This window comes from Malus domestica, chromosome 05 (genome assembly GCF_042453785.1).
Source record: "Malus domestica chromosome 05, GDT2T_hap1".
NCBI lineage: Eukaryota > Viridiplantae > Streptophyta > Magnoliopsida > Rosales > Rosaceae > Malus > Malus domestica.
This window is the reverse complement of record NC_091665.1, coordinates 41,993,237-42,065,008: the sequence shown is the minus strand read 5'-3', so window position 1 is coordinate 42,065,008 and position 71,772 is coordinate 41,993,237. Positions and strand designations below refer to the sequence as shown.

At 37.0% G+C, this 71,772-nt stretch overlaps 5 protein-coding genes and 2 long non-coding RNA genes across 13 annotated transcripts; 2 read left to right on the top strand and 5 right to left on the bottom strand.

The window, feature by feature from the left end:
* Window positions 1-1,751: 1,751 nt before the first annotated feature.
* Window positions 1,752-5,559, bottom strand: LOC103434890 (uncharacterized). 4 transcript variants are annotated; one of them, XM_029103147.2, is made up of 8 exons: window positions 5,395-5,443; window positions 4,505-4,594; window positions 3,891-4,266; window positions 3,503-3,579; window positions 3,343-3,379; window positions 2,930-3,110; window positions 2,279-2,675; window positions 1,752-2,170 (listed from the first exon to the last, which is right to left on the bottom strand). In XM_029103147.2, the coding sequence occupies exons 3-8, from the start codon at window positions 4,195-4,197 to the stop codon at window positions 1,982-1,984; spliced, it is 1,188 nt and encodes a 395-aa protein (XP_028958980.1). In that variant the 5' UTR covers window positions 4,198-4,266; window positions 4,505-4,594; window positions 5,395-5,443; the 3' UTR covers window positions 1,752-1,981. The 4 variants fall into 4 exon arrangements, with proteins under 4 accessions (XP_028958980.1, XP_008371480.2, XP_017187623.2 ...); XM_008373258.4 differs by lacking the exon at window positions 4,505-4,594 and having other exon boundaries at window positions 5,395-5,559; XM_017332134.3 differs by lacking the exon at window positions 4,505-4,594 and having other exon boundaries at window positions 5,384-5,520.
* An 11,192-nt stretch (window positions 5,560-16,751) lies between these two features.
* LOC139195806 (uncharacterized) lies at window positions 16,752-19,239 on the bottom strand. Its single transcript, XR_011580840.1, has 5 exons — window positions 18,134-19,239; window positions 17,825-18,043; window positions 17,603-17,694; window positions 17,434-17,513; window positions 16,752-17,345 (listed from the first exon to the last, which is right to left on the bottom strand). It is a non-coding gene; the product is annotated as an uncharacterized lncRNA (long non-coding RNA).
* Window positions 19,240-19,832: 593 nt separating this feature from the next.
* On the bottom strand, window positions 19,833-21,828 carry LOC139195807 (uncharacterized). The gene is made up of 2 exons (XR_011580841.1): window positions 21,578-21,828; window positions 19,833-20,119 (listed from the first exon to the last, which is right to left on the bottom strand). It is a non-coding gene; the product is annotated as an uncharacterized lncRNA (long non-coding RNA).
* Window positions 21,829-36,188: 14,360 nt separating this feature from the next.
* LOC103434893 (protein MALE DISCOVERER 1-like) lies at window positions 36,189-41,647 on the top strand. 2 transcript variants are annotated; one of them, XM_029103144.2, is made up of 15 exons: window positions 36,189-36,592; window positions 36,754-36,878; window positions 37,094-37,244; window positions 37,348-37,480; window positions 37,648-37,719; window positions 38,286-38,429; window positions 38,510-38,653; window positions 39,239-39,340; window positions 39,436-39,497; window positions 39,581-39,994; window positions 40,118-40,308; window positions 40,392-40,524; window positions 40,601-40,758; window positions 40,850-41,041; window positions 41,120-41,647. In XM_029103144.2, the coding sequence occupies exons 3-15, from the start codon at window positions 37,145-37,147 to the stop codon at window positions 41,372-41,374; spliced, it is 2,100 nt and encodes a 699-aa protein (XP_028958977.2). In that variant the 5' UTR covers window positions 36,189-36,592; window positions 36,754-36,878; window positions 37,094-37,144; the 3' UTR covers window positions 41,375-41,647. The 2 variants fall into 2 exon arrangements, with proteins under 2 accessions (XP_028958977.2, XP_070678890.1); XM_070822789.1 differs by having other exon boundaries at window positions 36,313-36,592; window positions 39,442-39,497.
* A 1,143-nt stretch (window positions 41,648-42,790) lies between these two features.
* Window positions 42,791-43,504, bottom strand: LOC103434892 (protein DOG1-like 4). Its single transcript, XM_008373263.3, has one exon. It carries the CDS (start codon window positions 43,502-43,504, stop codon window positions 42,791-42,793), a length of 714 nt encoding a protein of 237 aa, XP_008371485.1.
* A 15,031-nt stretch (window positions 43,505-58,535) lies between these two features.
* On the top strand, window positions 58,536-60,707 carry LOC103434891 (CBL-interacting protein kinase 5). Its single transcript, XM_008373262.4, has one exon. The coding sequence runs from the start codon at window positions 59,024-59,026 to the stop codon at window positions 60,413-60,415; it is 1,392 nt and encodes a 463-aa protein (XP_008371484.2). The 5' UTR covers window positions 58,536-59,023; the 3' UTR covers window positions 60,416-60,707.
* Window positions 60,708-63,791: 3,084 nt separating this feature from the next.
* Window positions 63,792-67,267, bottom strand: LOC103408874 (CBL-interacting serine/threonine-protein kinase 12-like). 3 transcript variants are annotated; one of them, XM_070820954.1, is made up of 2 exons: window positions 65,573-67,267; window positions 63,792-63,944 (listed from the first exon to the last, which is right to left on the bottom strand). In XM_070820954.1, exon 1 carries the CDS (start codon window positions 67,087-67,089, stop codon window positions 65,593-65,595), a length of 1,497 nt encoding a protein of 498 aa, XP_070677055.1. In that variant the 5' UTR covers window positions 67,090-67,267; the 3' UTR covers window positions 63,792-63,944; window positions 65,573-65,592. The 3 variants fall into 3 exon arrangements, with proteins under 3 accessions (XP_070677055.1, XP_070677054.1, NP_001315689.1); XM_070820953.1 differs by lacking the exon at window positions 63,792-63,944 and adding an exon at window positions 65,290-65,470; NM_001328760.1 differs by lacking the exon at window positions 63,792-63,944 and having other exon boundaries at window positions 65,593-67,089.
* Window positions 67,268-71,772: the final 4,505 nt, after the last annotated feature.

Genomic DNA, 71,772 nt, shown 5'->3' with positions numbered 1-71,772 from the left:
CAACAAGAGTAGTCTTACCAAGCCAAAGACAAGGCTTGATGGATACAAGAAAGTATAACACACACTTTCTATCACTCTAAACTTCACTCACACAATGTGTAGTGGAACACTCTCACTCTCACTCTTGGAGTGGAACTCTAGCTTTGGACTTGATCCTTTGCTACTCACTCTCTTAGTTCTCTATTGGTTACATCACACCCATATTTATAGGTGAGGGCTTGACATTCTACTAGTTTCTAGTTCCTTCTTCAAACCTCTAGTATAGAAAAATCTAGACTAGCCACATACTTGTAGCTTCTAGATCTTTCCATTTGCAACCAAGGAAGCTAGTACTCTCTAGCTTCTTCCATCAACTTAATAACATGCTAGAATTGTCTAGCAAGCTCCAGCCTCATCTCTTGCTTACTAGAATAATCTAGAACATTGATCATGGGCTGGACCATATACCAACACATGAAACGAACCACCACGGCCGCGGGAAGCACCACGACCACCATGCACAACAGCAAAAGCAAACGTGCCGACATGAAAGGGAAGAAAGAAAGCGTTGTGACGTTGTTCTGCACTCAAGAGTAAAGCTTCCAGGGCATTTTAGGTGATGAGAGTATCACGGGCTTGTGCGGAAGCAATGGTGGTCTCATACTGAGGACCTACCTTGCTCATAATAATGGCAACTAAATCAGATTCAAAAAAGGGGGCCCTAGAGACAGCAAGATTGTCAACAATCACATTAACTTGGTCGAGATAATCAACAATAGAGAGATCACCACGAGATGTATTCATTGATTTAGTACGCATTTGAATAATACGATTCTGAGATGTAGAAGCATATCATTCTTGAAGAGACGACCAAGCAGAGGCCGAATCAATTTTGTTGACGATTGTAGCAAGAACCTTGGGAATAAGAGAACTAGTAATCCAGGAGAGAATCATATGATCAGTTTATATCCATTCACCATACAATGGATTGACTTTGTCGATGATTTTACCATTGGCATCAAGAAGAAACGCAATAGGGCAGGGAGATTTGCCAGTAACATAGGACAACAAATTGCAGTTGCGCATCAATGGAAGAAACTGGGCACACCATAGGGGTAGTTGTTGTAGTTAAGCTTGATTGTGAGAAAGTTCGTGACAGAAGGAGCGGCAGCAGAGGAAGAAGACGTCATAGCTGTAGAAAGAAAAAAAAAATTTAATTTGAACCCTTGTCGTTAGACACTGACGCTTGATACCATGAAAGCAATCCGTATGAAAGAGGAATACAGAAAACATAATATAAAATTAGAACTAGACTAGAACTAGGAGTAGAACTTGGACTTGGATTAATCTTCAGTATTAGGCGTGTCCATATTGGAATGTGATTGTTCTGCAACAATTGGAATCAGACTTGGTTTATCTAAACTAATTTAAACTATGAGAAGAATAAGAACTCTGTGTGTAGGGGACCCTATCATATGTAGCCAACATGCACAATACTTTTTCTTTTCTTTTTTTGTTAATTAAACTTGGAAGTTTTTGTGATTTGCTAGCCACTTACTGGAGGTGGGGTGCCTAGTACTCTTTAGAATGAAAAGAAGTAAATTAAATTCGTGGGGCTCGTAAATTTTTGACCCTTTCTTTCATGCATGAAAAACCTTGTTACCATAATACCATTGAGGGTTGAAGGAGTGAAAACCGAAAACACCACCAAAAAAAGAGAAAGGAAAACCCTAAGCTTCTAATGCTTTTAGATCAACAAGTATTTCACAAGATTTCTTTCTCGTAACGTTTTTTTTTTTATGAACAAACGTTCGTAACGTTTTAATTTCATCACATACTCAGGCATACGTTGAGAACTTTAGCGTCCTCAATGACAATGAAGCCTGGCTGGCTACATGACATAAATTTGTATAGACTGGAAATTTGTTTTGAATACCTCTATATTCACTATTTGCACCTCACTATATATGTGGGGTCGACCAGACTAGGTCGACTACAAGGATTAAAGAGAAAGAGAAAGTTTAGTGCTAATTTCCTGTTTAACTCTTTGCCCAGTTCCATAAAGTTCTTCACCAACCATACGATGTCTGGAAATAATCTTCGTTTCCTCATAATTCTCAACACTTTGACTCAGACACAACTCCAGTTGTGGCATCCACCCTTTGTACTTCGAGCTTTTTTCTTCATTTAACTGTAACGAAATTCAGGTAGTAATTAAGATGAATAAGAAATAACTTGTATGGAAAAAAAAATTAAAAAGTATATGTCAATAGACTAATCTGCAGGCTGTAAAGCATACCTCAAACCCAAATGGCGGCTCGAATTCAGTTTTGTAGCAACTGGAATTGGTGATAGAATTGTGGGAGTTTGATGGAAACTGCCTTATGTTTCTGCTCTCTCCAAGGTTCCAGTTTGGTGGCCTTATATTGTGGGATTCCCTTATCAACCTCGGTGTGGTGTGCATATGATGCATTAGATGGTCAGATTGGGAGCCATTACAATCATCTGACCAACTGATTTTGGCAGCAGGTATTCTTTTAGCCCTCCATTGTTGTTGGTTAATCGTTTCAGATGGAGGCCACCTCTTGTCCTCCAGAAGCCGGCTAGGGTTTATTGGTACAGTTCGCAAGATTGTATCCATAGATTTGTTGGAGTTGTTGCCTTGTACAAGTTCTTCGTTTAGTAAAGAACTTGACCTAATTATAACAACAATAGAAGCGTGATGTTAGTGCCTATGGCTAGATCAAAGAAAAGAATAGTTACACTACAAGAATACATACATCACTACGACATGAGGTGGCTAAAGTCACTATCAATGCCTAATGATCGTTACCGGGCATGTTTATTATAAGTAGCTAACGTACGGCTTTAGCTACCTCATTTTGTGCCAACAATGTCAGTGACAATTGATGTTGATTTCTTGTAGTGTTGGTGTGTAGTGTATATATACCTTGAGACAGCTTTAAAATCTGGCTGTGGTTGGCTCTGACAGTCGTGTGGACTTGTTGTTACAACAATGCTACCGTTGTCCATTCCAAAATATACATGTCGACAAGGCTGGTTGATTGTTTGGTGCACCTTGCAAGATATGTTATCCCTTCCACGCTTGGATTCGTGTTTTTCAGATAATACTGCATAAAAAATAGGATTTGCATGGATGAATAATTTGTTTCACTTTCCTTTCCGTGAACAATACTTATCACATATGAACATAATGACTTGGTATAAAGGACAATTTCCTGAAGTTTTTGTTCGATAATTTGGACAGTTATTTAAGATATTATTACATAAAAGTTGTTAAATAACATAATCTAGCTAATGTTATACCAAACAGCTCAAAGATGATATCAGATCAAACTTTACCTTGGCCATTCCCGTCAAGCTTCTTACTTCTATACATCTGACAATTGGAAAATGCATGATTGGGAGGAATTAGATTGGAAAAAAAGAGAAAATTAATTCTTTCAGAATCTGATTTAATTATAAGGATACGATTATTTTGACAAAATAATTATTTCCGAACCTGCAAGTGACTCTTTACATGAGAAATGCTAAGTCCTCTCACATTCATTAGCTGAAGAATTAACTTGGGAGTTGCTCCTGCATTGGTAAGAAAAGAACAGAAACATTATTATAATGTAAAGAGGACGTAATTAAAACAAGTAATAACAATACTGTAACTTGATCTTAATGTTCCCATATAGTACATGGTATTTATTTTTAAGTTTTAAAAACAATTTCAAGTTCAAATCCCTCCTCTCGATGAAAATCTATCTACTTATAAACCTTAAATACTATTGATCAAGAGCGCATATTTAGGGCAAGAAAGTACTGTTCATCTATATGTAAAAGGATGTACATATATATATATATATGTATGCATGTATGTATGTATCTAGCTAGAAACTTACTATCTTGGCCACCCAGTCGTTCAACAGCATGCACAAAAGAAAGATGGAGTTGAGGAGTCCACCGTAGACGAGGCATTTTTGATCTCACATATTGCCTAACTTTAACCCTCCGCCTTTCATTTCCTTCACTATCATTATATGCAGCATTATTCCCTTGGCCTCTTTCTTCATTGTCACTACTTGCTTCTTCATTCAAATCGAAGGATGAGCATTTCTGGGATGATCCCACTGATCCGTTTTCTACTTGTTCCTCGCTGATCTCGTTACTCTTCTCAGCTTCCTGATTACCAAATTCTAGCTCATCCATTATTGCTATCTAGCTGCTTAGTTCCCTAGAATGATTAGTTTCCCCTTTATCAGCTAGGTCCGTGAGTTGCTGAAAATTAACACCACCAACCAGGAGTTAAATTACAGTGGATTTCACAAGAAAAGAAAAGGGAAACTATTGTTAATTGGTAGTTTAGCAGTATTTTTTACTGCCACAGTGAGATACAACTACTGATATATTCCCAACTCTTCTGGTTATACCATATGTTGCCATCTTGCAAACTTATTTGGTAAGATGGGAATAGAGAAAATAACGTTTTTCAAGCATAACCTAAACAGCAACGTACCCTGAGTGGTGGACATGATTAAGAAAATAAAGATGGAAGTTATTAGTAATCATCAACATGTTGACATGAGTTCAGCTATTATCTGCCCATCTGGAATCAAATAACAGACAAGAAAGAAATTAAAGCTTTACCTCTTAATTATGTTCTAATATTTAATGAATCCCCCATTTCATAATATCCATACAAAAAATGGGGTTTTATTATGATTAATCCTTGGGTGATAGAGACAGAGAGAGATCTTAAATGCTAGCAGTAGATCGAAAATCATATTTTACCGGAAAAGAATGTTTCTTGCAAATAATGATCCTATGGAGGTATAGTATATATCTATCCAGTGAAAATAAGCTGATGACAATCAACTTGTGCAATTAATTAAAGGTTAGTTCTCAAAGAAAACATGCTGTTTATCATCCTCATAAACTAGGGATCGAGAGACTATGATCGAAAGAAGAAAAATAAGAGAATAATAGAGACAAATGAATCACGAATCGCAATCAATTAATGTCTTCTTGAGTGACTATACCTATCAATATATCAGTACTTTGAAAAATTTGGAATCGAAGAGAATTTAAAGGAGAAAGCAATCAAGTATACTAGGTTAAGTAAGGAGTACTTTGTAAATCACTTTCTTTCCCCCAAAATATGAACACCATATTGATGGTGAGAGTATTACTTACCTCAATCCTTCTTCCAAGTACTCAAACATTTTCCTATAACCGATACCTATATGCCGTGAGGGAGGGGATCGAAAGAGATGCAAAAGTGTTTCTTAGTTGCTTCTGAGAAGTTTTTGTTTGGTTCCAAAGAATCCAAACCATGGAATTAAAGTCATCCAAACGTAGATATTCCAAGACTTTCATGGCATAAGAAAGTTAATACCTAATACTCACATTATGGATACAGATCATGCATGTGCTGCAACTTCCGTGGAATATTGTTGGAAATCATGTGAGCCCTCTTCTACCCTTTTCTTTTTTGCCTCTCGATCTCCTTTTTCCAGTTTTCACACTTGTGTCCTTTTAATATCCCTCTCTCTCCGAGCTGTGTGTTTGTGTGTGTGTGTGTCTTTCTCTCTCTAGTTCTCTCATACACACAAAATTCTCGTGGTTATCTTAATTGTCTTGTACTTGACCCGGAGGAGAGACCTTTCTAATCTATCGGTTTATAAATGAATCAAATTTTTGTTTTGTTCAGCAAGTTTCATCTAGGTTAATGTAATCAACTAATTATTGATTGTTTATGAAAGAGTGGGGCCTCTATATGTCATCACTCTCCATTTTCTTTCCCACCTAAAATTGGACTTTTTCCCAATATCAACAAGCACCTGTTTTCCTGTGTCGTTCTTCCCTAGGTTTTTCGATTTCCTTTCACTGTTATTGAGTTGGTAAGGTTGGTCCATATAAACACTGGAATTTTGTGGGGGCCACATTCATGGTGAGTGAGAATTCTTGGGATTGAATATTGGTCAATTTTGGTGGGACTTCATGCGCCTAATTAATCAAAGCTAAAACAAATGGCAGGCATCGGTCAATACTCCTTCCTGCAACCTAATTTCCAATTGTGCAAATTGATTTCACACTGGTTAATCGAAGAAAGTTGAGAGGCAATACAAAGAGTAACCCATCTCTGAATAAGCTTATGCAAAGTTTTTAATTAATATGGAATCTATACTATCAACATGTCATATTTTGTGTGAGTCAGTTTAAGTCTAACATGAGAATAACATATATGAGGAGACATGTGAACAAGTGAACTGTCGTCGACTCAATACATGGATCAATATACCCTAATTAACATGAAAAAAATTAAAGTTCTAGTGTAAATCTAATTGACAATATGAGGAAGTAGCCTAATTCCTTACAACACAACAAAATCCCTTAGTACCTTAATTTGAAATTAAACATTAATATATCATACATATATGCATGCACATCTGCAGACAAACTAAATATACTTTTAACCAAAATGAATGAATATTCTAGAAGTTGAAAAAATGACTTCAAATTCTACGTATATATTACTATAAAACTAAGAACATGAAAGAATATATCACTGGTATGATGTATGTCTTTGCATTAGTAAAGAGAAATGAATCGCCTTTGGGGTATCATCTAGTCAAAACAAATTGGCATTACTTGAACAGAAGATAATGAAACATAACTTCATGGATGCTGATATCAAGGGAAAGGGGGTTAATTAATTATCACCTACCTATTTGACTAATTGCACTTGCCCTTATAAGAAATATCTGTTAGTGGAAGAAGCTAGTCTCATTACTAACTCTGTTGACTAATTATATTACCCTATAGCTAAAAGCCACTGCTGTTGTCTTCTAGTAGAGGTTAAAAGTCACATTTGTCACAATTTCATGATACAAAATAATGCTTACAGCAGGCTCCAATTGGCAAAAAAGCTAATTGTTTAAACAGATATGATGTAATTTTAATTTACAAACATAAATTTCATTTTCCCTACCATCCGAAGTAGTTTACTTTCCAAGGCGTGCAGATGGAAAGTTGGACTGTTGTGTGACAAAGAGGAATATCATCTCAAGGAATTGGTTAATTTGACTGTTTAACCAAACAGAATTTGTATCAAGTTAGCTAATCAATCGATTAAAATGTATTTAATCGAATAAAACAAAACATGCAGTCATCAGTTTCTGAATTAATCTAATGGGACGATCGTCCAGTCCGATTTTCAACACTAGGAAAAGTAAAGGGAATTTTAACGAAACACTCTCGGTACTGTTCATTTTTAACAAAAAAATCACATTTTAACTTTTTCATGGTACTATTCCCTACACCTTTATTTGTCATTTTTCATTAAAACTAAAGTTTTTTTAGACTTTTCGTTAGTTTAAAAGCATTTGCTCTATTGTCTTCACGTATGCATGGCATGGGAGTTCACAATTTTAATTTCTTTTTAATCTTTAGAAAAGAATCTTTCAATTAATTTAATTTAATTTAATTTATCTACTATATTCCAACACAATAGAGACATGCAACGGACCTAGCTAATTAAGCTAGTCTCACTGCAATTAAAAATAGCTAATGGGTCTTATTTTTAATTAAACCAGAAAGGAGAATCATGTCTGGTTATACTATTTTAATTATTAGTGGGGGTTTAATATGGGAAAGGGATCCTCTTCGGATTCATTCCACCAAATTCACTCAATCAGTTGATCCAACGGTTACAAATAGAGAGCCTATTTAAAAGTTATAATAATTTTAACCGTTGGATTAAATTTCAAGAACCCAGATTAAATGATTAGGTGAATTTGATAAGGGATCCCCTTTCCTTTAATATGATTTCATGCATGCCCGGTGATTAATCAGATTGTTTCTTATGATTATTTGGAGATCGATGTCTCGTTTCAAAACTTTATTTATGGATTTGGGAATGGACCATTGACTGGAGAATAAGTGAAAACTGGCTGACCAAAATAATACTGTTTTCATGCAAGTGCCTTTTTCTCACCGTTTCCATTAATTTAAGAGGAATTTCTACGTAACATTGTTCAACGACGGGAAAATTAAAGAAACCATTTTTATCATACATGTGGTTGGACCCACATGTGGCATTCCATTAATTGATTAGCTATGTGTTCACACAAAATTGATGCAACTTTGTCTGGTGATTGGATAGTCAGAATATAATTACTGTAGTCTAAATAAATAAAGTTTTGAAGGTGATCGATGTCACGCGGTGCATCAAATCACTTGTGTTATAATATGTATATTTATGAGAAATGATTTATGCAAGTTCTTTTGTTCTTTTTTATATTTCTGTTTATTTATATATCTTGATTTTTATATTTGATTTATTCAATTTAATGATTAGAAATAAACATGAGCGTGCATGAAGAAAAAATAAGTATAGAATAAATTTTCTATTTTATTTATTATACTAAATATGTCTTAAATCATAAATTCGTCCCATATTCATATATTATAACATGTAAATTAATAACAACATGTGAAGACGTTACAAACATAACCAAAATCTTATGAAAGGGCCGCATACTACAAGCCAAAAGGACATACATCTTGCCCTAAATGACATCATATTTGCAATGTGAAAACAAGTCCTATTTCTGAAGCCATTTAGTACTACGGTTTCATAGTATCCTCTTCACTTATAAATGAGGATAAAATTTTCAGTGCCAAGATAGTCCGGTACACCAAGTGTCATAATACAAGTGGTCAGAATTTTTTTCCAAGTATTCAACCACTTGTATTATGACACTTGATGTATTAAGCTGTATTCTCGACACATTAAAAAATCTCATATGACAGAAAAATCTTAGATTTGAATCTCGAGTATAACGAGTTAATTTGTAACTAATTATTGCCTCATACCCTTTGTGTAAATGTATCTTTATATAAAAAAAAAAATCGTATACCTGTATATATCTCGTTTAATTGTTGGAAAGGCGTGCAATAATATCTGATTCTGAGTTAATTCTTGTAATACATGATGACATATGACAGCCTTAATGTAGCTGACCACCTGACATGCAGCTTCATCAACTTCATAAATCGGATAAAAATTCTATCAAGATGGTGCCTTTCTTGTCGTTGTACGTAGATCTATCAAAGTTCAATGGACTGATACGAAGAATCTAACTGTGTAGATCTATGAAGTGTTGGCACAAGAACCGCTGCCAACATGGGCACTTCATGATCAGAGAGTGAGAGAGAGAGAGAGAGAGAGAGAAAGAGAGAGAGAGGTGACATTCTGACAGACATGTGGGAAACGACTTTGTTTTTCTCTTCGGTTTTCTTTTTCTTCCTTTCTAATTTGCCACCATTTATATCTGAAAATTCTTAATTGGATAAATGGTCCAGACTGTGGAAGATTGTCACAACTGCCCCCCACTTGTGAAATTTTTTTAGGCTTTCTTTGCTCTTTGTTTCTTGTTTCTTAATGAATAATCATTGGCTCTGCAAAGAGAACCAAAGGAAACCATCATACATAGTGAGATTACTTACAATCACTTACTAAATACTCTGAATTATGAGAGATCTTGCTTCTCAAATATCAGAGGAATTCTTGTGTGTAACTTGGAAATATCCGATTTGTGTTTCCCCCACTATGATAGATCTCGTAATAAGATATATACAAATAATATATATAAACGGTTGCATATTAAAATTGTTTATCTTCATGAATTAAAGATTATGAACCCTGTAATCTTTGTATTAGAAGCAAGAACTAGAGAGGGAGAAAGTAGAGAGAAGAAAGAGATGGAAGATAATTTTTTGTCTGTATGATTTCTTAATATGTAAGTAATACAACAATCTACCTTATATAGGTAGTTACAAAGCTATTAGTCTAACTAACTAACACACTAAGATTGTGACAAGTGTCACAATCATACACCGTTGAACACATTCTCTAACATACTCTAACATCCCCCCGCAAGATCATGCTTTTGAGAAATAAAGCATGAGATTGATACAATGGGTTCGAAACAAATGACCACTTAAGCCTTTGGTCAATATATCAGCAAACTGTTTTTTTTTAGGAAACAAATTGCACTGACAATTGTTTCTTGGCTACCCTTTCTCGAACAAAATGCACATATATCTCAATGTGCTTGGTCTTTTGATGTTGAATTGGATTAAATGATAGTGCAATAAAAGATAAGTTGTCACATAACAGAACTGGAATTACAGGCAAGGGAATGTGCAGAAAGGCAAGAAGTTGCTTAATCCAATCCAATTATGCATAAGTGGTAGATAGGGCTCTATATTGTGCTTCAGTAAACGATCTAGACACAGTTTGTTGTTTCTTTTATGACCAGGAAATGGGATTATTACCTAAAAACACAACCATTCCAGTAGTGGATCTCCTGTCATTGGGATCCCCTGCCTAATCAGCATCACTATAAGCCTTGAGTTGTAAGTCTCTTTTAGTATAAGTAACACCAACATTTAGAGTTCCTTTTAAGTACCTGAGAATCCTTCTTACAGCAGTGTAATGAGCCACCATAGGATTCTGCATGAATTAGCATACCTGATGCACTGGAAATGCAATGTCAAGCCTAGTGAAAGTAAGATACTATAAGGCTCCTACTATGCTTCGATATGCACCAGGATTGGTATATGGATCTCCATCATCTTTGAGAAGTCTATTATATGGAAGGCAGGGTGTATCACAAGCTTTTGCTTCAAGCATTTTAGTTTTCACTAACAAATCTTGAATGTACTTAGTCTGAGACAGAAACAAGCCACTTGCAGTCTTGGTAATCTGAATGCCCAAGAAAATATGTAGAAGCCCTAAATCATTGATATCAAATTCAGAAGTAAGAGCCTTGATAACCTGTTGAATGGATCTAGTAGTGTCACGCCCCAATCCTAATATACATCCAGGATCAACATGTGACGGAAGACTAGAGGGGGATGCCAGGAAATACAATCTGAAATACTGAACTGAAAATAACAATAACCACATATATTTAAGGAAATGTATAGGGGTAACCTAACACTCCAAATTCTCTGAACTCTGTCTACTACCCCAAAACTCCTCGTATTTACTAAAACCTGCACAATCGCCCCTACACCATGGGAATGGTGCATAGGGCAAACAACAACCCGGATAAGCTGCGAAGCTCGTGTGAGTGACAATAATTCAACATATGTGATAATAATAAAAACCAACCATCGATTACAGTTTTAAATGTCAAATATAAAATCATATTTTATGAAATTATAATCAAGTAATTGAAAATCCGAAGAAGTCACCCAGACATCCAAATGCTCGTCTGAAACAAATCACAAAAGCTCATAACCATAAACGCATACAACACAATGAAAAGTAGGGCTAGAGCGACACAGTTAGGCTGAAGCCTACATCTCTGAAGCTATCTCAATCCAAACTTAATCCGAAGAATCAACAAAGCAATTAATCGGGTTCCGGACCTCTTAACAGAACCGTAACACCAATCGGGATTCCAGACCACTCAACAGAATCCAACCAAGATACGATTCTGGACCTCTCAACGGAATCCGAGTGGATACGATTCTGGACCTCTCAACGGAATTGTGGAGTACAATGGATATCGGACCACTCAACGAAATCCAAACTGGATACGATTCCGGACCACTCAACGGAATAACAAACCATGAAGGATTCCGAACCACTCAAGGGAATCCAGACGGAGCAGGGAACCAGATCACTCAACAAAACCCTAGCCGAAACCCAATTCCGGATCACTCAACGGAACTGAGCGGAAGGCCAATAACCATAATATACAATGGCTCAAAGAAACGAGACAAGACACAAGTTACTTAATTTACAAAGGCTTAACGAAGTGAAACAAAGCACAAGTACTAAATTTGGAATGAATCAACGAAGTGGGAAATGAAACAATATTGAAGCAACAAATCCCCATCACAATGGGTTAACAGTCCACTACTAGCCCTCACATTTCATCACAACAAGCCAATCATACAAATCAAACCATATTTCAAATATACACATTAAATCTCATTTCATAAACATAAATTGATGGCTAAGTATTAAAAATAACAATTCAATAGAAAACATATTTATAAAACCAAGTCATATCCACACGGGATAACAATTATGAAAATAGGGTAATCACCAATATCACATATATTAAAGTCACTCACCTGAAGTCCACGCTAACGCACCTAGCACAAGAATTGAGACATCACGCACTATCGTTGCCTAAAACAAAGTACAAGTCCACATTTAGATTTCTTTCAATAATTCACATACTCAAAAACTCCCATATGTCCTCCACAACAACATTTAATGAGAATCAAATCATCATTCAAAAGGTAGGGTCCAGGATCCTACGTCACTTCCTCCTTAAGATCCAACCATTAGATTTTCAATTCATAAGTTCCTAAGGTCCTTAAATATTACGAACTATAATGTATCAAAGTTTGGTGACAATCTAATGGTCAGATCGTCGATTGCTAGAATGTTCAAGTGGCGAACCTTAACGAAATTTTGCCAGATTCTGCAGATTTTGCAGATTTTCTGGGCAATCTTTAGAACTCCATATCTCACTTATTTCTCAACCAAATTCGACCTATAATATACCAAAACAAAGCTAGATAAGTGTAGAATAAGATTATACCTGCTTGAAGTCCAAATGGTGGCCGGAGGTGGCCGAAAATAGCCTAAAAAATGCCATCGGGTTCACCATAGTCGTGGCTAGCCTCCTAATTAGTACCAGAAGCTACGTCATCATCAGGAACATTATCCCCAATCAACTGGGTAAAACCATGTGGAGTCATCATTGTACGTCTGTAGATTAAAATAATTTAGGCTAAGCGAATAAATAAGACTCGAGATGAACCCACACTGCTTATGTAAAAGTCTAGCCACCCATAACCTACCCAAGGTTTCCTCACTCTAAGGTAAGGGTATATGCATCTAATACCTAAGTTCTGATACCACCAAAAGTTGTCATGCCCCGATCCCGACCTACATCCAGGATCGACACGTGACGTCATCAAGTAACCATATATCCAACAGATCCTGCCTCTGAGATATGTAAGAAGCATAACTCAAGAATCGAATCGCATAGTAATTTTTCGTATACTTTATGGTTGCATCTAACTTCCTCGTTAGACTGCCTACGTACCCTCAATAGGGATCAAGCCATTCTTAGTTCACCCAAACATTATCCTTAACTTTTATCACAGTACTTTTAAGTGGAAAAATACATAAGGATCAAATACGCCGTAAATATAAAAGCATCAAAACTAAGAATAAGTAATACGTAATTTTAAACAGTGAAATCTAGGAACGGGATTCACAAGTAGCATTTCCAATGATAATTATATCATCCACATAAAGCAAAAGAATCACAATCTCATTATCAACATATTTGACAAACAAAGAGGAATCTGCATATGTATTGGCAAATCCCAACTTAGGCAGAAACTTAGTGAATCTATCATTCCAGGCTCTAAGAGCTTGCTTTAAACCATAGAGTGATTTGTGAAGTTTGCACACAAGATTGGGATGAATAAAATCCTGAAAATCAGGTGGTTGAGCCATGTATACCTTTTCTTCCAAAATACCATGGAAGAAGGCATTCTTTACATCCACTTCCATATAATATCATATGGAAACAAAAGCTTCAATATAATATCATATGAATGGAACCAAAGTCCAATTCCAATCAGGTATTATCACAAACACTTGGTGTGCAAGGATTACACACAAGATTTGACAAAGAACTGATTAGAGAGAATGATCGATACTCAAGAACCCTAGAACTCAGAGAAAAGCAGAAATCCGAGTCCGATCAAGGAATCCGAAGATGAAGGAGACGAAATTGAATAGAGGCAGAAGCAAGAAGGATCAAAGATCACGCATCAGCAAGAATGGCGAGTGATACCATGTTAATCTTCATGAATTGAAGATTATGAACTCTATAATCTTTGTATTAGAAGCAAGAACTAAAGAGAGAAAGTAGAGAGAAGAAAGATAAGGAAGATAATTTTCTGTCTGTATGATTTCTTAATATGTAAGTAATACAACATTCTACCTTATATAGGTAGTTACAAAGCTATTAGTCTAACTAACACACTAAGATTGTGACAAGTGTCACAATCATACAACATTGAACACATTCTCTAACATACTCTAACAAAAATCAGCTTTATCCAAATGTAAAGTCATCCTCTCTTTTCACTTTCCTCACATGGCTGTTGGCAAAGATACTCTCCTATCCCAAGTAATATCCTTTTTATATCACTTGATGAGAGGACAGGAGAATTTACCTCCAAATAGGAGAAATTGTGTCTTGTAACTAAGACAGTATCCTAATGACACCACATTATTACAGGACACTATTAGTGACACCACCATCCAATAATTGCATAATACTGGTCCAAAAACTTAGAAGGAGAAAAATTATATTCGAAATATATATGCATTAAGGGGACACTGTAAGGTCGCGGTGCTACTATGATGGTTTCTTAGACTGGTTACACAGTGAATTGATTGCATATGATCAATTCTTTCGCCTAACTATATATAGACACAAGCAAACATTACAATTTGATTGCCCATATCAACTCTTTCTCCTATGAGAAGCACAAAGAAATTTACTTGATGATTAGCATTTTATAAACTTTGGGACTTCGATTGTCTAGTTCAGCTTCTGGGCACTGATTAGAGAAGCCATGAAAAAAGGGAAATTAGTACGAGGGGCCAATTAAAGGGGAAGACGAAAGAAAAATATTAATGAAATACAAGTAGAAGTAATTCATATATTATTGCAAGGCTAATCAACAATGTATCTTATCTTGAAAACAAGAATCAACAAAATTATTTCAAGCCAAGATTGAGATTGAAAGAAAAATATATATATATATGTGAAGCTGGTTATTATCGATAAAAAATCAATTACCGAAAGGATTTATAGGATTTACGGTCTTTAGATTAGCCTTCACCACCAAGCCACCGTAATAATATGTACAATTGAATGCCTTGCTTTACCTACGAATTGTAGTACTGTCATGGCAGTTGCCTACCGGTGTTCCGCCTATCTCCTCCGAGCTCCTCCCTTTTTTCTGAGCCAAGACACTAATGATCATGATATATCCGGTCGAAAAAAAAACTCTTCAACGTCTAATGGCGGGACCCTTGTACAGCCCCTCTGCGGACAACGAAGTTCTCAGAAGGTTGAAGCTCTTCCAGCCAAGCTACAAACAATTAGTTCTAGTAATCAAAAGTGTGTGCGTGCGCGTACGCAATGTGTGAGTGCAAAGAACAGAAGATACTTGGAAGATCTCTACTAGGGGGCTTCTGGAAATAAGATAAGTGTCGCCCACCTTCTGAAGAGTAAGGAGGTGAAAGAATGTCAAGGAGAGTGCAGGGCGTACGTTATGGCTTTGAAACAATGAATGTTGCCACCGCTATTTGGAATAAAGAACTGTCGTGCCTCAAGGTGCGCTCATTTCACAATCTCGTAGAATCTTTGCAGGTCTTGCTGTAAATTTCGTTAAATGTTTTACAGTTATACAACCGGTTTCAATAATATTAGACTGACATACAGACATGAGATATATTTCAGCCAGCAATAAAGCTGTAGGCCATTTATACTTGTTAAGTAAAGGATATTGAAGTAAAGATTCGCTTCAAAAATTTGACAGTTTAATGCATTAAACTATAGATCATTAGTTGATTGATTATCCCATAATTAAAAAAGTTTATTGACAAATGGAAAGAGGATGATGTCTGTATACTAAGGAAATTTAAACTGGAGAGAAATCAAATCTGCAAAAACATTAAAAAAAAAAAAAAAAAAAAGAAGTCGAGGTTCAATCCACTTGAGAAGCTAGTTGCCAGAAAGAAGCGACGAGGAAGCGAAGCTGTACATTCATGACAATAATTAATATTCATGAAGCAAGCCTTAATCTCCAGACCAAATGCTTCACACCTTCAAAAGTTCTTGTATGATAAATATCAACTATCTGTGACAAACTTATATATGTTAATAATGAATACGAATAAATATTTTACAGAATATAAACAGAATGCAATAATAATTAAGCAAATAAACAGAAGATTGAGGTTTGCATACCGTAATGTCATTGAAACAAAAATTCCGTCCCTACTCAGTACTTGTAGTTCTACGAATGTTTGTAGGATTCAAGGATCAAGTTAGAATTCCAGCACCGGAAAACTTAACTTCTGACGAATTTCTTTGTGGTTCTCTCAGTAATAATGCTTTGGATTGTAGAAGGAGAATAATGTTTTTTCTGTGTTCTAAATGTCATGCAGATGGATGTATATTTTATATGATCATGATGTATATATAATATGATCCACTACTAGGAATAACATCTGGGGTGACGAAGGGGAAACTGTTGCACAAAGAGAAAAACCGTCACCGGAAACATTGGGCGGCGAAGACTCCGTCGCCCAAAGCTTGTTACGTCAGGCATGCGCGACGGATAATGTCTTCGTCGCGTGATGGAGGTAATGTCTTCGTTGCGCGAAATGAATATTATGTGACAGAAGTCGTGGTCGTTGTGCATACAGACCGACGAAACTGGGTTTCGACCCGCAAACTCTTGCGCGACGGTGACATAGGTTCGACCCTCAAAGTTTTGTGCAACAGATATAGAGGCCGTCACAGTGATATTTTAAAATTAGTTTTTTAAATAATCCATTATTTATTTGTAAATTAGTTTTATAAATATTTTTTTTTTCGTTTATGTAAAAGTGAATTTAATGAAAATAAAAATAGAAAATGTAAAGAAGAATATTGAATTGAAAAATTATTGTAAATGTATATACAATGGAAAAAAGTATATTTGAATTTTAAAACAATTTAAAGCAAAACTAAAAAAATAAGTCATCGACATAACAATCGCTGGTTGGTGGTGTTGTTGTTGTGGTCAGGGGGCTAGGAGGTTGTAACTGTTGAGACGGGGGGCTGGGAAGATCTAGTTGATGCAGCGAGGGGTTGGGAGGTCGTTTTTGGAGGTAGTCCAACGTCGGGGAATTAAATGTCAGAGATTTGAATTGCACGACGTATTTGGTTCATGAAATTGTTTTGGGCCGCAATCTGCTCATTCAAGCCCGCCACTTTAGATGTCAGCGTATCGACCTGTTCAGTTCTCTGCCTGGAGGATGAGGTAGATAAGTCCCAAAGGCAGGCTTTCCCCAGCCCCCGGTGAACATTCCCACGCCGATAACCGAGGGTCTAATTAAGTGTGTCAATCATGATCTAAAACTTAGCATCCTCAGGGGGAAACACCTCCTCAATCGGGGTCTCTAGGGGAAGCTGGGAAGCCACCTCCTTCAGAACTGTTTGGCCCTTCTCCACCATGGTGGACTAGAAAAAAGAAAAAAACAAATTAATTTGAATATACCTGTAATTAATATTAATACAAATTGAACATTATAAATGTGAAAGAACTTACATGAAGCTACTTCGTCAACTTATCCCCGGGCCGAACATACACGTCCTTGAACATGTCAATTTCAGGAAACTTTGACCCTCCTGAAAAATTTTAAAAAGTGTTAACATAGATTACCAATTGTGTAATAAAGAGTAAAAAGATTGAAAACTTAAAAAAAATATACAGTTACCTTACGCCGCTCCTCCAACCTATAAGAGAAGCATCATGACCCGGATCGGTGAAGAAGTTTCTTCTTCGACCGATTGATCGAGTTTGCCTTCACTTTTGTTTGTTGAATTAAAAAAACGTATTAGTTTAGATATTTATAACAAATGAATGAAAAAAATGAAATGTTTATTTTAAATTGTAAATTTTTTTATTAATATATTATTCAAATATAAATTATACGTACTAAGTATTTCTCATCTTGAAAATGGCCCTAGAGCCACTCCCATTCATCCCGACGGTCCAGCAACTCCATAGGGCACCCAACTTCTAAAGCGACCTTCGGACCGTCATATAGCTAATAATGTTTGTGGAGGTCGCTCTTCCATTGAGTGAACCTACTGGAGCAAAGGTCATTGATGTACTCCATTTGGTTGGAATCGAGGTTGGAGAGCTCATAATGATGCTGGAAAACTCAACAAATAAATAGTAGCCAAAATTTATAATCTTTGTATACTTTAATAAAAATATAGTATTTGAGGTTGAAAATACTTACCGATAATTCATAAAGCATGGCGTCCTTGGTTTCTTGTGGCACAGTTCTCCATGACTCCCACCTGAGGGGGCAATGGCTCCTGATAACGGAGCCAACATCCGTGGCCAACGCACTGTGTTGCTCCTTTGTTGCAGCTGCACAATGTCGAGGATCCCACGTAATGGTGATCTTCTGGGTCATGGTGCAAGTGGTCTGAGAAGTCTTTTATAGTCTGCAAGGGCCCCTGATTTTTTTTTTTTACCTACCAAATAAACAAAATAAACATTAGACGATTTCTATTTTCTACCGAAAATTCGGCTGAACCTCCCCTAAAACTATAACATTTCCTAAAACCTGCACACAATATAACAACATAAACAACACATCCACCCAATAATTCAAACAATTTATACCAACTAGGGACGTTAAAACAAAATTTACAACTTGTTCATATGAGTTCTCAGTGTACATATTCGGAATATGGTAATATGGGGTTGCATGTAATTAGAGGGACTCCCAATTTTGGTGGAGAATTAAACCTTGTATCTGTGAGCAGTTCGGGGAGGATAGTTTTACTGGACTCATATCAACTGATTTCAAGCCGTTTAGCTTTGCTGGTCAAGAAAATTGGGTATGCTATTTCTAGCTGATCATATTTATCATAACGAATTTGTATATTATATTTTTGTTTTTTGATCATTAGTACGTATATGGTGCAAAGTAGTGTTGTGCATATATGGTTAATTGAGAGCAATATGCAAACTTGCAAGGAACACTGATCATCATGAGGAAATAGCACAGAAAAAGACAGAGAGCAATATAAAAACTTGCAAAGATCAGCGATCAGAACTGTTCTGTAGTAATGGTGCAGTCCAGGTAGGTTTTTAAAAATATAATCATGCCAGGCAAATGCAATATCTTTTTTGTTTACAATAACCCACATCCAATAATTAGTTACCAGTTTTTCTTTACAATAACCAATAACCGATTACCATTTACTCGTCAATTTTCAGAAATATGATTAAGGGCTGGTTTGATATTGTTGTGTTTTTTTTTAAAAAACTGCATATGATGTGCTGTGAGAATAAGTTCATTTTTGTTGCTTCATGTTTTCAGTTTTTTTTCACTCAAAACTATGAAAATAAGCTGTTTTTAAGTGTTTACCAAACATCTTTTTGAGCTTAGCTTTTTTATACCTATTTTTTTATTTATAAAAGTACCTCAATACCAAACTAGTACTAATATGATTGGCTGCAAGAGGCTGTGGCAAGTCTAATGTACTTCCCTTATGTCACTGGTTGACATGGTGAGACCTAGCTAGCTAGCTGGCAGCTGTTTCAATGTTATAGCTAGTAACAAGCTAATTTGAAGAGGGGATTTCGTATTAATCGTAGAATTGTACGATCTAACTAGCTAATATTTGTAAGATTAATTGGTCGATCGATATTAAAGCTCATAATTCCTCATTGAGTTCTAGTATATACTCTTCTGCGGTTTAATACAATTTTCATCATTAATTTGATGCTTATATATAGACAATCCAGGACACAGACATTATATTCTTATGGCTCGGAAAAGATATAGAATCATTTTAAATGAGCATCTCTATAATTATATGTTCCCTATTTTTTTTTTTGGTTAAATATGTTTGCATATAAGCTATTTACAATAATATACACCAAAAGAGGAGGAAAAGGCGGGAGGGAGGGAGGGAGCAAGATTACCTGTTTGGGACGCTTCTCCATGGATAGAGGAAGCGTCACTAGATGGTTGAGCCTCCTCAGAAGTCCAGGGCCGTCGATGAGTCCGTCGGACACTTAGGACAGGATGCGTCACCGAAGAAGTCGATGATGCAGCAGTCGTAGACACTGTTGGCCCCAATGGCGTGACCGGAGGGACACCCGTCGTGTCCAAATTAGGTGTGGAAGTGCCAGCAACATTACTTCCTTAAGAAGGCGTCTCATTGCCCCTACTAGTTGACCGCCAGTTTGATATTAAGTTCGACATCTACAAAAACAATCATGAATTTGTTTAGATAATCAAATTATTACATGCATTTCATTTCACATATATAAGGTGAATGAAAACATGAGATAGGAATAAAATTGAGTATTACAGAAAGCAATGGGACAAGATGCTGATTGAGCATGAGTAGTTACAAATGGACAAAAACAATGGTGTTGAAGTTGGTCAGACAATACAAAAGTTTCCACTGTTGACAGCTAGAGAATATGTATTAGGTTGGAGATTGTGGGAGAGGGAAGATAAAACCTTTTATTGTTTTATCAAGGTAACTGCTACCTGAAAATTATTCATATGTAAATTACATCTAGGCAAGTTTGATAGGTCCTTGCTAAATATGATTGGAAAATGACAAAGAGAGAGTGACATTGTGAGGAAGTGAGTGAGAGCTTTGTTCATGTGAGGAAGACAATGATAAACAGACAGTGACAATATCATTGTGAGGAAGACAGTGACAAACAGACCAGCTAATATAATGCAATTGGGAATGTCCTAATCATACTTTAGCACTACTCTTATTCTCAGCGTATCATTCATGTTTTTCTACATTGTACAATATCACTATAAGATTAGTATTTAATATCATTGATCATGCAACTAATTTTTATTTTGTATATGTATATGTTAAGCAATACTTACACACACACACACACACACACACATATATACATATATATATATATATATATATATATATTTGTATATGTTAAGCAATACTTACATCTAAAGTGGTATTGTAGAGGTTGTCATCTATGAATTAAACTACTTTCTTTTCCCTTCTTAGCTAAACAATTCAAATCTGCCTCGTTTCTACTTTTACACAGGGTTGAATGTTTCGTGAAAACATTACTAGTATATATACAACGAATGATAAGAATAATTTGAACCATTAGGAAATTCCCTGGACTCCTATCAACTATATTGGGGAATTGAACACAACCAAATTCAGTTTAAGTTTCACAGGACAATGACAACACAGGGCTATATATAGTACGATTCAGCAATCCAACATTCAGCAATCCAACAGAAAAAAGAAAAAAAAAGCAATATTAGTTGTTAGCATGTTATAAAAAAAAAAATTCAGAACATTCACCAATCGAACACATGGCTATATCAACAATGATTAGACATCTAAATTCCCTTCCCTACTAATTTCTCATAATTCAAAACCCTAAATAAATAAAAAATTCCCCAACTTGTAAATCTGTAATTCAAACCGCAATTCAAAAACCCTACACCGTGAGCAACTACGATTCCCAATTCCAACCCTAATCCTTAACCCAGGATTCCCAATTCCAACCCTAAATCCCTAACCCAGGCTTCCTAATTCCAAACCTAAATCCCTAAATGTTGTAACTAAAACAATTGAAGATCAAAATTCAGAAAATTGCACTTCTAAGTAATTGAATTAAGGAGATGAATTAAGGGAGACTGGGTCCTTACCTAGTAAAGTTGCGCACGATGTGGCGTCAGAGTGCTGTGGTTTCAAACCGGAGAGTGACAGAGAGACAAAGAAACCGAGGGAGTGCGAGAGAGGGAAACACTAAGATTGAGTCTAAGATAGAGAGAGATAGGGTGAGGAGGTAAGGTGGTTAACTGAATGGAGAGAGAAAAAGAGAGAGAAAGAGAGAAGTTTGGTTCTGAGAGGAGTTCGAATTACAAACGAGATGAGCTTTGGGTCTGAGGAAGTTTGAGACAAATATTTGCGCGAAATGAATTGAATGAGTCGACTTACAAAGGTGCCCAATTTTGGGAAAAAAAATCAAATTTTTACATGTTTGCGCGACGAAATGAATTGAAGGCGTCGACTTACAAAGGCGTCCTATTTTGGGAAAAAAAATCAATTTTTTACATGTTTGCACGACGAAGATGTTTTAACATTCGTCGCACAACTAGTTTTTTTTTTCTAATGATTTTTTTAATATTTTTTTACATTTTTGCGCGACGAAGATGTTTAAACTTTCGTCGCATAACCAATTTTTTTTAAAAAAAAAATTTATTTGCGCGACAAATATTTATACAACGTCGTCGCGCATAACTGTAAATTTCATTTTGTTACAAATTAAGTTTAAAGGAAACCTTTGTTTGTATACAACATTTTTAAATGCCGTTCTAATTAATATACATCACAAATTTTCATTAATCCTCGTCTGAACTAGAATAAAGATCATCATTATCGTTAGATTCAGACTCCCATTCCTCCTCGTCTGTAGGCACATCAACATCGTCGTTCTCGCGTTCGGGTGCATTGTAACGCGGCAGACCCTCGAGATCAATCGTAATGGAATCGATGGGTATTTCGATTTCAAGACCTCCAGTTACTTGATACGGTTCTTGTACAATAGTCATATCCCGCAGTGTATCTACACCAAGTGTCGTTGAAGTCTCCAATTGTTGGTCAGCAACGTCACCATAATCATCATCGGCAGCATGATCTCGCTCCCCAATATCATACACCCATCTGTGCTCAATCTTCCGAACTAATTTCCATCCCCTCCCGGCCTTAGGGTCATCTATATAGAAAAAAATATTTAGCCATCGTTGCCAAAATGTAAGGGTTGTCGTTATACCAACATCTGTCAGTGTTGATCGATAGCAAACCATCATCTTGCTTAACACCTCAAACCCGACATGGGTTTGTATCAAACCAACGACACTTAAAGAGGATAACTTGACACTGGTATTTGTAAAGCAATTGCACAACACTTGTTAGTTTTCCATAGAAATCAATATCTGCAATGTCGCCCACACCCGGTACTTGCACCTCACTATTTTGCGTATAAAGTTTGTCATCACGCTTAGCTGCTAAAAACTTGATGCCATATACATGACAACCGGAGTACAATTATGCGTTTAGGGGCCCAATCGTCAAGTTGTACAATTCTTCATTGTAAGCGGGGGAATTAATTTCCTTCAATTTCTTCACCTAAATAAAAGAGCAAAAGATGTCGTGTTAGTTTAACATTTACAATTATGTAAAAAACCAAACACGAACAACATACATTTTCACAAAACCATCGAGGAAACAATTCACTTTGCTTTTTGGCATATAAATGTGAAGGATGTTCCTGCTTCATTAACTCTTCATGCGCATCTAGGTACGTAATTGTCTTTTCACAATTGTTAAGTACAAACCAATGTGCTACCTCTATGTCTTTTTTGTCAAACGCCTCCCATCTGATTGGTTCTCCAAATGGTCGTGCAATTTGGGAAAAAAATAGAAAAAAAATTCACTTCTCACACCACCATCATTATTGCATTGTTGTCGGTTGAACGTAATCTCAACGTCTTGTAGGTACATTGCACAAAATGTAAGGGACTCAAAGTCGACCCATGCCTTCACGATTGATCATTCGGGCTTTGCCCTGTTCCATACACTTCTTTTTAATTCACCCAGTAGTCTGCATCAATAAACAAATTATCGTATAAAATTAGTGTAATTATACATACATTACGAACTAAAGTATTTATGGCGATTATATACTTTTCAATCGGATACATCCATTGATAGTTGACGGGTTTGGCTAGAAGTGCCTCATCTGACAAGTGAATCATCACGTGGATCATGCTTGTGAGGAAATCTGGAGGAAATATTTGTTCAAACTTGCATAACATTTCAATAATATCGTCGCACAACTGTTTAACATCTGACTTCTACAAATTTTTTGCAGTTAATTGAGAAAAATATCTCGCTAACAACATAATCAACTTCACCACGTATTCGGGCAAGAGGTGTCGAATTCATACTAGTAGAAGGCGTTGAAGTATGACATGACAATCATGACTCTTGAGACCGAAAAATTTGCCTCCATCAATGTTTGCACAATTGCCGATGTTTGAAGCATACCCGTCTGGAAACTTTACATAAGATAGAAACTGCAAAAACTCTTTCCTCTTTTCTGGTTTCATTGAAAACGATGCGAGCTTCTTTCTGGCTATGTCTTTGTCCCTCGCCATCCATAAACCTAGCTTAATGCCCATTTTTTCCAGATCGATCCAAGCTTTTATTGTGTCCCTTTTTTTCCCTCGATGTCCAGTATAGTTCCAACCAATGTATAAAACATATTTTTCTCAACATGCATTACATCAATGTTGTGTCTCAATTTTAATTTGGACTAGTATGAGAGCTCGAACAACCTTGTCTTGTGTGTCCAATTTAGATGTGTGTCTGGTCTAGTCTTATTTACAGACTTGCCTAACGGAGAAAAATCCAACTGATTCACCTGAGCCAAAATTTCATCACCAGACCATTCTCTGGGCCTTGGCTGAAGCTCTGTGTCGTTGAAGAATGCTACCTCGTTCTGACCCCACTCGTGGTCCCATGACAACCACATACGATGCCCTAGGTAACAAACTTTTCCCGCATGCCAACTAGACGTTGTGTCCTCTTTGCAAACTGGGCATGCGTAGTAGCCCTTAGTGCTCCACCCAAACATCATAGTGTACGTAGGAAAATCATTTATAGTCCACATTATGGCTGCTCTCAAAGTGAACATCTTCTTGGTAGATTTATCGTATGTGGGAACATCGTTTTCCCATAATTCTTTTAGTTCATCGATCAACGGTTGTAAACACATCAATACACGTGCCCAGATCTTTGGTTATTAACAACGTCATCATCATAAATTCTTTTTTCATGCACTTCCAAGGCAGCAAATTATATGGAATTGCAAAGATTGGCCAAATGATGTGGTATTGGTTTAGAACCCTGAACAAATTAAACTCGTTCGTCGTAAGTCCCAATCTAACGTATCGAGGCTTACATGAAAATTCAGGGTACAGCTGATCAAACTATTTCCAAGCCTTTCCATCTGCAGGATGTCTCATAACATCGTCATTCACCCGTATGTCCTTATGCCACCTCATGTCGCTTGCAGTGTGTGTCGACATATACAAGTGCTGCAACCTGGACTTTAATGGGAGATAAAGTATAACTTTTTGTGGAATCTTCGTTCTTTTATTCTGAGATGTCATTTTAAACCGCGACTCATTACATAAAGGGCATTTATCCAACGCTTTATTCTCTTTGTAGAACAAAATGCAATTATTTTTACACGCGTGAATTTTTTCATATCCCAATCCAAGACCACTCAACACTTTCTTTGCACTTTTATGATCTTTAGGAAGATAATTGTTCGTTGGAAGCATCCTCTTGAAAACCTCCAAAAAGTAATCAAAACATTGGTTCGACATATGAAACTTTGTTTTTCCATGCATCAACTTAACAATGGTCGTCAGCATCGAAAATCCTTCGCAATAGGGGTATAATTCTTGCTTGGCACTTTTTAATAGTTTTTCGTATTTTTCGAATGCTTCACTATCCATGGTGCGAGGGACGCCATCTTCTACTTCCACATTCGTATTCGAACTAGCGGTTGGAAAAGCATCATTAATAATGTCCATAATTTAATTATTTGGATACACAACAGAGTCAAATGTATCCATTGCTCAGGTAGTGTCAGAGGATGAAGCATATTGTATTTGTTCTCCATGATGATTCCACATAGTATAGCCTTCTATCATCCCATTTCTCGCTAAATGATATCGAACAGTTTCAAAATATTCAATCATTAAGTTGTTACATTTTCTACAAAGACACCGAATTTTAGTTGAACCGTGGTTGTTTGCTATTGCAAAATCGATGAACTGATTTATTCCATCAAAATAGTCATCAGCACATCTATTAGGATTATGTATATATTGTTTGTCCATTTCACCTGCAAACAAAAAAAATTTACAAGGGTTACAACAACTTCAATATGACATGCCACCTTATGCCTCCGGTATAGGTCCTATCTCATTTGAGAATGCACAGTTACATGCTGTAATTTACGGTTCCAACACATTAGAGTTCGAGCGTGGGAAAAATTCGGTAGCATCTCCCTGATGTTCTTCAAGTGCACAACGTAGATACAAAAAACTATGAAGCACCTGAAGAACGCAAAGAGATGCTACCACATTTACCACGCTCAAACTCTAGTGTGTGAACCGCAAACTACAACATGTAAATGTGCAATCTCAAACTGTCCAAAAATTTGGGACAATTCAAGAATTAATTGGACTGCAGTCATGCTTTCGCATCCATTCGCGAAATCCAACTAATTCTTAAACGAGAAACTAAGCTCATATGAACATTGCAAACTATTTTTTGTACATCCATACAAAAATGGTTGCACACAAATACATAAACTCACAACATCTATAAACTACATACAACACAATTTAAATGAATGGAAATTAATTAAATAACTTGGTTAAGAAAAATGATACCTCAAACTGTTGGAAATTACGCCAAGGGAACGTAGCTGCTGCAATTATTTTGCAACTTCTGCCTTCCTGCAATCTAGTTAAGTTTAGTAAAGTAAAGAACTTTTGCACGATGCAACCATCGTCACGCAAAACCTTAGGCGTTAACATTTTTGGCACCATTTGACTACGATTTCCCAGAATTTTTAACCCATTGCGCGACGAACAACTGTTCGTTACGCTTTCTTTTTTTTTTTTGGGACGTTGACGTGGCTTTCAACTTTTTGCACGCCTTTGACTTTCCCAGGTTTTTTAAACCCATTGAGCAAAAAATTATGGTTCGTCAAGCGTGTTTTTTTTTTTGGGATATTGACAACATTTTTCCATTAACTCTCCAAATTTTTTCAAACCACACATATATTTAATAAATAATTCCATTTGTGCATATTTAATTAATATACTTACTTATTAATAAAAAAAATTCATACTAAAAAAACTTAAAATTCATATTTAATAAAAAAAAAATGTCATACTAAACAAACTTAAAATTCATATTTCATTCATAATAAACATCAAGTACATATTTTGTGACATCACACATCGTCCAAGGGAATGATCCTTAAATGTATATTCCCATCCTTACCTAGCACGAGGCATTTTGGGAGCTCACTGGTTTCGGGTTCCGTAGAAACTCCGAAGTTAAGCGAGAAGGAGGCCAGGTCACTCTCAGGATGGGTGACCCACTGAGAAATTGCTCGTGAGTTCCCAAAAAAAAAAAAAACCGTGAGGGAATGGTAAGCCCAAAGCGGACAATATCGTGCTACGGTGGTGGAAAGGCCCTGGAAGTGGTCCGCCCCGGGCCGGGATGTGACAATTGGTATCAGAGCCAATCTCTGGCCGGAAGTGTGCCGACGAGGACGTCGGGCCCTTAAGGGGGGTGGATTGTGACATCCCACATCGTCCAATGGAATGATCCTTAAATGTATATTCTCATCCTTACCTAGCACAAGGCTTTTTGGGAGCTCACTGGTTTCGGGTTCCGTAGGAACTCCGAAGTTAAGCGAGAAGGAGGCCAGGTCACTCTCAAGATGGGTGACCCACTGAGAAATTGCTCATGAGTTCCCAAAAAAAAAAAAACCGTGAGGGAATGGTAAGCCCAAAGCGGACAATATCGTGCTACGGTGGTGGAAAGGCCCTGGAAGTGGTCCGCCCCGGGCCGGGATGTGACAATTGGTATCAGAGCCAATCTCTGGCCGGAAGTGTGCCGACGAGGACGTCGGGTCCTTAAGGGGGGTGGATTGTGACATCCCACATCGTCCAATGGAATGATCCTTAAATGTATATTCTCATCCTTACCTAGCACAAGGCTTTTTGGGAGCTCACTGGTTTCGGGTTCCGTAGGAACTCCGAAGTTAAGCGAGAAGGAGGCCAGGTCACTCTCAAGATGGGTGACCCACTGGGAAATTGCTCGTGAGTTCCCAAAAACAAAATCGTGAGGGAATGGTAAGCCCAAAGCGGACAATATCATACTACGGTGGTGGAAGGACGTCAAGCCCTTAAGGGGGGTGGATTGTGACATCACACATCGTCCAATGGAATGATCCTTAAATGTATATTCCCATCCTTACCTAGCACAAGGCTTTTTGGGAGCTCACTGGTTTCAGGTTCCGTAGGAACTCTGAAGTTAAGCGAGAAGGATGCCAGGTCACTTTCAAGATGGGTGACCCACTGGGAAATTGCTCGTGAGTTCCCAAAAACAAAATCGTGAGGGAATGGTAAGCCCAAAGCGGACAATATCATACTACGGTGGTGGAAGGGCTCGGGAAGTGGTCCGTCCCGGGCCGGGATGTAACATATTTAATAAAAAAAATTCATACTAAATAAACTTAAAATTCATATATAATTATTAAAATAAGAAACCCTATTCTACTCATCAGCCGGTACTTCTTGTTCTTGCTGTAGTGCTGCAACGCATTCATTATCAAACTTCCACTGCCGGAATCTCGACTTGAACACGTTGTCGATAACCTTCATCAGATTTGGATCACTTTTGTCAATGTCCCAATTGGTCTGTCATGCAAAAATTAATAAATTAAAATCTCACTATTATATTATATTTAACAAACATACTTATTATTTAACTAATGAAATTAGCACATACAGCTAACTTATCAATCATGTGCATCTTCAGCTCCTCGGGGATGGCTCACCAACTCTCCCAATCTGCATCACATTTAGTACGCACCATTGCTCCTACATTAGACGAAAAGTTGGCGCTCTTATCTGACTTCACAACCATTATTATTTCGTCCGTAGTGATTCGGCAACAACTCTTCCCATATGTGTGTCGGACCTGTACCGCAGCTCTTTTCTTCTTGTCTATCAACAAAAAATAATTTCATAATACTAAAGCTAAATAAAAACTTTACACAAAATGCAAAAATTTCAACATAAACCTTTTCTAGAACCTTCTCCATATGTTGCCTTTGATGAACGTGCATCTTTGTCGGCCATCATACCAATACTCAAAGAAAGAACTGATTATAATCGTCAGAATTGCAAAGCATTTTCGAAACGAATTGTGAAGAATAAGGACAGCAGAAACGCATATTTATAGGAATGTTAGGGACTTTGAGCAAACACATGCAGTAAATACAGTATTTATTTCTCTAATTCAGATGCACCAAATACGTTAACCTATTACTGATCGCCCTTGCGCGACGAAATCTTTGTCGCGCAAAGGTTTGCGAGACGAACATAATTTGTTTACGTAAACTTTATAATTACCAACAAATTTTCAATTATAATATGTATTCTAAAAATAATTACTACCTTAAATAAATTGATATTATATTCCATTCAATTAATACATTAAATAATTACTACCTTAAATAAATTGATATTATATTCCATTCACTTAATACACTAAATCATTAATACCTTAAATAAATTATATTATATTCCATTTAGTTAATACCTTAAATAAATTAGTATTATATTTCATTCAATTAATACCTTAAATAAATTGATATTATACTTCATTCAATTATTTAAATAACCAAACATGAATTAAAACATAATTAGTCCAAATACATAACTTATAAAAAGTACCTTAAATTTAAATATTGTCATACAAAACATAAATTTAAAACTATTATTTCGATGGTCCTCCATTCCGCTGGACTTCATAATGCCACATATTGTAACCTCCCTCCAACGCATCCTTCATCAACTTCATCAACTATTTGTTTGTATCATCGTCAAGAGTGTAGTTACAATGTTACACATATATGGAAATAATTAATTCTAACATATAACAAAAAAATTCACAAATTTAATTATTGATCCATCAACAATATACTTACTAATAATTCATCAATCACCGCCTTCTTTGCATTCTTTGGCACATCTTTCCAAGAACACCACTCAACAATAAGACAATTGTTCCCCATGGCTACAGTAATCGCATGCGCGAATTGAAAATGATGCATCATATTATTCGGGTCGGCATCTATCACATTATCATCCTTGTTTTTATTCTCCATCTCAGCACAAACAGAATTCTGAAGAATAAGAATTGTGAAGAAAAATGAGAGCAAAAATGCATATTTATAGGAAGGATAGGGTCTTTGCGCGACGAAGGCTTTGTCGCACAAAGATCACACTAAATACTTTCAGATTCTGTTTTTGTCGCGCAAGTGTTCCTGGCCTCTAAGGCGTTGAATGTTCGGCCTAATAAAATGAACAGCCTTTGTGCGACGAAGCCTTTGTTGCACAAAGATACAACAAGTTTTGCGCGACGAAGCCTTTGTCGCGCAAAGATATAACGGGAAAATCTTCGTCGCGCGTTAGGGTTCCCGGCAAAAAAAAAAAAAAAAAAAAAAACCACGTTTTTCATGTTGCCTTTGCGCGACAAACATGTTTTCTGTCGTCGCGCAACTAAGTGATGCATCGCGCAAAGTTTACTACCCTTGTGCGACGAAGGTCTCTTTATCGTTGCACAAGGTATCATTGTGCGACAGAATTTGCTTTGTCGTGCAAGTAGTTTTTTGTACTAGTGATCATGCATGTTCACAACAAGAAATGGAGAATGGATGCATCTATTGGGAGACATCTTCTCAGATGGATGTTTGCTTTTTGCATTCTTTCACCACACTTCAGACTTCATCTGAAAAGATGAGTCTGTTGGTAAAAATTAATTAATTAAAAATAATTAATTTAATTATTTAATTATTAGAGCCCGAGCCCAAGGCCCATTCAAAGCCCAATCCCAAGGGAGCCCAATTTTATAGTCCAAGGTCCATCATTTCAATCACTTTCTACAAGGGACAAAGCCTTATAAAGTCAGAAAATCTTTTGGTTGTGACCAATATGAAACAATGAAATTTTTACTCAAAATTTCTAACAGGTCTATTATCCATGTACGCTAAAACACACAGCGATGAAGCTATCGAAATCACAAAACGACCATTCCAAGATACAGGGCTCGACTATCAGTAGTGACTTGTGAGTTAATCTTCTTACAATTTCTTACATGACAGTCAAGCGTTAAGGTCCCGATGCATGGACATCCTACAATTTTAAGGGCTTCCCGTGTGTCTTTATTTCTAGGAATTTTCCTTGACGATGAAAAATGATTGGAATTTTCCCTGCCACGACCTGTTAGAAACTTGAAATAAAAAGAAATTCCGAATAAAGAAAGCATGTACCCTTTTGCGGATGTAAGTTCCAATCACCGGTTTGAGTGGACTGCACAAAGGTAGATAGACCAGCACACCTTGAGATGGATCAGAACAGTCAGGTAAATCAAGCCAATCATATGATTTCGCATGTAATACGCCGTAAAGAAGCTTGCTCAAGACAGTTAAACCAATAGACATACACTAAGCAAAGTACCAATCTAAGTTTCTAAGTTCATGATAACCAAAATGTGTAAAGACCAAAAACATGTAGCAACCCTCCAACCTAAGATTGCACGAACTTTACCATCACTAGAAAAGGAAGCCTTGCAAGCATTATACAAATCTGAACCACAGGCATGGCGTCAAGAATCGGGTTTTTTAACCAATTTGATCAATCAGAGTATGCAGTATATATGAATGCGAATCAAATTGAACTCCTAAAAACTAATCGGGTTTTTCTGTTTTTCTCTTTCTACAAGATAGCATCGAAAAGTTGCTTCCTTTCTCGGCGACAAATCCAGAATCCAGCTCTGCGCGAACCCAAGGGACAGCAATACAGATGCATGGTAGTTTCCCCTCTAAATTTAGCTTTTGCTTCAGTACTTGAACCTATTAACACAACATAAGCTTCAAAATACACAAAATTCAAGTGCCCTTTTTTTAATAAATAAAATCTATATTGCATTTTTTTAGTCTTAAGAATTCAGATGAACAAAGTAAACCACTGACAGGAAAACGACTTTAATTTCCACAATTCAAACTTTTCTCAGTGATCCATCAGAATCAAATTAACTATCTACCCAATTCAGCTTTCAGATTAAACATAATTAACATATCAATTAAAGTAGAAGAGAGAAAAAAAAATTGATTGGTGAATATTAATGTCCTATATGGAATTTATGAAGAATCAGATAAAAACTGTGTAGCCAAGATAATTGAGAAATGGTTCTTCAACTTTTGCTCAATTGGAGTTTTGGTCTTTGAACTAAAAATTTGTGAGTAATGGTCCTGAACTAGTAATAATGTGGATCAATAGTCGTTTTGGCTAACTTCTATCTATTTTTTGCCCCTTTCAACTCTTTACTTTTCATGAAAGTTTGAAAGGAGTTAGGCAAAAGAACTATTGCTTCACATTATAACAAGTTTAGGAATCAATACTCAGCAAATTTTTAGTTCAAATACTAAGTTTCAATTAGGTCAAAGTTCAAGGATTATTACTCTAATTTTCTCAAATAGCATTTAGGTTGTTGTTATGGATATTTGGACTACTCAATAGACAGTAAGCCCTCTCGACACATTGAGAATTTGGACTTTCAATCGACCCTACAAAGCCAATCCAATGCTGATTCTCAGATGAGAGTGTAATTAATTAATTAATTTATGAGAGTGTAATTAATTAATTAATTTATGCTTAACTTGTCATTAGTTTAAGGATAATGCAAGGAACACCAAAATTTTAAATTAAATTTTGTAAATCATATAATCTGCTTATTTTTTACTAGTGACACATCATATAGTTAGTAAATTTAGTCCAAAAAAATTGGTGTACTTAGCATTACTTTTAGTTTAATTAACACATGATGATATGACATCCTATGTGTTATTAACAATTATAATGATATATGATGTATATGCTCGTGTCTCAAACACATTAAAAATTCTCTTATCTCACACCGTCCTAATTTAGAGAGGAAAATTCGAATTTTAAGAATGACGATAAACATTCTCTATCACTAGGCCTACAACATTCTTTTTTCCACCGCCAAATTTATGATTGTAATCTCAAGGCTGTAAAAAGATTCACCAAATAAAAGGATAGACAACGTCAGCTTAATGGAGGATTGTGTTGTTGTGGATTGAGGTTAATTCTCATGTTTGGGTGGCCAACAAACGAACAAATTATGACTCACGATGACCTAAATTTGAACTGTACTCTTATTAGTAACAATGATTATAACGTAGATGCAAAGATCAGAAACTACCTAACCCTACCTAGTTCAAAAAATCCAACCTTACTATGAATTAATATGTCGAGCATCATCTTAAACTAATAGTACGTTTGGATTTTTTTTTTTTTTATAACAACTGATAACGTTAGTGAGTTAAATTACTAATTGTTAAAGAAAAGAGAGTCAGTGAAGATCGAACCTACACTAGAATACATAAGCATAATTAATTTCTACCGCTACGGTAAAACGCAATATGCAATAGTATGTTTGGATTGAGAGGACATAAATGATTATGAGATGACTTTAATAAAAGATTTATTTCTGTTTGAAAAAAAAAAAAAAGATTTATTTCTGTTTTTTTTTTCGATTAAAATATTTCTCCCTCTTATTATATGGAAGTTTCCTCTTAAGGTTATTGTGAGTACCCACTTTAGCACCAATTTAACAATTTTGTAAGGTCGTTAGGAGAATGAGGGATTTAAAAGGAAGAAAACACTGCACTATCCATGTAAAATGTAAAATGTTTTGTTTGGTATTATTTTGTTGTTAATTCATAAGTACTGAATCCATTGGTAAATTAGCCATGGTTTAGGGTTTCAAAATGCACACTTAAGTGCAACATTCATTGACCAATGCACTCAAGGTCCTAATTGGATCATCTTTTCGTTGTTATCACTTGTATTGAAAAAACAACACACAATGGTACTGCAGTTTAGTGGTATTTCTCTTCCTTGGTAAGTGAGAGGTTCGATTCTCACCAAAAGCGAATTTGAACCATTTTATTCCTAGCCTATTGTAAGACTTAGCCCACTCCAACACCCCTTTAGTGTAGATAATATCGTTTGTTAAAAAAAAATACAATGCACAATAAGTAACTCATTCGTAACAACTTTGAATTATACATGTGTTTACTTATATCTAATATTAGGAAATGTAATTCGCTCCCAATTGTTCAATCTATCAAAATTCAAAAATGGTATAAATGTGTTTAGGCTTAAAATATTAGGTCTGAGCCGAATGAAATTATAAGTTTGATACGAGTTAGGGATTCTTGGCCCAAATCTTAATCCTTTAAATCAAATCAAGTCCAGCCCATAGTATGACGGTTGAGTTCTAAGAGGAGAATGACTCTTAAGGGGTCGAGTCTAAGAATCATTCAGCCGAGTTCAAATGAATGTAAAATTATCAAGGATTAGGATGAGTTTTGATAAAATTTGTTATATTCCAAGAATCAAGGCTTGTCGCTAATCAAATTAGGATTGAATCAAATGTTGAAGAAGAATTGGGTTCAAAATCCTAGTTCTAGTGGAGTGGGCTAAACTGTGTGTAGATTAGTTTTGGCTAGTGATGAGATAATGTTGAGAATATCTAGAAAGATACCAAGGAAACGTAAGTCAAATAGGACTCTACTTCGGCGTGAGTGATCCGCATGGAATTCACCCCTATAAATAAAAGTGATTCTACAACAAAGAAATGACCTTCAACTTAACACACACAAACGCCTTGCGCAATCTCGCTTTACGGGAACCTTTCATACTCTGAGAAACCACTAACTTTCCTAACTTTGTCAACACATCTTTAGTTTGGATTAACAGTATTGTGTTGGCAATCGACGAAATCTTCAGTTTGGATTAACAGCACTAGAGCTGTAGAATCAGGTCACCGAGGAGTACCTTCAGTTTGGAGTAACAAGATTGCTTTAAACTCGGCTGGTTATCTATCCAAGTCTCTACTAGTGAGAAATCTTCAGTCTTCTTATTGAAAGAGATCATCTCATTAACTTTCTAGGCAAAGAAAGGTGTTACCAATTTACTCAGTGTTCGACACATTGAACGCCGAACCTTATTTGAACTTCACAGTGACTAGAAGTCTTGTCTTCAGGCTTTAGAACTTAGAGGCTGAGACATGTTCCTTCCTCACCCGTGATTGCTCAAATACAGAAGTCAGAAGTGTTCGACACCCACACCAAATCCATCTTACTCACCGACTGAGCTCAGTGGCGAATTAGCACTCGCATTCACTAGAAAGACGTAATTAATTCACTAGTTACTTAGTCTGCACACCACTCAGGCTAAATAGTTTTTAAGTTCAACAAAGCATCATAGGACAAATATGTGGAAGAGAATCCTCTCCAGATCCACTTTGTAGTGATCCTAGGGATCCCTATATCTTAATCGTTCATCATACATCGTGCGATCAATTTTTGTCAGATATTATTTATGTTTAGTTTTAAATAAAAAAAGTCAAATGATAGTTGACCACATGATGTACGATGAATGTCTCAGATGTGAGGATCTCTAGAATCCCCACAATTTAGATACAATGGGATCCAAATCCCAAATATGTGATATCTTCTTAAATCGATTGAATTTGTTTGGTGGATTCTTAAATAGTACACCATGAAAAACAGATATTGAGAAGGGAAATGGTGGTGGTAGTCCATTACTTATCACCCTACATGCTAACTGACTACGTGGCCAAAATTGATTGGCCAGTGGAAAACATAATATGTGATTAAAGGATTTTGTAATCTAATTTTCTCGAATACTAAATAAGAACAAAGGCAGAGAGGCAAGCACGCTATAAAAGTGGGCCCGTTCAACCGCTTAAAAGAAAAGAGAGAACCGCGTCCGAGTACACCGGAAGTGGGGGCCCTCACCACCAATCAATCCCCTGAAATACCCAAAATACCCCTCTCGGCTTCCGCCTCCCGGTTCTGTGTCTCGCTTGCCGCCGGTTCACCACAGTTTCGATTTCCCGCCAAACACTTAACCGAACAAAACATGATTAACCACCAACTGTAATCCTAATGTAGGGCCCACCCTCTTAATTAACACTCTTTTTCACAAACACCATCCAAAAAACGGAGACAAAAAGAAAACATGGAAAAAAAATGGTAATGTTCGGTTAACCAAAATAAAAATGTTACCTTATATTGTAAGTGGATTATTATTTGTAAAAAATTATAGACGAGACTCTTATATTTTGATTGGCCTTATCTTTATTAAGAGATTGTATAATAAATGTACAAATAAAAAATAATATTTTTGCAAAAAATGGAAAAAAACATTCACTGGGACCCACCGTCATACCCCACCTAAGCTTTGAAGTAAAAAAAAAAAAAAAAAAAAAAGAAAGGAAGGAAAAACAGAAAAACAGCTTTGAAGGGGGTGGCTGGCTGGTGGTGGGGGTTAGAGAGAGAGTCTAGAGAGAGAAAGAGAAAAACCGGGAAAGAAAGAGAGAGAGAGAAAAAGAGAAAATTGGGAAGGGAGAAGAAAGCTCCTCTGGTTCTGAGAAGAGAGACCCAAAAGATTGTCCAAGGGAGGGTCCTCTGAGATCATCCTGAAATGGGCAGTAATAGGAAAAAAACTTTCAATTCTTTCAAGCCTTTTCTGTTCAGTAAAAAAGTTAAAATAATTAAATAATTAATTAACTTCTGGTGTGTTTTTTTCTGTGCTGCCTTTTCAAGTTTTGAGTCTCAAATCTCCCCCCACCTATCCACCTTCCTTTACTTCTGGCTTTCCAAGGAAGTAACAAGAAAACCCAACTCTCCAATACCCCTTTTGCCCCTCTTCTTTTTGGTAAAGTCTCTCACTTTCTCTCTTTTTCTGCTTTATTCTTTCTGGGTTTTGCTTTTGTGATGCATTGCTTGCCCACAACGGCATTCCCCTGCAATTTATAGATTTCAGGGGATTATTTATTAATTCATGTTAATTTCTTTGGATTTTGTTGAATTTTTCAGCTCAGCCCTATGAGAAGAAGGTTGTAATCTGCAGAAGCAGCTGGGGTTTTGAGTGCATTGATCAAAAGGGTGTTGTAACCTCCAATTAAAATAGTCAAATTATCATGAGGGACCCTGATACGGTGGTGGGTGTGCGTTTTTTGTAGCCTAGTTTTTTTTGGTTGCATATAGTTAGAATTTTGGTTTTATTTTTGTGTGTTTTGTTTGCTGTGAGCGGGGGGAAAAAAGAAGGATTTACATTTGGATTTTTGGGGTTTTGAGCATGGTGGAAGGGGTTGCTCGTATCAAAAAACCTGGCGATTTTGTATGGTAATTTGCTTAGCTTCGTGGCTGTCGGCAGATATAGTTACTACCACCACCACTGCTGCTGCAGCTTTTCGTTCATCAGGCAATGGGGGATGGATGGAACCCTCTCGGGTTCCGGTTGCTATCTCTCCTGGTTTTGATTCTTGTTGTGAGTTTTCGGGGCTGTTGGTGTCTCAATGATGAAGGTACATTCTTGTTTTCCCTTAGTTTTTGATGTTATGGAATGAATGGCATTTGTAATTTTGAAAATTGGAATGCATTTTTTTTGCAATTGGTGTGGAAATGCAGGATTGATTCTGTTGTCATTCCGTGAAAATATCAAGTTCGATCCTTTTGGTGCTTTGGAGAATTGGAGTCCTAACGATGGCGATCCTTGCCTGTGGAATGGTGTTCATTGTGTGGACGGTAAAGTGCATATGCTGTAAGTCCCTTCTGAATTTCTTCTAAATTCCCCAGTTAGATAATTACTAGAGATTGCTTTTTGTTTTCGGGGATAAGTCTCATTGTTGAAGGTACCAATCTATTGTTTATCAATTACTGCAGTTAACTGGTTTGATGTTTTGATGCCTTTTAATTGATTTATTGTAGGAATCTGACGGATTTTTCTCTGGAAGGGACATTGGTACCTGAACTTTGGAAACTTAATCACTTACGATCTCTGTAAGGACTCTCATCGTCACCGAGTCTTTGTGGTTAAAGTTTAGTTTTTTGGATGTTGAGATTTTGGTATTTAACGAACTGTTTGGGGCACCCAAATGTCGTTTCTTAAACATTTAAAACTTGGTACCGTAGAATGCAATTACATATAGAATTAAGCATAATCAGGGTTTATGCATCTCCATTGAAAAAGATATGCACGTTTTCATAGCTCATCTTCATCTCCGTGCAAATTCATTTTTCAACCCCCAATCTGACCGGAGACTGTACAAAACTATCACAAAATCTCAAATTTATTAATCATAAATCAATTTAGCATGTTAAGAATGCATGATACTGTACCCTTCTTAGGGACTTATCAAGCTTTCTTTGGCTTGGCCTAATTAGTTTTGTGATGGTAGGTCTTCATTGACATTGTGGACCTTGATTGAATCTCTAAGCATATAAGAGCTTAAATGGGAATTCTTATTATATGGATTTGAACAAACGATAGACAATAAAACCAGGGTCTTGTGGAAATTTAGTTCTTTTGTGACCTTATGGAGTTTTTTGCTTCCTCTGAATAACAGTGTGTTATACAAGAATCGCTTATCTGGTGTAATTCCTAAAGAGATTGGGGGGCTCACAAGGTTGGAGCTACTGGATTTGAGGAACAATAACTTGAATGGGATGATTCCAGTTGAGTTAGGCAGTATGCTGTCACTGAAATGCTTGTGAGTTAGCTGTTGCATGTTTGATCTCTTTTTCATTCTATAACTTTCGAGTCCCTGGACTAACTCATTTTGAACCGCAGGTTGCTTTGTGACAATAGATTCGAAGGCACCATTCCTCTAGAGCTCACTCGTCTCAGCTCGCTCTGCGAATTGCAATTTGATGATTACCTTTCATCTAGTGAAACCACTGGATTTGGCTGTGTGAACAGAAAGTTTGGCCATTGGTATAATACTGCTTACACATACAAATCACTCCCATGAGTCTCACAAATACACAGTAGGATGACTTAGTTCACAAGAAGAAATTTATTTCATTGTTGATGACTTCTTTCTTTCCTTTTAATTTTATTTTCATTTTCATAATTTACAGTTGATGCCTACGATGCAAATATCTAGTCGTAATGTCGTTTTAACTGTAGCATCATTTAGTGTACCCAGGAATGCGTAGTGTAAATCTTGTTTCAGACAGATAGTTAATAAAAAGAGAATCTTACGTTTTTCAGGCTTTCAGTTGTTTTTAATTCGAGCTATCTGACCTACCACATGCTAGACTTTGTAACATGGGTTGATAGGAAGTACATATGCTCGCACCTCGATTTATCAGCTAACAGAATTGATCTGATTTTAGTCTCACAGTACCATTTTTTATGCTCCAATTACTTTTGGAATGAACTAGCATTGCCTTCTCAAATTTATGTGATAGATAATGTAATTGTTATGTTTGTATTGAAGTATTAATTTGTTGGTATAGAAGCATTTCGTATTCTCATATCTATCATGTTCGTAATTTTCTTGCATTTCTTGGGCAGCATCTGGCAGAGCAATTTAGAACATGTGAATACTGTGGAATCCTTGGTATTATTTCTTAAAGGAGCTTTTAAGAACTATCTCAACTACTTGTCACTGCCTCGGTAGGGAACCAACTTTCGTTGTATGGCATCCAAGTTATGTTTGGTTTGTTTCCATCATGTTCAATTTGTTGAAAAATGTTTGCTTTTATTTCAAGGTTCAGTTACAGAAAGGATCCTCTGCCAATTGATGGAGATAATTGCTGTGATAGTTTATCTAGTAAGTAAGAAGGCGTTTACACATGTAGTATTGCAATACATTATCCTGAAAAATACATTGATGTTGTGTCTTGCATTAAGCAGGTTGGTTTGAGTCGCACATGGCCTTTGCTCGCCGTAGACTACTTGCACAAGCCAGTAACCTACCAGCTGTACCCGTTACTGATACGGAACCAACTGGACAGGTCATTGCTCTTCCAACTACCCGAAGTAGTGGTGCTTTCCCAGCCGTGCCAAAAGATAAAAAGAAAAATTCTCCTCCGCCTGCACCTGCACCGCAGCCTTCGCCTGAACCTCATGAGGCTTCAAAACATGATGGACAATCTTCCCAAAAATTAATTGGCAATATGTGGAAGTATCTCATTATTGGTTTCAGTGTGCTTATCTTGCTCCTTGTTCTTATGGCCATGGTCTTCATGTGTCGAAGCCAAGTGGCTAAAACTGTAGGTCCCTGGAAGACTGGATTGAGTGGACAGTTGCAGAAAGCATTTATATCAGGTGATTTTGTTGTGTGAATATTTGACATGCCTTCTAATTTCGATATAGATATTGAAAGCTTCATGTATTAAGATGGTCGATATGTAAAAATGAAAATTGAATTACGTTTTTTATGAGTTGAAGGAGTTCCCAAGTTGAACCGATCAGAACTGGAAACCGCATGTGAAGATTTCAGTAACATTATTAGCACACTTGAAGGTTGTATTGTGTACAAGGGAACACTGTCCAGTGGAGTTGAGATTGCTGTTGCATCAACTACAATATCGTCTTTGAAAGACTGGTCCAAGCTTGCAGAGAATTGTTACCGGAAAAAGGTATGTTATTTCTGTTACAAAATACAGCATCTGATGCAGTGGTATGACTTTAATCAATTTATGTCATTTTGCACCTGCTGTAGATTGACGTACTGTCACGCGTGAATCATAAGAACTTTGTCAATCTTATTGGCTACTGTGAGGAGGATGAGCCTTTTACTAGGATGATGGTGTTTGAGTATGCTCCAAATGGAAATCTCTTTGAGCATCTGCATAGTAAGCTTCTTTGTTCGATCACTAGCTGCATGAGATGTTGAGGGTTTAACACTTATTAATCTTCTCTGTTTTCCAGTTGAAGAAATGGAACATCTGGATTGGAATTCGAGGATTAGGATCGTTATGGGAACTGCTTATTGTCTTCAGTACATGCACCATGAGCTAAATCCACCTGTGTCACATCCTAACCTGACCTCGGCTTCTATCTTTTTGACGGATGATTACGCTGCTAAGGTACCCCCTTCCCTTCTCACCCTCTGATTGCTTTTGTTCAATATGAATTTTATGACCTTTACTTATATAACTCTCTTTCTCTCGCACACAGATTGCGGAGATCTGTTTCTGGGCAGAATCAATACGAAAGCCTAAGAATTCCGGTGATGATGATAAGGAGCATTCGGTATTGCCACCCCTTGCTGATCCAGAAACAAACGTCTACAGTTTCGGAGTAATGCTGCTTGAAATCATCACCGGGAAGCTCCAAAACTCAGAAGAACATGGGTCCCTTCTATACTGGGTAAGTGCCTAACCAATCTGATTAGGTTTCATGAATCCAAATCCTAATGCTAATTCGGCATTGTTGTCAACTTGCCAGGCCTCTGCATATCTGAACGAGAATCGAAGCGACATGGTGGATCCAACCCTCAAGTCGTTCAAAAACGAAGAGCTGGATGTCCTGTGCGAGGTCATCAAAGATTGCATCCAAGAAGATCCAAGGCAGAGACCAACAATGAAGGATGTGACTAACAAACTGAGGGAAGTGATCCCCATCACTCCCAACCAAGCAGTCCCCAGACTCTCTCCCCTCTGGTGGGCGGAACTCGAGATCTTATCGGTCGAGGCGACGTAAGCCGGAAAGCTCTCTCCTTCTGACTCTCTTATCTGTTTCTTGTGTTGTAAGCCAAAAGTCTTAAAGTCTCTCCCTTTGTATAAAAAAAATGGTGAAGAAGAAGAAAAATAGCTTTTAACTCTGCTGCTCCTTCCCCTGCATAGCCATAGCCATTGTATTAAGATAAAATCCCCATTTTGCCCTTTTGGTTTTCTTGGTTGTTCATGTGTCCCTATGATTCATTTAATTCTTATTCTTTGGTGTTTATATAACAAAAAAAGTGTTATTCTTTTACTGGGTTGCCCTAACTTCTTCATTTTATATACAAAGATATTAATATTGTATTTTATATATATTCTTGTGATCGAAGTGTGGGGATGTAAAGTCCATAAATTATAAGTTTGTGAACCTTCAATTGCGGATTTGTGAAATTTATTTTATTTTATTATTAATAAAGGAGGATAAAAGTTCGAAATTATTACACTAATTTAGAGAAGGAAGTTGTTTCAAATCTGGACTCATGGATCTTGATTTGTAAACCTTCAAATGCGGCTGGAGGAAGAGGGAGTAATTTCAAACTCGAACGGATAAGTCCTGATTTGTGGATCTTTTGGCCCGTGTTTCTCTGTCTTCCTGTTTTGATGCTTTTTGGTTTGTGTTTTTTGTATGTGGGCATGTAGTTTGTAAATTTGTGTTGTGTGTTTAATAAAGTTTCCTAGTGATCCTTTTGGATCCCACTTGTCCAAAAAAAAAAAAAAAAAAACCGATCAAACCGGTGGATTTTGGTTTGGTTTTGAAAAGGAAGAAAACACCTAACCAAACAATCCAAAACTGGTTTGGTTTGGCCGGGTTTTCTCAATCATTTTACTATAAAAGGAAAACTAATGAAAATGGCTTGAAAATTTTGAGTTTTAACTTTTAACGATAAGGATAAAATAAAGGGTACAGTGAATAGTATCAAAATTGACTTTTTAATGTAAAAATATGATTTTTCATTATAGTAAACAATACCGAAAACTTTTCGTTAAAATTCTCTAGTATAAAACCAGTCTAATCCAGACCGTGCCCCCTACTACAAACACGGAGTTTGGGAACTCTGCCGCGAGGGTTGGAATTCGAGTTTGAGACCTCTAATGAGATATTGAAAAAATTCGAATTTGTGACGTTTTCCAAAATTTAATTTTGACATTGAAAAATGATTTAAATTGGGTCAAAAGTCAATGTAGATCACATATTTATGGCGAAATGCAATCATGCTATACAGCTTAATGACTATATAGCTTAATGCAAATGCAATAATGCTATACAGCTTAATGCAGGTTTGATTTCTATCGATTCCTCTCACCGTAAACCTATTGATCTACTAAAAAATAAAATCAGGACCCAAACTTTTCTAATTCATAAGGAAAACTAGCTAATTAGGTTTAGGTGTTTTGGTTAAGGAGAGCATTTGATTTTGGTCACATTTCTTCCTCCCCATTCCCTCAACTTAATCTGCAACATGCAAGTAGCAGCCAACAACTCCACACTCTGCAATGGACTCAGCAAATCCAACAACCCCTTCAATGTCTTGAGCCTCACACAATCCGCCGCCTTCATCACCCCCTCCAACCCACTCAGCATCACCTTCATCGCCACATTCACCAGCCCCTCTAGCTCCGCCGCCGCTTCCCCGTTCCTCGCCCGGGTCGCCAGCCGGGCCAATTCCACCATCCTCCTGTCCGCCATCGCCACCTGCTGCCTCTCCATTTCCCTCTCCACCTTATCCTCCTCGTACCTCATCTTCTGCCTCAGCTGCTCAACCTTCCTCACCTGCTCCTCCGACATGGAAACCAGCCTCGTCTTCTTCAGCGACTCGACGAGCTGGAACAGCATTGATGGCTTCCACCCCGTGACCCAGGAATACGCATTCTCCAAAGGGCTTGACCAAACAGGGCAGAAGAAGGCCAGGACGTCATCCCGAGCAGCAGCCCACTTCACGGTGTAATACTCCTTGTGAAGGTTGGTGGCTTTCGACACCAAAGCCCGAAGCTCCGCCTCGTTCTGCCGCGTCTCCTCCGACAACTTGAGAAGTTGCTGCTGGAGCTGCTCGAGCTGAAAAACCCACCTCTCGAAAAACTCAGAGAACCTCTGCTCCACCTGGGATCTCATGAATTCACACAGACCAGATGGATACAGAAGATTGCACAAGAGTTGTTTGTGGAAATGCCACAGAGAGATTATGAGAGCTTGTTCTTGCTGTTGCTTCACTGTGTTTCAGTGGTCTTATATATAGGCGGAATTGGGATGGTTGGGTGACCAGATGGAGAGAGGAGGAGGGGCCACGGTGAGAGGGTGGTGGAGAGATTGGGAAGTGCGTGGCGGGTGCATGGCTTACAAGCAGCAATCAGGCACTGGTGGGTTTATATGACGCCTTGCAACTGTTAAGAAAGAGAGAGAGAGAGAGAGAGGGAGAGGGGCAATGAGTGTTTGCCCTTTCAATTTTTTTGTTTGGGTTGAATGGGATGAAATATTTGTATGAGGTATTTTTTAATGTATTTGAAACACAGAATGCTATATTAATAAAGAGTATTTTTGAAAAATATTTCTTTAATATTTCGTGTTTCAAGCATATTAAAAATCTCTCGGTTTTTGGGGTGGCGAAGAGCCATGCAGAGCCACCAGCTGGTGAGGGAGTTTGAGTTGAGAAAACGTGGCAGCGCGGGAGTGAATCTGGGCTAAAACGTGGAGCGTGACCAAAGCTTTGGTTCAAAAGACAGGTCCGACATTATGCCCGCCCTGGTTTGACCCCTTTTGTCATGGTTTTCATAGTTATTGTACACTTTGTAGGGTTAGGGGTTTACTACGGACGGCTCCCATTTCAATCGTCTCTTATATTTTCTTTGGAGTAGTTTGGGATATGGATGTTTATATGAATGTTGTCTCTTACATTAAACAAAGATTTTTCATTATTTTTTCTGTATCATACACAGATTTTAAAGAAATTACAAAATAAATAAATACACGCAACAAATTGGTAATCCATGCAATAAACTGGTTAAACATTTTTAACTGCATCTAGAATTGAGAGTTTGCTAAATTGATTAGAACTCGTATATAAATTATATTTCGTACTTTCCTTATTGACATCTTGGTGAGTTTCATTTGTGTATATTTTCATAAATTGAGTCTTGGGAAAACAAAATTGAGAAGCACTATTACCAAAATATTTCAGCAATATTCACATGAACACTATTATATATATATATATATATATATTTTTTTTTTTAACGATAACTCAGCGAGTTAGAAAAAAATTAAACAAGATTGAACGTGCACCATAATACATAAAAATAATTACTTTCTGCTAATGCAGTAAAATATCATATGCTAAACTATACTGTTTTGATACTTGACTATCAGTTCTAATTTTTTTTTCTTGTGTCACAATTTACTACAAGAACTAATTTTTTGTGCCGCAATACTACTTCTTGTCAATACCATTTAAGTTTCCGTTAAAATTGTGTCACAACCATTTTTTCACTTTGTCACCTTAGCTTTTTTAATGATAGGTTGCCACCTAAGATTACTTTTGTGCCAAATTGCCACTTTGCCATTTTAACCGTATGATAAGGTTGTTGATAATTGGATAATTGTTTAGGTGTTAATAAACATATTTATTTTTTTATTAGTGATACATTTTATAGTTTGCAAATTTGATCTAAAAATTTGGTCACCCTAGCATTACTCTTTTAAGATATTTCAGTGAAGTTCAATCTGATTTTGATTATGAGGTTCCTACCATTCCCTAGAACTTCTAGTCAATATTTGATGGATGGTGCTATTCACACACCAATTTTTATCTTTTACACACTTCTCTTAATTTTCGGTTGTCAGATTGAATAAATTGAAAGAAGATGAATGGACAAAAGTTAATTAGGGTATGTAAAAGGTAAAAGGTGTGTGTCCACTGCCTATTTGATAATAAGTATAATTTAAAGTTAAAAGACAGCAAAAACAATTGTTCCAACTATCATGCCTCTATTTTTTCTCATAGCATAAAATATATCTCAAGATATCGAGGTTTCATATAGTTTATAAGGGAGTAATTCTCGGTATGCAAATTTTTAGGCCAAATTCTAAATCATATGATGTGTCAATAATATGAAATAAACACGTTAATCAATAATTATATAATAATTTAATCATCAATAACTACAGTATATGACTTTCAAGATACATTAATCAACACTTAATAATTTAATCATCAGCAACAACATCATATGGTTACAAAATTTAATTAAAAATTTGTCACATCCCGACGCGGGTTCCACCACATCTCGGGCCCGCTCCACCATCATAACACGATATTGTCCGCTTTGGGCCCCGACCACGCCCTCACAGTTTTGTTTCTGGGAACTCATGAGCAACTTCCCAGTGGGTTACCCATCATGGGAGTGCTCTGGCCACATTCTTGCTTAACTTCGGAGTTCCGATGGAACCCGAAGCCAGTGAGCTCCCAAAAGGTCTCGTGCTAGGTAGGGATGAGAATATACATTTAAAGATCACTCCCCTGAGCGATGTGGGATGTTACAATCCACCCCCCTTAGGGGCCCGATGTCCTCGTCGGCACACTTCCGGCCAGGGATTGGCTCGATACCATTTGTCACATCCCGGCCCAGGTTCCACCACATCCCGGGCCCGCTCCACCACCGTAGCACGATATTTTTCGCTTTGGGCCCCGACCATGCCATCATGGTTTTGTTTCTGGGAACTCACGAGCAACTTCCTAGTGGGTCACCCATCATGGGAGTGCTCTGGCCACCTTCTCGCTTAACTTCAGAGTTCCGACGGAATCCGAAGCCAGTGAGCTCCCAAAAGGCATCGTACTAGGTAGGGATGGAAATATACATTTAAGGATCACTCCCCTGGATGATGTGGGATGTTACAAAATTAGTCTCTTTGGCATTACCCATCTTGAAATCCTCAAAATGTGTCAGATATTGCGCTTAAGCATCGAAATTTTACCAAGTTATCAATATTTCAGAAATATCTCCATTGTAAAATGCTAAGGAAACATTTTAAAAAGTGAGACTCTCTATCACCTCACAGTTTAATGTTAATTTTCGTGTTAATATTATAAAATATTATACAAAAACATAAGATGACTACAAGTCTATAAAGTCCATCGAGAACCACACTTTAAGAGTCTCCTATTTCTTTTTCTTTTTTTTAAAGTGCAGTATAGATGTTACTTCACTCAATTCAATTATCAGCAACACTAGTTTTCCTAATATATTGAGAAATATCTTTGATTATATCAGAAATATTTAAGACCTTCGTTTCTGGTTAGGTAGAACGCCAGACCAGTACACATTCAAACTATGTGGCCGAATTGAAGAACCTTGACTCTTGACTTAGTAGAAAAATCATGAAAATTTAAGTCCATGCAATTGCTTCAAACAATCCAACAAAGAAAAATCATGAAAATTGAAGTCCATGCAGTTGCTTCCAACAGTTCCAGCAAAGAAAGCAGAACCAGGGCAAATTTGACACGAAAAAGAAGACAGTTGTCATCACCTACTACGTGTCTTCCGCATAAACAAACATTTCCACACCGCTTCAAAAATTTGTTACCTTATTTTGAAGCAATTATCACACATTGTAATATAAAACTTGAAAGAGAAGCAGAAAAAAACAGTCTAATATTCTCAACTCGAACTCAAATGGCAAGTGGAGATAAGGAGAAATCCAAAAGTTGCTTTAAAGAGTGGATGGAAATCCAAGAGAAAGACCTCTCGGAGCTTCTCCAAGCCTTGACTTTAGACCAAAACAAAGACAAATTAAAGCAGCTAGCTCAAAAGCGCATCGATCACTTCCAAGAATACATAGACAAAAGCAACCAACTCGCCTGCAAAGATGCTTCTGCATTTTTTGCTCCAACTTGGTGCACTTCATGGGAAAACTCCCTCCTTTAGAGTTTATGTGTTTTTTATATGTATTTCAATGGAGGTTCTCTTCAATGGTGGAGAGAGTGTTAGAGAGAAGATGATGCAAACAATGTCTCTTCAATTTTCATGCTCAACACACAAATACATTTTAACCGTTATATGAGGAAAGGAAGGGAGATCCTTCACTCACCAACATACAACACAATCTTAACCATTAATTGCTATCATCCTATGAGATGATGCCACTTGTCTTATTCTATTACTTAGGCTAGATACATGATTAATTTGACATGTGGACTATGATCCAATGGCTCACATTCAAACTGAAATAAAACATGAAACTTGATCTTTGCCGCCAAGCTTCAGTTGAAGGGTTACACACCAACACTCCCTTTTAACCCTTTAGCTGATTTAACTCCAAGTAGCTCCCTTAGATACACAAATCGATCTTTAGGTAAGGCCTTAGTAAGAATATCTGCAATCTGCTCCTCTGTCCTGTAGTACACAAACTCAATTTCTTTGGCTTGAATTGCTTCTCGGATGAAGTGAAACTTCATGTTGATGTGTCTTGTCTTTTGACGAAAGATTGAATTCTTTGCCATAACAATGGCTGATGTATTATCACACATGATCTGAGTTCCCTCCACTTGTTCTTCTCCAAAGTCTTCTAGAACAAATCTCAGCCACTTTGCTTATGATGTAGCTTATGCAGCACTAACATATTTTGCTTCTGCAGTAGACAATGCCACAGTGTTTTGTTTGATTGAAGCCCATGAGAACATACCAGACCCTAGTGTAAATGCATACCCTGAAGTGCTTCTCATATCATCCTCACTTCCAGCCCAGTCACTGTCACAGTAACCAATTAGAGTAGTTGCTTTACCCCTGTCAAAGATAATTCCAAAATCAATTGTTCCCTGGATGTACCTCAGTACCCTTTTGGTTGTTCCCATATGTTTCTTGGTGGGATTATGCATGAATCATGCCAATAGACTTGCTGCAAACATTACATCAGGCCTGGTTGCTGTCAAATAAAGTAGACTTCCTACAAGCTGCCTATATTCTCCCTCATCTGCAGCTTCACTGCCATCAATTTTGCTTAATCTCGCATTCATTGCAAGTGGAATAGCAATTGGTTTGCAGTCTTTTAAACCAAACTTCTCAATTAATTTATGTGCATACTTCTTTTGGTGTATAAAGATGTTATTCTCAATTTGTAGTACACCCATTCCAAGGAAATGATGTAATAAACCCAAATCAGTCATCTCACAGTGCTTCATCATGTCATTTCTAAATTCTTCAAACATTTATAGACTGCTACCAGTATATACAATATCATATACATATAAGAAGACAATAATGATGTCTAAGTCCTTCCTTGTCTTAACATACAAGGTTGCCTCACTTGAGCTTTTCTTGAAACCAGCACTATTGAAGTATGTATCAATCTCATCATACCAGGCCCTTGGTGCTTGTTTTAATCCATACAGTGCCTTATTTTGCTTGTACACTTTTGTCTCTTCACTTTTCTTCACAAAGCCTTGAGGTTGCTCCACATATACTTCTTCTTTCAGCACCCCATTGAGAAATGCAGACTTCACGTCTAGTTGGTACATATTTCATTTCTTTTGTGCAGCAAGAGCAATCAAAGTTCTAATGGTGTCCAACCTTGCCACAGGGGCAAAGGTGTGTTGTTCTTCTCAATCATGTCCAATTCAGCTCTCATTGCATTCCTCCATGAATCATCCTTAGCTGCATCATCATAACTTTCAGGTTCAATAATGCACATGTTGCATTGAGCCATGATCTCACTTATACTTCTCCATTTCTTAGGTGTATCATCATATATCTGGGATCTGTCTGACACACCCTCAATTTGAGAACCATTGTTCTCCTCAAAATGAGAACTCTCACCAATCTCATAAGCTTCATTAGAAGACTTAAGTTCAGTGATGACTGGAAACTTTACTTCAGAATCTGTAGTGCAGTTCCAATTCCATGAAGCACTCTCATCAAATGTGACATCCCTTGACAAAATAATCTTCCTTGAAATTGGATCAAACAATCTGTAGCCTTTTTCACTTGTACCATAGCCTACAAAGATACACTTGTGACTGTTTTCTTCTAGTTTATGTATGAGATTAGAAGGTATATGCACATAGCACAATAAGCCAAATATCTTCAAATGAGCTATTCCAGGTTTTCTACCACTGTAAGCTTCAAATGGGGTTGAGTTCTTCAAAGCTTTGGTAGGACACCTATTGATCAAATAGACTGCAGTATTCACTGCTTCTACCCAAAATGCATATGGAAGGTTTTTTTCATGTAGCATTGACTTTGCCATCTCCACCACAGTCCTATTCTTTCTTTCGAAGACTCCATTTTGTGGAGGAATGTAGGCCATAGTCAGTTGTCTCTGAATTCCTTGTCCATTACAATATCTGTCAAACTCTGCAGAAAGGAATTCACCCTCTCGATCACTTCTGAGACATTTAACCTTATATCCACATTGTAACTCAGTCATTGCCTTGAATTTTTTGAAACATTTAAACGCATCAGACTTATTTCTCAGAAAGTACACCCATGACATCCTTGTGTAGTCATCTGTAAACAACAAGAAGTACTTGTTTCCAGAATGAGACTCTACTTGCATTGGACCACAGATATCTATATGAATCAACTCCAGTGGATCTTTAGCTTTCCAAGTCGATAGAGAAGGGAATGAGTCCCTGTGTTGTTTGCCCAACATGCAACCTTCACACACACTTGATGACATTTCTAATTTAGGCAATCTATGCACCAGCTCCTATTCTTCAAGTACCTTGAGACTTCTCTCATTCAAATGACCCAATCTCTTATGCCATATCTGAGAGCAATGTGTGACATCTGCTCTTAATGGATATTGTGTTGCAGGCAACATTGTCAAAGGAAAACATCTATTGTTGGTCATACGCACCCTCACTACTAAATTCTCCAGTGACCAACCATAAAAAAATATTAACTACATCTCCTCCAAACAACAGATAATAACCGTTTTCCATCATTTGTCCTACACTGAGAAGATTTTCCTCAAGTCCAGGAACAAGCATTACTTCTTGTATATATTTTCTTCCCAATTTAGTCTCAATCACCAAGGTTCCCTTTCCTGCCGCTTGACAAATTTCTCCAGTTCCCATCTTTACTTTGGAAGTCAAATTTCTCTGAACATTGACCAACAATCTCTCATCTCATGTCATATGGTTACTACAACCACTATCAATGTACCATGAGTTATTGACTTTCACATCTGTCACTGCATTGCAGGCATAAAACAATGATCTTGTATCTCCCATCTGCTTTACATAATTAACTTTCTGCACTCCTTTATTCTTATGACAATTTTTCACAGAATGGCCTGGCTTACCACAGCCTGTGCATTTTGGTTTACGTTCATACCAACACTTCCCATAGTGTAACCTGTCACACCATTTACAATCACTCTGAAAGTTGTTTTGCTTCTGAGCATAATTAGGCCTATGATCCCAATTCCTTTGAGTATTATTTTGTCTCTGAGAATAATTGGGTTTGTGATCCCAACTTCTCTGAGTGTTATTCTGCTTCTGAACAAAGTTTGGCTTATGATCCCAACCTTTTCCCTTTGACTTCCAATTCTCTTGAGACCTCTGATTCCCAGAAAATCCATCACTTCTGGCACCCTTAAATGCTACATTTAAACTTGCAAATGCTCTCTCAGTCAAAAACTCAGTATGTAAATCAAGCCTCTGCTCGAATCCTTTTAGAGAAGCCGCAACTTCTTGAACCTCAATAGTTTTAAGATCTCTAGAATGCTCAATCACATAACAGATTGCATCATATGTTTTTGGAAGACTAATCAGTAATTTCTACACAATTCTCTCCATAGATAATTTTTCTCCATAACTTTTCATTTGATTAATGATATCAAACAATCGAGAGAGATATACAAATAATGATTCACTATCCTTCATGCGAGTATATTCAAAATCTCTACGTAACCCTTGCAATTTTACATTTCTTACTTGTTTATCACCTCAGAATTCACCCTTTAGAACATCCCAAGCTCCTTTGGATGTCTCTTCATTCACGATTCTGGGAAAGATCTGGTCCGAGACTACGCCTTGAATCATCCCAAGCGCACGAGCATCCTTCATCAGAATCTCACTGAATGACACTTCACTTGACGTCTCATTCTTCGTCTTGTCGACCACAGCTTCCTTAGACTTCAGATCTGGAGGTTCAAACCCATTTTCAACCAACTCCCACAAACCATGAGATTTCAGAATGATTTTCATTCGAATACTCCATAACTCATAATTTTCTCCATTGAACACTGGAGCTCTAAGCTCGACATTACCAGATCCAGCCATGTTAGACTTGGATTCAAGTAATCTCAATTTCCAGATTCGATTGAAGCTCAAAGATGTAGCTCAATCGCACTCACAGATTTCATGCCCAGTTTAGACAGTGAAACCTGGCTCTGAGGCCATGTTAGATTTTATGTGTTTTTTATATGTATTTCAATGGAGGTTCTCTTCAATGGTGGAGAGAGTGTTAGAGAGAAGATGATGCAAACAATGTCTCTTCAATTTTCATGCTCAACACACAAATACATTTTAACCGTTATATGAGGAAAGGAAGGGAGATCCTTCACTCACCAACATACAATACAGTCTTAACCATTAATTGCTATCATCCTATGAGATGATGTCACTTGTCTTATTCTATTACTTAGGCTAGATACATGATTAATCTGCCATGTGGACTATGATCCAATGGCTCACATTCAAATTGAAATAAAACATGAAACTTGATCTTTGCCGCCAAGCTTCAGCTGAAGGGTTACACACCAACAGTTTATGTGCTTGGTGGGTCGAAATGGAGTCAAGGCTCGATGAGTTTCTGCAAGGCACGAGAGAGAACGACCTTTCTAGCTTCTGACGTACACGCAGCTTGTGCTGGTCAACAGTTTACAAAGCAAGACTATTTGGGTGGAGGAGACGCTGACGGCGGAGCTGGCGGCTCTGCAGGAGGAGATAGCGGACCAGCCGATTGCAATGATTGCGAAAGGTTTGAGTGAAACTGGGGAGATGAATAGGGAAGTGGAGGAGGCCCTGGATGAGCATGGCAAAGCCATGGTTAGGGTTATGGAGAAGGCTGATCAGTTGAGGCTGAGCACGCTTAAGGAGCTTGTTAAAATATTGACACCTCTTCAGGCTATTGATTTCATGGTGGCGAGTAAGAAGCTTCATCTGTGTGTGCATAAGTGGGGTAGGAAGAGAGACCAATCGCATGGGAGGGAAAATATGGATGATTAATCAGTATGCATAATAGTGTTTTACTGACAATATTGTAACTTTTAAACTTCTGCTACATGTAAGGTAGAAATTATATGTTGGTTTTGATTTTGTTGTTGGTTGATTGATGCATTTCAAATTTGAAAGTGTACCTTTAAAGGTTAATGCTTAAATGTTTTAGAGACATAATTGTGAAAGGGCAAGTTGGCCATCGAGTGCAAGACACAATTGACTGCAAGAACAACCCGACGAGCAGGGGTGGAAGTCGGATTTAGTAATTCGTCGGTGCTGGATGAAAGAGTCGTCGCTGAAAGGATAGAAGTTACTTTTGATCTTTTCCAAGAAATTTTGATCTTTTCCAAAGCTCATCTCCAAAGGAAGGTTGGCACTTCGTTGTTGGCTCTTCGCCACTGGGGGTTGTAGTGTCTATATAATATGTTCCAGGTATACTCTTGGGTTGTTGTCCTTTAATATCCTATGGTCCAAATAAAAAAATTTGGAATGAGAAGTCACTAGCATATAATGCAAGTATTTGCGAGTGGAATGTCTTTGAATGGAGGATTGGATAATGATTATAAATGTTTTATTTGTGGCTTAATATGATTTTTTTTTATTATGATAGAATATTGTTGTCTTAAAAAAAAATCTTATATTTTGCATTGAGAGGGGCATGACTAAGAAATGGTAGCAACTAGCATTCTCAATTAGGCCTATGCGTAGCATTTGAAGATTTTAATTTTCTCTTAAACACCACGTTTGTTACTAAATTGCTTTTAAGCACACCATCAACCCATTTATTTGCAAACAGACGAATTTCTTGCTCGATGAACACAATAAATTTTTCATTGTGATCGGAATACAAGTAGTACATCACACATTTTTATACAAGTGGTTGAAAATTTTATTTTTTAACTTATTAACTTTTTAGCACATATATTCCACCATTTATATAGTAATACGTAGTATACCACCTCATGTTTCAGTTACACTAAAAAATCCCTCGATGAACACAACCTCGACACCTGCCACCATTCACTAACAGAGGGCCATATCATTAGTCGCGCAAAAAAGATGGCGATCAAGTGAGCATGTCCGTGAGGATGTCGCTAAAAATACCTTGAATTTATATCAAACAAAAGCTTAGTTGGTTTGGTTGTAGAAGTTTTGGCTGTGAAGGACAACCTAATCGCTAAACAGCTTTTTTAGTCCAATAATACTTCTCTTCTAGATAGATGTCTAAGATTGAATTGATCCTCCTTTTAATTTTAAGACCTACGCATTCAATCTTTTAATTTTAAGACCTACGCATTCAATCTTTTCCTGCCGAACAAATCCTTTTCGTTCGGCCTTGTATTGTTGGGAGCGTAGCGATTTTAACAATAAAACAGCTTTTATATTATTTATTAAATCGGAGAAAAGAGAGATATGTTTCGTACCTTTAATCGTGTTCTTTGTTAGGGGGAAGAAGAAAAACTATACAAGTTCTTTTTTGTTCTGAGAAAAGATTAGGGTTTGTTGGGTGTAAATAGAAGTATATTAAGTTTTACGTAATAATATGTCTTTTTTTTGTTTCCTCACTCGATTAAAAATTAAAAAGTATTTAAACTTAAGTATTGGGGTGAATTTAGATGGATTGTGGTGTTTAAATAGAAAAACTCCTAAACTCTAACAAAGAAAAAACCGAGAAGGTGCAGAATAGAAAAAACCAGGTTGCGTTGTCAGCTCTCCCTTTCATTATAAGCTCAATTTTTCTGTTTTCTGTGTCCCAGGTCTCTGCAACTGATAGACTTTGGTGCCATTCAACGCAAGGGATCCATGATCAATCCCATCTTTGACAGTGCTGGACGATACTCGGATACCTTCTTAAGACGCTTGAGACTTGGTAATGAGAACATATCTGTCTCAAGGTGCTTCAAACACCTTTTCAGGATGTCAAAGAACAACTTACTGTGTTGAAGCTTGCCAACATTATGTGGCTGTTCAGCTCTTCCTCGTTTAAATTTAACACCGGGACCCAAAGGCCATACAAGCTGCGATTGCTTGGAAAGAATGGTGGCCCGAACCGCAAGTCTAGTGGAAAGGAGTTGGAGGGTTTGGTGATTGACAAGGTCAGGTAATTCGGGATGTGTTGTCGATTAGGGAGGCCATGGCGTTTCGGTTTTGATCTTCTTGCTTCTTGAGCGTTTTATTTTTCTGCTTTGCTTGCGGCCTCTCCTTTTCTAAATGTACCGAGCAACCCAACTTTTGACAAAGCCAAAACTTTTTTAAGAAAATTAATAAAAAGGGCTTCAAATCTTTACATTTTAATCAAAAACCACATACTAACTTTATTTTAATAATAAGGACAAAAGACTAAAAAAAAAAAAAAAAAAAAAACTTAACATAGCCACTTGCGACGGGCGCATAACCCACCCCCCCCCAAATTTTTTCTCCTACCTTTTGTCCCATCGTTAGCTACATTATTAGTTTTTTTTTTTTGTTGCATTGAATAAGAAAAATACTCCGAATTGAATTACATTCTCCTGTTTTATTTTTGTGGTGTTGTTTTCTAATAGTAGTTATGATGACGAGAAACTTTTCAATATGCCCAGGATACAGGATGGTACACTCAATACAGGTTGCGAGATTCTTATGTTAAAAAATTAATAACATAAAAAATAAAATTTTCCACCACACTTATATAATAACACGTGGTATACCATTTGTGTTATGAGCACGGAAAAATTTCTCCAAGATGACACCCAAGCTCAAGAAATTGGATTGAGAGCTACATTTATTATTGTAGGTATATGAAAAATGTGAGAAAATTTTAATTTGGTAATTGAAAATAGCTTTTTAAATATAATTACTGAGAACATAATCTTCTCAAGGTTTTGATCTAAAGAGTCACTTCTGGGTTCATCGTTTTCGACGCAATGGGTGCTTTTACAGGACCAAAAAGGGTCTAAGTTTCAAACCTTATGAAACTGAACCAAGAATTAAACACTATTTATAAAACTTCACCAATAAGTAGACACTATTAATGAAACTAGACCAATAAGTAGACATTATTTATGAAACATGACAAATAAGTATACACTATTTATGAAACGAAAACAAGAATTATGGATTATTTTCAAAACTAAACCAATAGGTAGAAACTATCTATGAAAATGTACTATACACTCTTTATGAAACTGGAGTAAGAACTAGACAATATTTATGAAATATGACCAATAACTAAGCACTATTTATGAAAGTGGACCAATAACTAGACACTATTTATGCAACCGAACCAAGAAAGAGATACTATTAATGAAACTATACCATATACTATACATTATTTATGAAACTGGACCCAATAAATATGCATTATTTATGAAACATGATCAAGAACTAGAGACTACTTATGAAAGTGGACAAAAAACTAGGCACTATTTATGAAATTGGACCAATAAATAGTATAGTACTGTTTAGTTTCATAAATAATGCAGTTTTATAAATACTTTCAATTTCATAAATAGTGTTTAGTTTCATAAACAGTGTACAGGTCATGCGCACGAGTCATAATTTTTTTTTTTTAATTGTGTCCTTTTCATTAAAAATTAGGTTTTTATTGTCCTTTTTATTGAAATTTAAGGGTTTTTCATTACATTTTGATTCTTTTTCATTAAATAAAGTTATAGCATGGTATTTTTATTAAAATAAACTTAATCCAAACCCTTTTCATTAAAGTTCCCAACTTTTTTCTCAGCCTTTTTCACGTTAGACCTAACTTGATCATCAAATAAAAATTATATTATTATTGACTGATGTGATATCTCTTAGTCACATCCTAATCTCTCGATCAACATTTAAGCACTAATCTTATAACTAGGTCTCAAATTCAACACAAATAACAAATAATTATTGTCATTTGTGTGCGTTAAACATAATCTCATACTTACAATTTGAAAAAAAATATCATTAGATTGTAATGTTTGTTATTAAATTAAGGAAAAATTAGTTTTCGGTCCCTAGTTTCTAATGTCCATTAACTAAGACCTTATCAGTTTTTAGATTTTGATCAAAGTCCCTATCATTAATATATTAATGAATTACATGTAAATTACGTAATTTTTATAAAAAAAATTAGTAATTGATTTAGAGTTTTAATACTCACACCCTTATTAAACTCCTAATTAATTTTCAATTCAAACATTTCCCAAATAAAATAAATAAAATAAGAATAAGTTTGTACCCATTAAATTTTTATAAAAAAATTTCAATTTTTTAAGCTTATATGTATCCATTCTTAAATATACCAATTTGTTAAAAATGCACCCTTTTTTAATTTAAAATGTACCCATTTTTTTTTATATAAAATTTCATTCAATCTTTTCTCTAATCCATTTTTAAACTTATATGGATACATTCTATTTTCGTTGATTTGAGAATGTATCCATGTCAAGTTTAATAGAAGAAATTTAATAATGTTATTAAGGCTTTTTTTTTTTGGTGCTTTTGAAAAATGTACTCATGCTTTGGTACAATAATTTTTTGGTTAGTTTTGATGAACGTACCCATGTACACACACACACATGAACGTACCCATGTACACACACACACACACATATACATATATACACATACACAATATATTGGAGAGTATAATTCATCTTTAATATTTTTAATCCCATAAAATATGGGTTTCATTTAAAATCTCATTAATATAAATAACTACAAATTTTATTTTTAATTTAAAAATATTATAACCTACATAAAAATACATTATTACATTAATGTCAGGGACTTCAATCAAAAGTTAAAAACCACCAAAGTTTCAATCAAAGAACATTGGTAGTTAAGGACCGCATCAAAAGTGTCTCTTAAATTAAAGTGTGTTTAGTTAGATACAATAAGGGGAACTTTAACAAAAAGCACCCGGTACTGTTTACTTTAACGAAAAACCACATTTTTACACTAAAAAGTCAATCCTGGTACTATTCACTTTACTCTTTATTTTGTCCTTATCATTAAAACTCAAAGTTTTCAAGCTTTTTTCATTAGTTTTCCTTACAATAAAATGATAAAATAAATAAATAAAAAATGGGAACAACTTGTCATTTCAAAATGGAGTAAATTTTTTTTTTTTGAACTATATCGTCCATTTGTATTATAACATGTGGATTAGTGACATCACGTGACGGTTAAACAAAATATTCCTTAGAATTTGTTTGGGGCAAAAGAGGTATATAAGACCCAGGTGTACATGCAAGAAAACAACCTACTGTGGATAGACATAGTGGACTTTGGGGTTGAGATTTGGTGAAATCTTGTTCCTCCGGGTCAGGCCACTGATTGAACTCACTTCATTTGGCACCATTGTATTTGTGGACCAACTTTGACCATCTCTTACAACCACCATAACTCCATAGGCCAGGCTCTCTTAATTCTTCCTGCACCGTATCAGTTAGTTTTGTGGTCAGTAGTAAGCTATATGGGCCACACACAAGATTCACACATGGCACCCACGTGGACATCCTGCTTGCCATTTATTTTTTTTTTCCTTCCATCCTGCTTGCCATTGTGGTCCGTTGGTCATGCATGCACTACCCTGATTGAACATGCTTCTGTTAATCTGGACGTCGACAAATTAGAGCAATCGCACCAGCATTATCTTTTAAATTTTTAGGAGATTAATTGACAAAAGTAAGAATGCTATTTTGTGGAGTTTTAATCTCATCCATTAGTATAGACTGTAGTGGGTCATACAATATATCAATTTGAATCATTTATCATATTGTAGAATGACAAGTGTTTTTTTCAAAACCGTAAATGCAAGGAGAGTAAAATTTCGGTATATTATTTAATTATAGTAATTTGTAGCTGGATAATCGTTTTCTTATGATAGTAATTTCTCCAACGGTCTATTACTATACATAGAGGCCTAAATGTGGTCCAGTCCTTGAGCACGGGGGATAGAGAGCAACCAAACTTATTTACTATTTTTGCAAAAACTGAAGAATATTGGAATTGGAGGGTGTCTCTCTATTAAGAGACCTTGTTTATGGGAGCATAATTACAGGGATGTTCGTAGTGCACTCTGTCCTTGCACAAAGGTTGTCTTCTGGGTGCAGCCTTTTGGCATGAGTTGAACTCCTGTTCTGATTGCATTCCACAAGGGATTTTCCTCATCCTGCCTTTTGGCACGCATGAGTTGAAATTCCTTGTGTCCCTTGATCCGGTCCTTACTTTCCCCCCATTTTCGTAATACATTTTCATCGATCGTTAGGCCGGCAGAACGAAAAATTGTTTGAATATGAGCATGTATGTATAACCCTACTGCAGTCAAGGAGTGAATAGTGATTGCATGTACATATATTACTGATCTTGTCTCATTTTTCACCATCAGCTGTTTGTGTGGTGAATTTCGAGTCGTGGTTTTCAAAAAACCCGAAGAAAAAACTATGGAGGTGAAAAAAGGAAACATATTGATGCACAAGTACGAGGTGGGACGGTTGCTTGGAAAAGGGACATTTGCCAAGGTTTACCATGCACGGAACCTGAAGTCCGGCCAGAGCGTTGCAATTAAGATAATCGACAAGGAGAAGGTGCAGAAGGTCGGATTGATTGATCAGATCAAGAGGGAAATCTCCGTGATGCGCCTTGTGAGGCACCCGAATGTGGTTCAGCTCTTTGAGGTTATGGCCAGCAAGACCAAGATTTATTTTGCCATGGAGTACGTGAGAGGCGGGGAGCTTTTCAACAAGGTTGCCAAAGGGAAGCTTAAGGAAGATGTGGCAAGAAAATACTTTCAGCAACTGATTGGGGCTGTCGATTACTGCCACAGTCGAGGGGTCTATCACCGCGACATCAAGCCAGAGAATCTCTTGGTGGACGAGAATGGAAACCTCAAAGTTTCGGATTTTGGATTAAGCGCATTGTGGGAGTCTAGGGGACAAGATGGCCTCCTCCACACCACGTGTGGTACGCCAGCGTATGTAGCACCAGAGGTAATAAACAAGAAAGGTTATGATGGCGCAAAGGCGGATACATGGTCTTGTGGGGTTGTCCTCTTTGTTCTGCTGGCCGCCTTCCTGCCATTCCATGACACCAATCTCATGGAAATGTATAGGAAAATCAGCAGAGGAGACTTCAGGAGCCCTCAGTGGTTTCCCCCAGAGGTACGTAAGCTTCTTTCGAGGATTCTCGATCCTAATCCAAGCTCAAGAATAAGTGTTGACAAGATCATGGAGAATAGTTGGTTCAAGAAGGGGTTTAAACAAATCGAAGCATCTTTAGCCCCTCCGTGTGATCCAAACACCTCAATCCGTGATGTCCATGAGGCTTTTGCATCAACAAATCATTCAGCTGAAGAAAGTTCCAACAAGAATTCTAGCGGAGCAGGAACAAGCCCCATGAGGCCAACATGTTTCAATGCGTTCGACATCATATCTCTCTCGCCAGGTTTTGACCTATCCGGTTTGTTTGAGAATGATATGAATCACAGACCGCAGGAGCGATTCATGAGCACACAACCAGCCGCGACAATTGTTTCAAAATTTGAAGCCATAGCACAGACGGAGAGGTTCAAATGCCTGAAAAAAGACGGAACCCTTAAACTACAGGGTAGCAAGGAAGGAAGGAAAGGGCAGCTAGGCATCGATGCTGAGATTTTCGAGGTCACACCTTCATTTTATGTCGTGGAGATGAAGAAAACGGCTGGGGACACATTGGAATACATGGAGTTCTGTGACAATGGCTTGAAGCCCTCTCTTAAGGATATAGTATGGACTTGGCAAGGAACCGAGCAGCAACAGCAACCGCCGCTAGTAGTAGCACCTGAAGTCGTTTCTTAGATACGAGGGAAGTGCTTATTTTTATCTAAAACTTGTGCTTAATTTGTGTCTTCAACGCGTTTTCATCTTTATTTCTAAAGCTTTTCAGTCCTTTTCTTCTTTAACAAGCTTTGTATGTCGTATTTGTTTCGAATTTGAGATCAATTGGTAGAGAGAGAGAGGTATTACTAGTCTGGTCATCTGGTGAACAACTGAAGACTGAGTGCAGTGCTGGATGTTCTGAAAATGTGTAAATGAGATGCTGCAATCATGTAGCCAGATTGATGAATGAATATAGAATCACTAGTTTAAACTTGTAGCAACAAAAGGGCAAAATTTGGATGTTCATTTGCATATTTAAAGGGCAAGCTAGGGACTAACTATATATGTTCTTGTTTTTTCTTTTAATTTAAATAATATGGAACCACATTTAAAGTACTATCATATTAGAATTTTCAGTCATGTGCTAAGAGATATTAATATAAGGATGTATTCTCACTTGTACTCCAGAATTTTTCCATGTCTTGAACTAAAAAAAGAACCCTATAAGAAGAGAAATATTGTGTCTAAACGAAGAATCACAATTGTTTGTGCCATAATATAAAATCAAAATCTTTTGTAATTTTAGCACTTAGGGCAATCTGTAAGTGTACGAGGAATGTCAATTGGCTGGTTATGCACAAGAATTCCTCTATATGCCGTATTCAAGAATCTCTCCTCAAAAAAAAAAGAAGCAAACAAGTTGATAAGCTAATTTATGACCAAATTAACCAAAATGTTGGACCATTGGTTTATACTGAATGTTATTGAGAAATTGTGATTTGTAATTAGCTCTGAGGATAGGATACGAAGAATGATCACCATATGTTACCTTAACTAGCAAATCGAGACCTCTCCCTTTAGAAATACTCCTTGTCAAATTTAGTTATCCAATATAAAAATCCATTGTTCACCGCATGAAACATACGGTAGTAAGCACTGCTTAATTAGCCTATTTTGCTTTAATCACACGTAATTACAGAATTGTTGTCATCACAAGGAGGACACGAAATGGTGTGTGATTGGCTGCCATTTAAGGTGGGAAAAAGGATTTGCAAAAGATTTGGCTTAATTAAAGAAAAGACTAACCCATTAAACGTCCAATCCATGCGATTATATGTGGTTCTTTTCCTTATTTATGTAAAGAATATAAGCTATAACTGCTATTAGAAAACATTATCTTCACAATATCTGAAAGACTGAAAGTCCTTCGCTAAATCCTGTCACGTATTCTTATCCACATGTCCGTTCCTGTATTTCCCTCCATTTGTCCACGCACAAAACATGGAAAACGATGTTTTATTATGTATTCCAATTAGATTTGATGAGCTAACAATGAAATTAAGCTCAAGCATCCTTTCGTTGAAAAGTATGGTTCCTAAATCTCAACCCTTAAAACTCCGTTTTATGGCTAAGCCACGACACCTTAAACCCTAAACCCTAACCAGACCACTGCATCCTGCTCCATTTCTCATCTCTCTCATATACTTTCTCTCGATTTCTATACAAAAAATGAAAACAAAATGATTATCAAACAGACTCTTTAAGTGTTTTCTTACTAACATTAACAGAAGTTTTTATCATTCACTGGAGAGATTCTAATAGGTCTCTTTCCATCGTAAACAAAAGTCCACCCCGAACAAACCCTAAAAGAAAATCGAATTATAAATTGCAGAAATCCATGGAAGAAGATAGAAAGAAAGCACTAAGAATTTACGACCAAGGCAGTGGGATAACTACCAGTCACACCCTAACCCTAAATTGTTGTTGGAGAGACACACCCATGAGGTGGCAAAGAGGTTAGCCAATAGACGAACATCTGTAAAGCCAACCTCACAAATGAACGGATTATAAAGTCATTGATGACGACTTTTAATGTATGATATTCCCACTCGATACCTGCTATTGAGTTCTTGAGCTGTCATTCCCTCTTTTCGATGGCAAGCACTACCACTGCCTCCTTTGAAATTGTCACGTGGGATCACGTTCACCAGTTTCCTCCTCCACCTCTTCCTTCCTGCTCGAGCATTCGTGGGTGTCTCCGTACAAAACTTGACATTTAAAATATCAGTCATTTAAATATTTGGTTTCCACTTTTGCTATCTAATTGAATTTTTCGTTTATCTAGGCAAAAATAGTCCAATGGATATGAAGAAGAAGCAAGGGAAGACATTCGCAATCGGTTGAATATGAAGCTACATGTATATAAGCAATAGTAGATCTTAAACGGTTTTAAAACTTGCAGCATGGCGGACATTTTTGATAGTTAGTAACTAAAACCATCATCATTCATTATCCTAATAAATGATCTTTGATGTTTCTTCCATCGATGACTCTCTCCGATTCTTTGTACACGTCTTGCAGGTGGAGTTTTGATTCTTGTTTTGTCGCGGAAGTGGAAGCCTGTAGCGGTCAGTCACTACCATTCCTAGTAGATTCGCATGCGTAATAGATCGAGTCAAATCGTTAACTAATGTTTTTGCCATTAGATTCTAGATTTCCAATCTTAACTATATTAAGTAATGTTTAGTTGTTTGTTTCGATCTATTTATGTAATGGCAAACAATATATATAACATCTTGAAAGTTCCTCCAACCAAATAAAAATAACTACTAAAAAAAACACTATTAGTTATCTATCAATCAGGTTGAATACAAAAACTTGATTTTTAAAATGATAAAGTTGTTCGGTTCCTAACCTAATTCAAACTACCAGAGAAGAAGTCTGACGCACTTCTCTAATCAGCCAATTTAACTATATCAATATACGCGTTTATCGTATTGGTATTATTTTCTTTGTATTGAAATAAAAAGGTGAGTATAAAAACTATAGATGGGATGGTTTAGCGTTCAATGACCAAGGCTTTTGATTGAGAGCTCTTCCACCATAAAACACAAGATTTGAACTAGTCAGCCTGTCACTCTCCACCAAGTTTCAGTAAAACCCAAAAAAGCAGCCGACCCTTTTTCATTTTCTTAGCAAGGTTTATTTTTGTCCATGCAAACAAGATGATTATCCTATACTTTGTAATACGACTTTGCGACCGAAATGGGAGCTCCATTTTGTACGGTGTAAAACAAGTCGGCCCCCAATACCGACAAGAAGTTGCTCATCAGCATCCATGGTGGTTGCCAACTTGCCACCACAAACAAACGAGATAAAAGTGGCAAAGTTATCGAAATTAGTATTAAAAAGGCAGGGGCTCCATTGGCAGGTGCATTAATATCATGTCGTTTTGTCAATAAAATACCCTCCATTTCCTTGTTGCCGGGAGCATTTTCGCGCTGTCTCTTTCTCCTTTTACAATATTTTTTTAATTCTTAAGCTTAAGATTGAATAAATAAAGAAATAACCAAAGAACAAAAACAAGATAAGTGCATAAGAAAAAACTGGAATATGAAGATCATTACATGTTTGGGGTGGTACTATCCACGTACATTTTTATCTTTCACACCTTTGTTAACTTCTATCATTTGATCTTCTTTAACTTATTCAATCTGATGACCAAAAGCTGAGAAGAGTGTGAAAGATAAAAAAGGAGTGTGGTTAGCATCATTTTAAAATAACCTCCACTTCATATTGCCATGTAAAGATTTTTTGACGTCACATGTATACAATCATGTGTCTAGTCAATAAAATAAAATAAAATCAAGTGATCAGACATGAATGTATACAAATGGTGATAAAACAGATTATCTCGTTATCTTTCTCCATTCAAGTATAATACCCATTACATTGATCATGAACTGCACCTGCCTTTTTCCAATCTCATTCATTCAATATCCCCGACATCTCTCTCAACACATCAAACAAATAACCACCTTTCGACGGTGCATAAAAATGCAGATCCAAAGTGGTCCATGGCTTCAAATCCTAACATCCTTTCTATCCCCACCATTTCACCCAATTTGGGTGATGAAACTGACCTCTCCAATTCATTGCAGAAAATAAAAGTTTGACCTAAATGTGCAGCCATGTCGAAGAGAGGAAGGGAACTGGGCAATCCAACAAAATGCGACTCAACTAGGTCGAAACCAGATACCCATATATGGAAAGTGTGGACAAAACATCCGCCACAATGGCGTATCCAGTGTAGGCAAGTCTTTCTCGTGTTTACCGAGAGAGACTTACGCGAACTCAACGTTGTTAACTCAAGATTGCAGAAAGCATCAAAGAGTGCAAAATCAGTCGCAAAAAGGAGATTTTCTATATGCATAGGTATGCAATGTATTGCTCAACTGGACGATTAGATTTTAACTGTTCAAAAGATGAAACCATCGTATCTAACAACTTAAAAGATCCCACAACACAATGTATGCAAAACATTAATGACAATGTTTTAAAAGGCGAAGGCAAAGCCAAGACATTTCATGGATACACCCGCCAGGCGAAAGCCTTGAGGTGTGAGACCTAAAATTATTAATATATATATAGCTATATATAATGTAATCCACAATAGAGTCAAAATCAAACATATAGAGTTGAAATCAAACATTATAGAAGAATAATCAACAATCAAATAAAAAATTTCTTCACTGCAGGTGAGAAACCCTAACCTTTAAAAAACAAAAAACAAAAAAAAAAAAAACGCCCCAGCTGACGCTGAGGCATGCCTCGACGCTTTAGGTGAGTTCAAGCCTACTCCCGCTGGACAGAGGCGTTTTCCTCACAGCCCCACCTCGAAGGTTGCCTAGGCGCACCTCAAGGCTTGTTTTTTAAAACACTGGTTAATGCATTGTAGAACTTTTGCGCAAAAATAGTAACTACTCATTCAGGAAGGACAAAATCCTAACGATTTTACTTCCCACAAATGTCATCAAAATCCACTGCAATTATGTTATAAGAACAAAAGAGTATATTGTTATGGATTTTTTATATCATAAATAATATAAGCATATACACTCATACATTCAGCCACCACAAACACATCCAAGGTATGAATTGAAATTTTGAATTCCATTCTCTGTAATCTAATCTATAGCTTTCTCGATACAAGAACAGAGCTTACATTACATAGCAAGTATCTAAAAGCTCCACCTAATTGCAAAAACAAAACCATAAGAAACAGAAAAAAAATCAATGAAAGATGAACCTTTACATTAGCCTCAGAAAATCAGAAAACAAGAGATTGAATCGTACCGATATCCCATTCTTCTTCCCTATTCAGTATCCGAAGGTAGATAAGGAGCGGGAGCGGGAGCAGCAGCGGTAGCACCAGCAGCACTCTCCTCAATCATCAAGTTCTGCAACCCCGGTCTCAATTCGGTATTACAAAACTGCTCGTACTCAGCTCTGTCCCCTGCTTTCTTCTTAACCTCCAACACCACCAACTTAGGCGTAAGTTCGAATATCTCAGCCGCAATTGTCAATGGCCCCTTAACACCTTCCCTAGACCCTTCCAAGCTCACTCTGCAATCCTTCTTCCTCACCGAAAAGCTCACGACTTTCGCAATCTCCTCCAATTTCGATATGATGGTCGAAACAGGGGCGCCCGACACAAACCTCGGCTCCTCTCCCCGCTCCTCAAACAACCCGGACAAATCAAACCCGGGGGCAAACGAGATTATATCAAACGCATTCAGGCTAGCCGGTCTGGGTAAAGATGTAATCTTTCTTCTGGTCTCAAACTCCGCCTCAGATTCCGACATACAATCTGAAACAGAGCTCACATCACTAAACCTGTCCTCCTCATCATCATCAACAACATTGCAGAGCCGATCATCGTGATCAATGTAAAACTTGATGTGCTTAAAACCCTTTTTAAACCACCGATTCTCCATAACATCCGGGATTGTAATCCTCGACTCCGGATTAGTGTCGAGAAGGCGGGATAGAAGCCTAACAAGCTCGGCACTGAACCATCTGGGGCATCGAAATTCGCCTTTGTAGATCTTCTTGTACATCGCCATAACATTCTGGTCATGGAAGGGTAAATATCCAGCCATGAGCACAAACAAAACAACCCCACAAGACCAAATATCCACCTTCGCGGCGTCGTACCCTTTCCGGCCCAAAACCTCCGGGGCGACGTACGCCGGCGTGCCGCAAAACGTGTGAAAGAGACCATCTTGTCGAATTTCATCAGAAACCGCGCTCAACCCAAAATCGGAAACCTTGAGGTCTCCGTTCTCGTCGAGCAATAGGTTCTCCGGCTTCAAATCGCGGTGATAGACGCCGCGGGCGTGGCAGAATCCGACGGCGGAGACTAGCTGCTGGAAGTACTTCCTCGCCACTTCCTCCTTCAGCCGGCCCTTTGCGACCTTGTTAAAGAGCTCGCCGCCGCGGACGTATTCCATCACGAAATAGATCTTGGCTTTCGTGGCCATGACCTCGAAAAGCTGGACGATGTTCGGGTGGCGAACGCGGCGGAGGATCGAGATCTCCCGCTTTATGTGAGCGATCAAACCGCCCTTGAGGATCTTCTCCTTGTCGATGACTTTGATTGCGACGCTCTCGTTGGTTTTGACGTTTTTGGCGAGGTATACTTTGGCGAAGGTGCCATGGCCGAGGAGTTTGCCGATTTCGAAGCGACCCAGAAGCAGAGCAGGGCAGTTTTTGGATTTGCTGGTCGTGCGGGTGGGAGATGTGGCGGTGGTTGGGCTTGAGGGGGTGGAAGTGCTGCCGTTGTCGGTGGTTTTGGGTTTGAGGTCTGCCATTCCTTGGGGAATGGACGGCCGGTCCTCTCTCTCTCGATTTCTCAAAGTAGGGATTTTTTGTGTTATTGTTTTTATTGGTGATTTGAATGATTGAATTTCTTAGGCTTTTTGTGGAGTTTGGGAATTGTTGGGATGTGGCTTGTTGGTTTGTTGGGAGTTTGTAATTTTGATTTTTGAGTGGTGGGTGTAAAAAGGAGACGTTTCTCATAGGGTAGGAGTAATATACCCTCAACCCCCTCCGATATTTTGCTTTTTTTTTTTTTTCTATTTTTGTTTTTATTTTTTTATAGTTCAAATTTTAAAATTTAAATAGTTGTGTGCCACGGTTTGGGACCTACCGCTCAGGCACCTAAACAGGTCTCGACGGATTAGGTGGATTTAAGTAAATTCATTATATATCATATAAATAAGTGTCTACTTATACTTTAAAAACATATAATTTTATTAAAATTCATAAACTGCAAAATAGAGTGACATATAGATCACCACGTTAGAAGATAATAAAAACATGAGAAACAAGTATATAATGTGTGTTCATCAGTATTCAACAAGTCTCTTAAGATTATTGAAAAAAAAATTAAAATGCAAAATAAATGTTATTTATTTTTTGTCTGAATGAAAGTCGCGACTTATGTGGGTCTGAACAGTCTAGGCGCATTTCTTAATTTTCGAAGGCCTAGGAATTAATCGGGAGCGATCTCCAACCGTCTAGACATGGCTAAGCGGGAATTTCATAGTTGTCTCTTTTTTTTTGTTAGAAAAGGCTAAGTTTTGTTGTAACATAAAAAAAAAAAGGGTTAAGTTTTTGGTAGCAACTGACCCAAATTCCGAAACGCAAAAGATGTATAATATAAAGTTAGTTGCATATTTATTTATTGTTTTGGTTAAGACCATTATTTAGTTTATTGGTCATCAATCTAACCATATTATGCTAATGGTGACCAATTGTTTTTAAACAAAAATGTTTTGCGACAACTTTTATGTCAAATGTTCCCCTCTTACAATCGCATGTGACAAATATATTCTCACAAAACAATAGGAGTCTATTATATTAATAAGTTGGTGAAAGATACTTAACAATATTGTTATATAACAAGTTAAAAAAATATATCATTTTATGGGAAGTAGGCGTCTTTGAAATAACCATGCACTTATTGTCAAGCATCACGTTGCAAGTTCGCAAATTGAAACCTCAAAAAGTTAGTATCGTTATTTCACGCGAAAGATTAAGAGTCAAATTTTTATCGGAAATGTTGACATACAACTGCAAACTTTTTAACTAAAAGAGAAAATTATTTACCAAAAAGAGAGATTAAAATAAATAATAAAAATGCCAATGGAATTTGCTCAAAATCAAAGCAGAACATGCTAACAACATGAGAGCTGCAACTTCTATGGTGGACGGCTCATTGTAAATTAATTTGAATCATATTATTGTTAATTCTTTGTCAAGCTACGTCAATTTCATCTTTCTTTTAATATAAATAATATCATTTATTAAAATATATATATATAAATAAAAACGTAAATTAATCTGGTAGATATATATACAAAGTTTAAGGGCTCTTTCTGTGTTGGAACAGTCAATCATCTCAGGATCCAGAGGGAGACGTGAGACCTGGCTAGCTTATTTCCAACCAAGTAATATCCAACCACCGTCTGGCTAACTGGTGCGTTTTACACAATGATGCTGACTACGTCACACCTAGGACCTAGGCAATCTATTTCTTATGTAATTCATAAACGATTAACTTATAATATTGTCACAAATGCGTGGATGTTGTTATAATATGTGGCACAATACGATGACACAACCTCATCATGAGACAAATGTAAGACTCAACATCTATATGAAAGAAATGCTAAAAAGACTCTCAAAGTGAGATTATGGACTCTCTGTCACTTCACGATTTTTACACAATATTTTATACTGTTGGTACAAAAATTGTGCCAAAAACATGAGGTGAGGAAGAGTCTATAGAGAATCTCACGTTTGAGAGTCTCCTTAGCATTTTTCATGTACGTGATTAACACTACTAAACTAATTGTATATTAATTAATCCTAGTTTGTTTCATTTACTTTTTTATGTTTAAAGAGTACTATGAATTATTGTGTATCGTAATTTATTTTGAACAATTTTGTGAATCGACCACTTGTGGTTGGACATAAACATGACACAAGTACACATGTATCAATCTAAACATGACTTTGTTTGTACACGACATGTTGTAAGTAAGTTTCTCTCCACTTAATGTCTTAGACAAGTTATCTTTCTTTGATACAAGTAACATAGATGCATAAGTGTATGCTTTAAAGTTTAAAGCACTTCAACTACAAATACATTGCTAAACAATTTTCAAGGAAAATGCTAAGGTGACAATCTTTTTATATCACAATTATAAACCACCGTATATGACAAGTATATGACAAGTGATGTGTCATGCCAAGTCATTTAAAGCAATCCAAGTGTATTTTAAAACTTTTAGTCTCTTAATTAAACTAATTACAAAACATCTCTAAGGAAGATGTTAAAACTGCTACTTTGACATAGAATAGTAAAATTCTCTCAAACCGAGCCTTAAGTTTCTGTTGACCCTAAAAACTACCAAGCCTACGTGACATGCAAGCCGAGTAATTAATAAGCTAACTACGTCCTTCAGTTGTGTGCGAGGCGGTTAACTTGTCAGCCGAGCTCGGCCGGGGAGTAGAATGTGTTGATGTCGCGTTGGACACGCTGCTAACTTATTGATCTTGCGACTGCGGCCGAGGAAGGAACACGTCTCGGCCTTCGGGTTCTAGAGCCTAAAGACAAGGCTGCTAGTTCTGTGAAGTTCAATATCAAATATTAAATTCGGCTTTCAATGTGCCGAATGTAGTAACCTATAACACCTTACTTTGCCGAGAAGGCTGATGAGATAACCTCTACCAACAAGGACTCGAAAATCCTTGTCAACCGAGACTTGGATAAATAATCAGTCGGTTTATAAGTAGTGTTATTTATCCAAACTAAAAGTTCTCCTCAGTTGGCTGATTCTACGGCTCCAGTGTTGTTTATCCAAATTGAAGATGTGTTGGCTGGAAGAAATGGGAGAAGGATAAAATTCTCAAGGTGGATGAGAAGTTTTGCGCAGGACAATTTGTGTGTTGATTTGAAAGGGTCTTGAATGATGCAAAATGCCTTGTATTTATAGAAAACTTGCTTGATGTGTCATACTATCGTAGGATTTGACTTGTGGAATACTATCCTGATGCTAGACGTATCAAAGCATTGACCTTCTCCCGTACGTTGCTAATATGCATGTATTTGAAATTATCCTTAAGATAATTCTCATGTACAAGTGCATTTAATCTTCCACGTGGAAGCCATATAATGCTCCCTTATTGTTTGTCTCATCAATGCAAACCCATTGCAGCCAAAAATGTAATCATTATCTTCCATCACCTTGCCATTTACCAAAAATGTAATCATTATCCTCCATTATCCATGCACGTATTCTTCTTTATCTGATTAGTCTTTGAACTTGATTTTAACAACCCGTCCCTAAAATTTCGTTTTTATTTATTTTAATCGAGGGAATTGACAAAAATGTCTAGAGGCAAGGATTTTGATTTCTGTTGACCATCGTCTAGAAGAACGTATGTCTTATTCTTTTGGCATATTTGCATAGTACTCGATGGTACGAACGTATGGGCGAAAGCCGTTTGCGAGTCCGGATTATAACGGTATAGTTACGAAAATTTGAAATTGGTTACTTGTTAGTTTAATTTTGAACTCCCACCATATGGGAATAGTGGACCAATTAAATTAAAGGGACAATGAACCAATTAGAAGAGAGGGAGAGGGCAACAGCCCAATAAGAAATCAGGAAAAGAAGAAATTAAAAAAAAAAAAAAAGGAAAGCTCCCAGCTTTCCGTGCACCCGCACCCTCACCCATTGCAACCACCCATCTTCCAAAGCCGATTCCGGTCAACTCCGGTGGAGTTTTTCGACGCCACCACCACCATCTTGAAGCTCTCATTCCCCTCTACAAAACCCACCAAGAACCACCTTTAGAAACCACCACATGTGGCGGGGCGAAGCCACGAAATCCGACCCGTCAAAATCGTGTCCGACCACTCTTTTCAATTTTTAGACAAATCGGCAAAGCGATGGTCGATGCCACCACTTGACCTTTGTAACCCATCATCCCAGGAGAAAATCCCAACCAACCTTGACCCCGTTGGTCCACCGTAGAAAACAAATCAACACCGGGAAGTTTTAGGCACTACCGGCTTTGTGGGAAAAATTGACCATCTTTCGTCCACTTTTGGACTTCGTGGCATGTATGAAAGTTGTTCATCTCTTTGAGATCTTCATTTCTATAAAATTTGATAATTTTTAGAAATAGTGGAATTTTTCGACAAACCGTGGCCGCCAGCCACCACCCGCAGCGGCACGTGTGGCGGCGGCCTGGCCAGTGGGTCTACAATGTCCTTTTAAGTTCAATTAGATGTTTTGATGTCATAATTGATATTCATATAATGTGGTTTGATTGTTTGAACTTAGTTTCATTACCATACATCACTTGACTTTTATATGAATCGATGATTCGTCCGTTTGATTGTCACCAAACTTTGGTACATATTAGTACGTAATATTTGAGGACCATAGAAACTTACGGATCGGGAATCTGACGTACGA

Coding starts and splice junctions, on each gene's coding strand:
- LOC103434890 (XM_008373258.4), bottom strand. CDS start 4,197: ATGGATGAGCTAGAATTTGGTAATCAGGAAGCTGAGAAGAGTAACGAG. Junction 3,580..3,890: donor ACGACTGGGTGGCCAAGATA/GTAAGTTTCTAG, acceptor TTACCAATGCAG/GAGCAACTCCCAAGTTAATT. Junction 2,171..2,278: donor AGCCGCCATTTGGGTTTGAG/GTATGCTTTACA, acceptor ATTTCGTTACAG/TTAAATGAAGAAAAAAGCTC.
- LOC103434893 (XM_029103144.2), top strand. CDS start 37,145: ATGGGGGATGGATGGAACCCTCTCGGGTTCCGGTTGCTATCTCTCCTG. Junction 37,481..37,647: donor GACGGTAAAGTGCATATGCT/GTAAGTCCCTTC, acceptor GATTTATTGTAG/GAATCTGACGGATTTTTCTC. Junction 41,042..41,119: donor ATGGGTCCCTTCTATACTGG/GTAAGTGCCTAA, acceptor TCAACTTGCCAG/GCCTCTGCATATCTGAACGA.
- LOC103434892 (XM_008373263.3), bottom strand. CDS start 43,504: ATGAGATCCCAGGTGGAGCAGAGGTTCTCTGAGTTTTTCGAGAGGTGG.
- LOC103434891 (XM_008373262.4), top strand. CDS start 59,024: ATGGAGGTGAAAAAAGGAAACATATTGATGCACAAGTACGAGGTGGGA.
- LOC103408874 (XM_070820954.1), bottom strand. CDS start 67,089: ATGGCAGACCTCAAACCCAAAACCACCGACAACGGCAGCACTTCCACC.